The sequence below is a fragment of the Tachypleus tridentatus genome, chromosome 13 (genome assembly GCF_004210375.1).
Source record: "Tachypleus tridentatus isolate NWPU-2018 chromosome 13, ASM421037v1, whole genome shotgun sequence".
Classification (NCBI taxonomy): domain Eukaryota; kingdom Metazoa; phylum Arthropoda; class Merostomata; order Xiphosura; family Limulidae; genus Tachypleus; species Tachypleus tridentatus.
Window position 1 is genome coordinate 2,070,089 of NC_134837.1, and position 72,089 is coordinate 2,142,177.

The window sequence follows — 72,089 nt, forward strand, 5'->3', positions numbered from 1 at the left end:
AAAGATAGGAGTGGAAGCAAACATCTTCTTTGACACCCTAACCATCCACCTGCTACTGCAACCACTGATTAGCATCTTTACCACCAAATACTAAAATCCATAAAACGGAAAACTTCCTACAAAAATAGCAGTTTGCTCTAAATCATGATAAATTTCAGAAATAACCCAAAATAAACAAAAACTATATTAATATCATATTACATAAAGCTTCAAAGAGGAAGCAGAAAGGACTGCTTGAACTTGTAGGTGATTCTGGTATTCTTTTCATTACAGAGTTCAAAGACCTGAAAACACACATACCTTATGTAACTGAAATATTGATAGCTTTACAGTATAAGCTTTTCCTTTTCACTTTGAATTATCTAACAGCCATACTGCAGTATAAACTTTCTTCATCAGTGAGTACAATTTTCTGTACAAGTTAATTAAACTTAAACATCTTTAAATAAAACATAGTTTGGGATTTTTATTGTATAGAAACAAAGCAAGAAATGGTGACATTAAAACATTTGATCATTTAGTAATGATATAAAATGGAAAATTTGAAAATTATCACATAGTAAAGTAGAACACAAGTTTGTATCACTAGTACAAATCATACAGTAAAGTAGAACACAAGATTTGTATCACTGGTACAAATAATACAGTAAAGTAGAACACAAGATTTGTATCACTGGTACAAATAATACAGTAAAGTAGAACACAAGATTTGTATCACTGGTACAAATAATACAGTAAAGTAGAACACAAGACTTGTATCACTGGTACAAATAATACAGTAAAGTGGAACACAAGATTTGTATCACTAGTACAAATCATACAGTAAAGTGGAACACAAGACTTGTATCACTGGTACAAATAATACAGTAAAGTGGAACACAAGATTTGTATCACTAGTACAAATCATACAGTAAAGTGGAACACAAGATTTGTATCACTAGTACAAATCATACAGTAAATTAGAACACAAGATTTGTATCACTAGTACAAATAATACAGTAAAGTGGAACACAAGATTTATATCACTAGTACAAATCATACAGTAAATTAGAACAAAAGATTTGTATCACTGGTACAAATAATACAGTAAAGTGGAACACAAGATTTATATCACTAGTACAAATCATACAGTAAAGTGGAACACAAGATTTGTATCACTAGTACAAATCATACAGTAAAGTAGAACACAAGATTTGTATCACTGGTACAAATAATACAGTAAAGTAGAACACAAGACTTGTATCACTGGTACAAATAATACAGTAAAGTAGAACACAAGATTTGTATCACTGGTACAAATCATACAGTAAAGTAGAACACAAGATTTGTATCACTGGTACAAATAATACAGTAAAGTAGAACACAAGACTTGTATCACTGGTACAAATAATACAGTAAAGTGGAACACAAGATTTGTATCACTAGTACAAATCATACAGTAAAGTGGAACACAAGATTTGTATCACTAGTACAAATCATACAGTAAATTAGAACACAAGATTTGTATCACTAGTACAAATAATACAGTAAAGTGGAACACAAGATTTGTATCACTAGTACAAATCATACAGTAAAGTAGAACACAAGATTTGAATCACTAGTACAAATCATTCAGTAAAGTGGAACACAAGATTTGTATTACTAGTACAAATCATACAGTGAAGTAGAACACAAGATTTGTATCACTAGTACAAATCATACAGTAAAGTAGAACACAAGATTTGAATCACTAGTACAAATCATTCAGTAAAGTGGAACACAAGATTTGTATTACTAGTACAAATCATACAGTAAAGTGGAACACAAGATTTGTATTACTAGTACAAATCATACAGTAAAGTAGAACACAAGATTTGTATCACTAGTACAAATAATACAGTAAAGTAGAACACAAGATTTGTTTCAGTAGTACAAATCATACAGTAAAGTGGAACACAAGATTTGTATCACTAGTACAAATCATACAGTAAAGTAGAACACAAGATTCGTATCACTTGTACAAAGTAAGATTTATATTTGAAAATAAACTTGAAATTAAAATAGAGAATAATAAAATAATGCATTTACACAATTAAATATATAGCTTCAGTGGTCTGATATAAGACATTATCCTTATTATAAGGACATCATGAACACTTCTCTCTGATTGATTAGTGCTTGTTCTTTATTGTTTACATCATCAACTTCATACAGTCAACAATGAGTGACCAGTCAGTCTCCTCTGAGTCTGGGCTAAGTTCTGTAAAGTTAAATCAATCAATTTTTAAACTTTAATAACACAACTCATTCAATTTATTTACTATACATCAAATTCTTAAAATCATCATTCCAGTAAACTTTTACTTAAAAAACACACCTGTTTTTGTTATAATATATTTGTTACTGTGTTATATTCTGAGTATTTACTTTTTATATAACATTAAACCTTGAGAATCATTTAATGATTGGGTAACTTTGTGTGTAAGTTCAGGAGTATGTCACTATAAATGTCTTGAGGTACTAGAAAAAAGAAACTTTGTTCATCTGACTGCTGACTGTAATTTAATTATTATAACAAAGTCATGCAAACAACGTTTTTATGGGCTTGTTCTGCAGTTTGTTTTCAGTTTCAAGAAGATATTTTTGGGCTCTTTAATCAATGAAGAATTCAGCAAGAAGTCTTAAATGTAAACAAAAAACAGTAACATAAACAAAACTCAATTCACATGTTAACAGCAAGAAATAAGTAATTCATTTACTTACTGGTTTCCCGCTAACAATATTCCATTGATCCTTAATTACTTGGGTCACGTAGTCAGATCTAGTATTAAATTAACTTGTTTTGATACTTCTGTATATTCCTGACAGCAAATCTCAGTCTAGATTGTGACCATCATCTATTGCTAGTTGTAACAAGAGTATAAAGATTTAATATTTTAAACTAATAAAACATTTGTTCAGCATACTTATGAAATGTTTATTACTATCTTTCATTTCATTTCAACAAGTTTGAACAATAAACTGGGTTTATCATGATTTCAGTGTAAAATATGTATTGTACAATGCTAAACTTTCTTTGAGGACTTGGGTTTAAATCATCAGTTGAAACGTAACATTTACAGAAACAAACCATGCATATTAATACAGGCTTTGTACAAGTGAACAGACCTGAAGAAAAAGATTTGTTAAGGGAGAATTGCTGTATAAACTGATTAAAGATTAGATTAAGGGAATATTGTAATATAACTTTATAAGAGCCTGGAATAAGAGGGGTTGCAGAATAACTTGATAAAAAATATAGTTAAAGAAAAACTGTTGTATAACCAGGTAAGAAGCTGGATTAAGTCAGGATTTGTACAACTTTATAACAGGCTGGATTAAGACAGAATTAAGTGTAATTTGATGGCAGTCTGGTGCACATCTCATGAAATTGTGCATGCACTTAAACAACCATAGACAAAGAATGAACACTAATGGATTATTTTAAATATAATACGTATTATAATATAAAAATAAAGAAAACATATACAGTAACTGGCTATATATTCAAATATCAGCATAGTTCTTGAAAAATCAGATTTTAAAGTACTAGTTGCAATAAAATAATCCATACGCTATTTGTAATATGTATTAGTTACTAGAGTTATTTCACTTGCAGTAAAATAAAAATGTGAAAATAAATCTGGATATTGGTGAGATTAAAGAGTAGTAAATGTTTGTACAATTCTATGAAACTGACATGAGACAACCTTTATGATCTACGTAGTTATAATGGTGAGTTTTGACAAAAAAACAAAGAATAACTCAGTATTTCTAAATGTGAATCACTGTATTCTACAAAAGTATAATAAACCTATCCAAGTGGCAAATCTTACCACTCAGGTTTTTTATAATCTACGTAGTTATAATGGTGAGTTTTCACAAAAAAAAAGAATAACTCACTGTTTCTAAATGTGAATCACTGTATTCTACAAAAGTATAATAAACCTATCCAAGTGGCAAATCTTACCACTCAGGTTTTTTATGAAGTTTTTCAACTTCATCCTCTTGTTAGCCTTTTTGTTCAGGGTATGCAGATCTGTATTTAACTTTATGAGGCGTAAAATTAAGTAGGGATGCATAGATGATTGGAATACAACATCACTAATTTATTTCTCATAATAGCACATATTGTAGTGAGAAGCATGAAACTGGTGTTTTTATGAGAAAATTACATTTAATTGAGGTTCAACGTTACTGGTCCCTATCGTCAAAAGTGACTACAAATGCTCATCAGATAAGGCTGCTCTGTGGTTTGTGGCACTTATCATAGTTATTTTTTATAATGTCTGATTTTAGAATATCAGAGTGGGGAGTTTTTATAGATTTTTCTTTGTGGTGCCTTTAAATAGTTACTTACACAATATATTTATTATTTTGGTTACAAAGATACAGATATTCACTCCATGCCCTTCATATAACAGTAAGATTAGAAAATATAACGTAATTAATTCTTTATATTGAATTTACCAAAAATATATATCTTCAATATGATATATTTTTTTTTCATTATTGATTTGTTTTGTTACTCAATATAATTACATGCAAAGTACTTTTACTTTGCATGTAATTTTTATCAAACAAATGAAGACAACGTGTACCACTCAAGGCTAATCTTTCTTTATTGAATTATTAACTGTCAGCAGAAATACTTATAATGTTTACTGAGAGTTTGGGAAATTTCATAGAGATGCACAAGTCCTATCGATACAGTCCTCTCGGGGTCTTTATGGTAAGTACTCTTATGTTAATCTTTTATCGACAGTCTTAATATTTATTGGTTGAATTATTTAAATACATAAACAGAGAGGGAAAGTTATTGAACAATTACTACAATAAAACATGGTTATTTTACCGTACAAACAAGGGAAGCTGCTCTCTGCAGTGCCGTGTATGGAAGCGTCATAAACCACTAGAAGGTATTCCCCGTAATTTTAGCTAACGTATGCCAAGGAGAAAGGCCAAAATTACACCCTGAACTGCCCTCGAGATATACTTTAATTTTGACTTGCGGCACTTAACTGTACGACTGGGCTTCGTAAAATTCAACTAAAAACTTTATATGTAGAATTGCACTAACGATACATTTATAAAACAACACAGACATCATGAATTTAGAGCTGATAACAATTTATTATATCTATAAAATTATCATACAAAATAAGTCAGTAATTACATTAAAAATGAAATAAGTACTAATACAGCTGGAAGTATACATCAAAATGGGCCTGGCATGAAACAGATGGGTTAAGACGTTCGTCTCGTAATCTGAAGGTCGAAGGTTTGAATCCCCGTCGCACTAAACATGCTCGCCCTTTCAGCTATGGAAACGATATAATGTGACACTCATTCTCACTATTTGTTGGTAAAAGAGTATCCCAAGAGTTGGCAGTGGGTGGTGATGACTAGCTGCCTTCCCAATAGTCTTACACTGCAAAATTAGGGACGGCTAGCGCAGATAGCCCTCGTGTAGCTTTGCGCGAAATTCAAAAACAAACAAATGTACATCAACATGCATTTTTAATAATTACTCTGTGTAAGAATATTTTTACTTTTTCTTGTTTCTGGACAGAAAGTGTTATTTCCCAATTGGTTATGCCTAAAGTAAAAGGAAAGGACCTTTTGTTTTTCAAACTTTGCTTCTGTCACCTGGGAGCATATAACGAAAACATGACAGGAGACTATATATGGGGGCTGATACATTACAGTCGCAAATCTCGAAAAACTACTCACTTCTGAACATTTTTGTATAATTTTAGCATAAATACATGTAAATATTGATTCATATGTTTTATTCAGACCTTACGTAAATGAAACTGTGCAAATTTGCCCGTTTTTACATACAAAATAGGTTAATTTCTAAATTTCATTATCAAGGTCACAAAACAAAGTTTGAAAGGAATAATGGCCATTTTCTGTATTTTTACAACATAAGCAATTAAGGAATGACACATACTATCCAGGAACAAAATTTGTGTTACATGGTGTTATTTGTTTGTAGAAATGTACATAAAATTATAAAGTTTATAACCTAATCTATTATTTGACAATCTGCTAGAGCGATGGTCATCATACTTGGCTTGTACCTTTATGACCCTGAAAGGAGGGACACAAAGGAGTAGAGTACTGATGGGAGCTCCCTATGCCACCTCGGAAGCCCTTATGTCTTTTCGAGCGTTGAACAGGCGAACAGCTTGACTGATTGTTCCCAAACCTATGATGTACTCTTAAGACTCTGTCAATTAAATAGAGGTAATGTTAACTATGTACAGTGATAACTATAATGTTAAAAATTTGTAAAGAAGTATAATCAAAACTGTGTGAAATTATCTCTTCCTGACGGGTCACTTGATGAGTGGAGAGGTGAAAGTTCTACTGAGCTTCCTTAGCACTGGTGTGGTTACTATTCCTGATGGGTCACTTGATGAATGTAGAGGTGAAAGTTCTATTGAGCATCCTTAACACTGTTGTGGTTACTATTCCTGATGGGTCACTTGATGAATGTAGAGGTGAAAGTTCTATTGAGCATCCTTAACACTGTTGTGGTTACTATTCCTGATGGGTCACTTGATGAATGTAGAGGTGAAAGTTCTACTGAGCATCCTTAACACTGGTGTGGTTACTAATCCTGATGGGTCACTTGGTAAGTGTAGAGGTGAAAGTTCTACTGAGCATCCTTAACACTGTTGTGGTTACTATTCCTGACGGGTCACTTGATGAATGTAGAGGTGAAAGTCTTACTCAGCTTCCTTAACACTGGTGTGGTTACTATTCCTGATGGGTCACTTGATGAATGTAGAGGTGAAAGTCCTACTGAGCTTCCTTAACACTGGTGTGGTTACTATTCCTGACGGGTCACTTGGTAAGTGTAGAGGTGAAAGTTCTACTGAGCTTCCTTAATACTGGTGTGGTTACTTTTGGTAAAAACTGGTGGTATACTCTCTTTTCTGTGTTTATCTATTTTGTTTTTCAATTTACAGATGCTCTTTTGTATTGTATTTTCAAACAAATAAATGAAACACAGTGATAGTGTTTACATTAAAAACGAACGTCAACTGTCGTTAATGGCTTGAAAAGTTACCAATACGTACTCTTCAAGTGGATGTATATACTCGAAAACAAGAACGATAAAAAGGGGGCAGTGGAGTCGAATATGTAAAGAATACGCCACTTACAGCTATCTAGGGGCGTAGCTGGGCTCTGGCCTACAGGATCAGTGTCCCGGATGTATTTTACAGTACTGTAATCTATGCTACGTACACTATAATGTATTAGACTACAATTATGTTTTTTTTTTAAATTATTTTGACTAGTAGCTACCCAGTAAGATTTTGGTAGCTAACTGCAACCCTGAAGACATACCCTGGGTTTTGAAACCTAATACCGATATTATTTAATTTATTGATTTTTAATCCAAAGGAAAATATACTGTTTTATTTACGTTTCACATGTTCTAATGAAACTTTAGTTACTTTAATGTGTTATAACAGTTGAGGTTTCGCGCATTTATATACGTAACCAGTACCGAGAACTTAACACTATACTATTTCAAATTTAAAGTTTTTATATCTTACTTCCTTACATAAAGCAGTTGTGTAATTTTATTTTTTTACTTATCAATAAATATTTTTACGAGAGCTCTGTTTATTATGATGGTGGTGCATACAGTCCTCTATAGCTCTGAGACAAGTTTAATAAAATAAATATGAATAATAATATATACTTGATCACACTTGAAACACTAAAAATTAGACAAGAAAACTTTAATAGTAGATACGAGTCAATTCGGTGATTTAGATTTCAGTAAAGTATTTATTGAGTTGTGATTAGAATTCAGCTGTGTATTCAATGTATGAAATATCAAGTAGTTGTTCATCCAGAAAAGTTAAGTTTGTTATCAATAGATTAAATGTCAGGTTACACGTTACTGTATGATTAAATGTTAGGTTACACGTTATTACTGTATGATTAAATGTTAGGTTACACGTTATTACTGTATGATTAAATGTCAGGTTACACGTTACTGTATGATTAAATGTTAGGTTACACGTTATTAATTAGCTCCACTTGCAGTAGATTTTAGATTCGTTCACCCACGACCCAGCATGGCCAGGCGGTTAAGGTACTCGATTCACCCACGGCCCAGCATGGCCAGGCGGTTAAGGTACTCGATTCACCCACGGCCCAGCATGGCCAGGCGGTTAAGGTACTCGATTCACCCACGGCCCAGCATGGCCAGGCGGTTAAGGTACTCGATTCGTCATCCAAAGTCGCGGGTTCTAATACCCGTCGCACCAAACATACTCGCTCTTTCAACCGTGGGGCGTTATACTGTGAAGTCAATCATACTATTCGATGGCAAAAGAGTAGTCCAAGATAGTTTCGATTTATTTTCTTATGTGCTATTATACTTATGTTCTTTTTATAAATACTTTGCGAGTCCGGTAGATATTAGTCGCTACTTGTTTTAATTCACAAGCTCCGCTTGGTAAAAACTATGTTGAAATTTGAAGTAATAAAAACGTATGAGTGACTGGTGTGGTTTGTTTTGAATTTTGCGCAAAGCGACACGAGGGCTATCTGCGCTAGATATGTTTGTTAACAGTAAACAATTTACCTATTGATTTCTAACTCCTAATCCTAAAGCATATGGATGTGTTTGTTAACAGTAGTCAATATAGTATTGATTTGTAACCCCTGATCCCGAAGCATATTACTGTGTTTGTTAACAACAGACAATTAATCTATTTCTTTATAACCCCTAATCCCAAAGTTTATGGATGTGTTTGTTGACAGTAGACAATTTACTGTTGATTTTCATCTCCGACTCTCAAAGCCAATGGATTTGTTTGTTTACAAATCGTTATTACTTATCAGACTGACCAATGAAGACCAACTGTCAACGTAGCTGTAGTCAACATCAGAATGTGATTGGACAGAGAACATAATATACTTCTTTTTTTATGTACACTGTGAACCATGTTGTCTGTCCATCAGTTCATCTGCCTCCTGTTTATGACGGCCACTTGTGTTGGGTGTGAAAAGCTACAGATGAAGGTAAAGTTCAACATTAATTATTTAACTAACAGTAGAACAGATATGAATAATATTGACAACAAACAGGATAGTCTATACTAACTTGTTATGAATTAATAACACTGTGATTCACATATCAACAAGTGACATAACCAGGGGCGTAGTCAGAAATGGTAATTTATGGTTAGTTTGAGTGCTTGATGCAAGTGCCATGCTTATATATTAAATATATAGGCCTATATATATATAATATATAACTTGAAAGTTATCAGGCCCAGCAAAGTAGGCCTACAGTCCTGTCATCAACATATAAAATATATGTATAGTGTTTATAATCTGTATTCAAATATCATGGACAGTGTATGTTCAGATTCCCTGGATTTCAAGAATTATCTTCACAAATAAACAGTGGGTGGTACGTGGCAGGCTGGCCATGGTACTAACCTAGTACCTTTGGCGCCATCTTTATTGAATCATTAACTATAGATGGCGCCAATGGTACTGTGAATGTGACGTTGACAAACAGAAGTTGCGATAAACAATCATCCACTATGTCAAGCCTGAAAAAGCAAAATACACTGCATGGGTTCTTTAAACCCATTAATGAAGCTAAACCTGATCAATCTGCTGCAACCAATCAGGTTGAATCAGAATTGTCAACTGAATTGTTAGTCATCACCGTGGCTTTCTACCAGTGCTGCCACCACTCCCACCTCAGATCCAATCTGGGACATTGGAAATTACATTTCTGATGATGTCAGCATTGATAAATATGTAAGTCGACTCCTCATAATATCAATTTTGCATTAAAAATCATGCAAACACTCTGATGAATTTTAGACTAGATATTCATTGCTGCTAGTAATTGTAGGCCTACAGCTACAGAATGTAAGGCCTGCTCTGTGAAGTACAGCTCTAAGCCTTTCTCTCGAGGTTATTGTACTCTCATAACAAACTTTTCTATGTGCAAAATAACTTAATTAGAGCTATGTCTTTCTGTCTCTACAGAAAAAGCTACAGGTCATAATCACAAGTTTACATGAACTTGATGCAACTTACAAGCAAGATATTGAACAGAACTGGCAATATTTAATGCCTATTATTGATACTGTATTGCTGTGTGGGAGACAGGATTTAGCATTAAGGAGAAAATATGATTCTGGTCCAATGTTTGTTGGTGAAACTGATGAGGAGCCCATCAATAATAATGGGAATTTTCGGGCAATTTTGCGCTACAGGACAAAGGGTGATGTCAAGCTTTCAGCAAGCCTTCAGAGTACAAAGAAGAATGCTACGTATCTGAGTCCTCAAATTCAAAATGAAATCATCATTTCCTTAGTACTCATGTTCTTGATGCTTTCGTCAACAGGGTTAATGCTGCAAAGTGTTTCTCAATATAAACTGATGAAAAAACAGATATTTCAGGCATTGAACAGTTTTTGGTGTGTGTTAGATATTTACATGCCAATGACAACTCTGTTGCAATGAGAGAAGCTTTTTGCAATTGATACCTGTTTATGATGTGACAGGCAGAAACTTAGCTGATGTTATCATAACCAATCTGACAAAATATGATATTGACATGGCTTACCTGCGAGGACAAAGGTACGACGATGCTGCCTCTATAAGTCGGAAATTCAATGGTGTCCAGAGACACATAACTGATAAATTCCCACTTGCACCCTATGTACACTGCAGTGCCCATTCCCTAAACTTGGCAATTTCTGATGCTTGTAAAGAAGTTCCTGTGCAAAATTGCATGGGAGTAATTTTTAACATTGAAAACTTTCTCAATACACCCAAACTAAAGCACGTTTGCCTCTTTCAGTGGAGAATAAAGCACCTGAATCGAAAGAAAAAAGTTTGAAAGGTCTCTGCCCCACCCGGTGGGTTGAGAGGCATGACTCAGTCATTGTCTTTCTAGAATTAATCTATTCAATTACAGATGCCCTTGAGACCATATCAGAATCTCAAGACAGAGATTCTGCCACGCAAGCCAATCAATTGTTGTGTTCTATAACACAGCCAGAATTCATCATCACTCTACTTACCATTGTTAAATTGTTTTCCTTCAGTTTACTTCTGTGCAACTTACTGAAGAAACAGAACATTGATTTAGGTGCTGCGATGCATCACGCAGAAATAGTGGAAGATTTAATCAGTTCACTCAGAAATAATATTGTGAATGAATTTAACAACATTTTCTGTGAGGCTCAAACTCTGTGTAGTGAGCTTCATATTGACATCATAATGCCAAGTGCAAGACAGGCTAAAAGACAGATGTACCGTGCTAACCCACAAACCACTAGCCCTGAGGAGTACTTTCGTATTGTTGTATTTGTACCATTTGTTGATCACTTTCTTTCACAAATATGTGACCGTCTGTCCAGTCACAAAACTCTCCTTACAAACTTCATGTGTCTACTACCATCAGGATCTATCACAGAACGGTCAGAACCTACAGCACAACAATGTGACCAAATTAAAGAGTTGGTCAATATATACAAGGCTGACATTGACAGCACTTCACTAGCTGTAGTTGGTGAGCTTAGGGTTTGGTACAAATCACTTTCGAACAACAGACCAAAAAATGTCATAAATGCATATGCAATGTGCAATGCAGAAATGTTCCCAGTCATTTCTAGACTGTTGAAAGTATTTGCCACGCTGCCTGTGTCAACAAGCTCAGTGAAGCGTTCTTTTTCAACTCTCAGAAGACTCAAAACGTATTTGAGAAATACCACCACTGAAGATCGATTGAATGGCCTCATTATACATTCACCATGATATTAAAGTTGAACCAAACTGTGTTGTAGAAGTCCTGGAGAGAACGAACAGGTGTTTGAGCCTTTCATAGATATTGGATTGTATTTCTCTAGTTCTGACAAAACTTGCTGTATTAAAAGAATGTTCAATCAGAAATTTGCATTTGACCATTTGTTGTGTGTGAAATTATCTGCCATGCAATCACGAATCTTTATGAAACTTCATAGGTGGCAACTGAACTTGTCTAAAAGTTTGGGTCCATTGCGGGGTTTAACCCCTTGGCTACGCCCCTGACGTAACGATATGTTATTGTTGAGTGGTTCTTAACATGACTGAAATACTCAATCATTACTTCTTGTTGTTGTTTGTATAAGGAATATAGGCTCAGAAAGTTTGATTGATAACAGCAACATATACCAATTATTCAAATTAATACAGAATTCTGTCGAATGAACAATTAATTTTAAGGACATTAAAGTCATTTGTTGAAACACTACACACAAAGAGATAAAGAGAACTTTAAAACGGATTGTTTGAAAAATTCTATTTGGTGTTTTGTCTGAGATGTTCACCAACTTTAGGTTCCAGTTACATACAAATAATTTGAACACATTTAATCCTAGCATTTAGTTACCATCGTATGACAGGTACCATGTTTTTCATCTTTTAAAATAATTTAGATCCGACATGGTATAGCACGTATTGTACAGAGTTACAACATTAAAACCACGGTTTAAATTATTCTCAGTTAACACAACAGATAGCCAAATATGGCTTTACTAAAGAAATAACACACACATAATATAATTTAATTTTATTGGATGAATTCAGAATATTGGAAATGTTTGCTTGGCTGACACAAACTTGGAAAGACAATATAATAAGATTTGCAAAATGTTTTGTTAGGCATCGTTTTGAAAAATATTTAAAACTATACACACGTAGAAAGTTATACCAGATTATTGTAGATAGTCTAAAATATCTAGTTTCATACTATTTTAGATAGAATATCTTTTTGTTCTCACATAACAGCTATTATTGTTCAGTGTAGTCTTCCATTTTTGGTTCCACTAACCTTGAAATTCTCATCTACCGCACGTTTCAACAATGGTTCATCTGCGTTGTAGCATGTAAATAAACAAGCACAACGCTTCACTGAAACATACTCTACTATCAAAGCTGGAAGCTGGCTTCCTATTTACTGTAGAACACAGTCTTCAAAGTTGACAGAAAAGAAGTACCAGAAGTGTGAGGAGAGTAAAGTATCAATGGGAAATATATTTTCAGTGTAAGAATACATCATCTTTGATACGATATCTTACCTAAAAATAACAGGAATCACATTGAGAAGCTCATATTGACTTGGTGGAGGAACCTAGATGAGCAGTCCTCGGAAAGTTCAGCTACACAACGCTTGTATTGTAACGATACGCTACATGTACATTTTTAATTTACAGACCATATACTAGTAAATTTTTTAATGTGTGATTCTATCCAAATATTCACATTTCGCGTAAAACAAGCACCACCTACAGGCTGCTAAATATACTTCTGAGATAATGTGTTGATGATATATGTGTAATTAATTTGTTAAAATGACTCAACACTTACAAGTTATAACAAAAGTTCTATCTTTATATTGGTGAGGGCCTGGCATGGCCTAGCGCGTTAAGGCGTGCGCTTCGCAATCTGAGTGTCGCGGGTTCGCGCCCGAGTCGCGCCAAACATGCTCGCCCTCCCAGCCGTGGGGGCGTTATAATGTGACGGTCAATCCACTATTCGTTGGTAAAAGAGTAGCCCAAGAGTTGGCGGTGGGTGGTGATGACTAGCTGCCTTCCCTCTAGTCTTACACTGCTAAATTAGGGACGGCTAGCACAGATAGCCCTCGAGTAGCTTTGTGCGAAATTCCAAAACAAACATATTGGTGAATTATTAATCCTGTTTGACAATAAAATAGAAAAACATTAGGACCAACACGGTGATTAACTTACCAGTAGTTTACATATTAACAAAAGTTTATATATTAAGGGTGTATTTCACATGCTAGCCTATATATGTAATCACAACTGTGGGCTAGGATGGAGTATTGTTTTAGTTGGTTGGATCTGTATCAAAAAATGTCTGTTTTTGAGGCTTTTGTGGTTCTAATATTGATATTCGTGATGTTCTCCGATGAAACAGTGGTGCATCTTCAGATGTACATCTCTAAAATCAGTGGTTCGATTCCTCTCGTCAGACATAACATCATGTTCAATATTCATGATAATTTCATTCTCCGAAAGAAAACACTTTAAATACGTTACGAATATGTTTGTAACTACGTCGGCCACAACCACTGTCCTGCAGTCTTTTGTATGGGTTGTAGTTTAACTAGAGGGTCACGACTTGACTGTACGTAGCACGTGCATAACAGGAATATGATGGTGTTACTCAGGTGCAGCAGCTACATTATTCTACATGGAGACACCAACAAAGATAATCAAAGGTAAACCCTGTATTTTGTTCAAGCAACAGCATCACAACCAACTGGTATTGTTTCACGATTTAGTTCTAAGTATTTAACTGAAAATATGGTATCTGTAATTTCATTAATTTGTTATTACGTCCGATATGACGGAATAAACAAAGCCGGCCAGGTGCATGAACCTAACACATTTCTTTTTTACTTTTAATTTCACATTAATGTATAATACTAAAATTGGACATAAAATCAACAATGTGAGAACAAGTACTTTATTGTGTTACATTCATAAAACAGTAATTAAATAAGATTTTGAATGTGAGTCTACAACCACAATGACTTGGCCTTTGACCCGTGACAACAGGAAGGTAGTAATGAGGATAACAAATCTGTTAACTGTGACACTTTTTCTTATTAATACCAGAAGTAAACATGAAATAAGTTGTAGTAAACTATGATAAACCTTAATTTAAAATAAATAATTATATTGTCCATCTGCTCAAGATCTTGGAATTCCTTTGTCCCACCACTACCCTTTTGGGCAGCCAGCTATCAGCACGTGCAGTGTTCTCTAAATAAAGCATAATTTTGTAATTAAACTATGAAACACTTAATTATAACAACTGATATGAGTTATCAACAAGAGATAGGTTTATACTTTTTGTAACAACAGACCTGTAAAGGACTTACGAAGGTGCCTGCAAATGAATGAATGAGAAAAACAATTTGATTTGCAAGTTAGGTGGTACTTTAAAATTAATCTAAGTCATATATTTTAGTTCAACAACCAAATCAACAAAAGACATACGTGTACTAAATAATGATTAATCAAAGCTATATCATCTGTGCAGTAAACTAGTTATTTGAAACAGATTATTAAAGTTAGTTATCGTTAATTATTTATAAAAATTCTCTACATAATATTTTACTAAAGCATTTCCTTACACTAATAATTACTTGTTTTTAGAATTTCGCGCCAATGTACAAAAAAAACTTTCATCACACATGGGTTGCTAATTATAGTATTGATGACCTGTTAAAGAGATATTTAAAATACCATTTCGATAAACAACCAGAGTCATCCCTACAAAGGCAGTGCTGTCACCTATCTGATGAGTCATAAACAATAAAAGTAAAGTACAGACCAGCTACAAACAAAGAACAAAATTCATCACATCAGTGATTTTGTTTCGATAAATACTACACAGAACACGCGCTATTCAATTCGTTACATGTTGTTTTCCTTGAATATTACGACCCCCAGTAACATAGCGGCATGCCTGCAGTCTCATGGCGCTAGAAACCGGGTTCTCATACTCCTGATGGGCAGAGCACAGATAGTCCAATGTATAGCTTTGTGCTTAACTACAAACAAACAAATACTTGAATATTCCATAACATTCCTATTTTACGATCACTTTGCATCCTCAACACTGGAGAACCTACAAGACTTGCGGAGAGATATGAGGACCCTGACACAGTTATTGACCTTGCTTTGATAACAGAAGATGCCAGGGATTTGGCTGTTTTGATAAAGAGCTACCGAGTTGGGAGTGACCACTTCCTGTGTGAGGTAAGCTTGTTTTACCAGCTCCACCATGACACTCCTTCCCTGAAGAAGGCCTTGTACAATCAGAGGGACAAAATAGGGGTTTGGGGTAGTATCAAGAAGAGGATCAGGAAAAATAAACCTCCAAGGATCATAATCACATGCAAGAATGCTCTAAAATGGTGGAATTCTGACGTGGATGCAGACTCAAAAGAAAAGAACAGAAAGGAAAGAGAGTTTGAGCAGTGCAGAGCCACCGCTAACTTCGAGATCCTCACAAAGCTAAGGATTGAACGTAATTATGCTACTTCAGGGTTCAAGAGAACTGGAGCCATCAGAGCACAATGGTATAGGTTATGTGATAAGTCCAACCGCAATACCAGGGAGTTTTGGAAGTTCCATAACAAGGTGAAAGCTCGGAGGTCTTCTGGAAAAACCACTTTGTACAGCGACTTTGGACAAGTACTACTCACCGATGAGGACCAAGTTAGAGCTTTTCTTGCTAGATTCATCAGTCAAAGTAGGCACAATAATCAGGATCACCAGACAGTGGTCAGGCATGAAATTGACGGGATGGTTAAGGTGAGTGAGCCTATGCAGTGCATCAACATGGAAAGTGTGATGGATGCCATCAGGACCATCAAAAAAGGAGCACCAGGAAGAGATGGCATCACTGTCAAGAATGTAAAAACCTTCCAAATGAGATGATCCAGAGCTTAGCAAAGGCTTATGAACAGAGCTGAAACTTCAGGAGTCGTCTCAGAAATCTGGACAGATGCTTTCATAAGTGCTGTGCCAAAAGCCTCAAGGGATATCGTATCACTGTGGTACAGAACTACACTGGATAAATCCTCAAAAGAGTTGTTGCTCGCTACATCACCAAACAGGTTGAGAACCTGCTTCCTGATGGTCTTGCAGGATGCAGACCTCAACATGAAACTTGGATCAATTGCCGACAGCTTCACAGTAGAAACGTGGTCTGGTTTTGAACAGAAGGAGAACACTCCATCAGCTGCCCTTGATCTTGAACATTCCTAGAATAGAGTGCGACTTCCTCTCCTCGCTGGCAAGATGTTGTGCTTGGAACTCCAAACTTATGAGTGACAGCCACAACAAAGGCCCAGACAGAAGTCACCGGAATCAGTTGATCACCAGCAACATCAGTAGAAGTGCACTCGACCTCCTGTTGACCGGAAGAGTCAAAGCAGAGAAGATTTGGTATCTGCTGGACACACCCTCTGGGAAGCCCGCTGGTCAACCCAAGTAACCAAAGTAACGGTCACTTTCATATAATAATCATATTAAAGTGGTTATACCGTTTTGTTCATGCTCTTAATTTAGTCAGCCACAGTTTTATAAGATACGCTATTTTTAAAATCATGTTCATATCTTATATTACTGTCCATCAAAGAGCGAGACCAAACAGCACATATAGTTTTATTCTATGATGTTAAACACGTGCTGAGATCCCGTTTCAAGGTTGTATAAAATGAATAATTTGTGTTATGATCAGAACAGAAAAAAAAAACCACATTTACTACTAACTAAGGTAAGAAGTGAATAACAATAATGTTTTAAAAGAACATTAAAAAGTTTGACTATAGTATTTCATACAGTAAAATGTGTAGACCTTTCGGGAAATTACAAATATCACTAATGAGGCTACCACTTATTAAATGGCTCTGAGTTTTTGTTTTTTTATAAGTACAAACTTTTAGCTCAATTTGAGATCTTTTGTTTGTTTGTTTGTTTTTGAATTTCGCACAAAGCTATTCGAGAGCTATCTGTGCTTCGCTCTTCTATGTAAAATATTTTCTCAACCCAAATGGGCCGTTTTTGCATATAAATTTATCAACAAGTGGGTTTCTCGACATCACTGAAAATAGAGTCTGTTCATTACTAGTCTGAGTGCAAAGTGATTTCATATTATGATTAAAAAAGCTATTCTTCATCCCCAAAATCTCAAATATTATTTGTATAATCTCTGAAACCTCCTAAATACATTTCAAGCATTTGTTTTCAGAAGACTATGTACTTTATTTTCTATACTCTGTGTAGGGTTTTGTCACTTAACTAACCTCACAGTTATCATAAAAAATTATGAAATAAATATAAATTATGCTTTTCTCATGCTAGAATGACTACATATAACATGAAACTACAAATATTTAGTCTAAGTAGCTTAAGCCTCATAACACTATATATTTACATATATATTTTTCTTATTATATTGAACTTCCAGTCATGCTTAGCTAACAATACATAACTTGCAACAGTACAGTGCATGTACACTTGTTAATTATCCAGTAATATAAGACTGACCTTTAGTCTTCCCAGGTTTGGTTGTGTTTTAATGGACTAGTATTTTTAATATTGTCACATTTCAATTATTATATATTACATTTGTGTGTATAGATTATCACTATTTAGAAATAAATTATTAAACTTCTTTTTCTTCAAATATAAAATAATAAATCAAAAGGTAAACTAAACAATTATCTCTTATTGTTACAACCTTGGTGGTTACAAGACATAGGTTGCTAAGCCTTTTAAAATTTTGCATGTAGAGGATGTAAACAAAACTTTTAAATTTTATATGTATGGTTGAATAACTATTCTTATACCTTAGAATTCCACTATAATATATTATGCTTAGTAACTAAGATGTATCTAGATTTTAAAAAATATGAAACATTGAGCAGACTAAAAATGCAACCCTACCCCCTTGGAAACTTTGATAGAAAGAATGTGGTAGCCTTTTCACAGATTCAAATGGCTGAGAAAAACCACTCTGGGGACATTCTAAACTATTGATTGATTATTACATGTCATTTTCTGTAGTAAGAGTATATAAGGGACCATTTCAAAAAATGGAAAGAGGTGAACAGAGTCACTGTGTTTGATTCAGGAAATAAGCCATATCTCAGCAAAATTAAAAAGATACACGTTTCTTATTTGACATTCTAGTTTGATAATGTAAGTAATTATAATCCATAATTTTTATGAAATTATAGACTTAGTATTTTGACATCTTAAACATTTAATTTTAAACAGTGCTGTATTCAACATACTTCACGGGCCCAGCATGGCCAGGTGATTAAGGCACTCAACTCATAACCTGAGGGTTGTTGGTTTGAATCCCCATCACACCAAACATGCTCACCCTTTCAGCTGTGGAGTATCACAATGTTATTGTCAATCCCACTATTCATTGGTAAAAGAGTAGCCCAAGAGTTGGCAGTGGGTGGTGATGACTAACTGCTTTCCTTCTGGTCTTACACTACTAAATTAGGGATGGCTGGTGCAGACAGCCCTCATGTAGCTTTGTGCAAAATACAGAAACAAACAAGCATACCACATGACTTACTAAAATCTACATTTAGATGTGTTCTTTTAACATATAGTTTGAAATTAAGAAATTAACTCATATATTATATTAAAGTTTGAATTATAATCTACAAGTTGATTCTAAACTTCTTGGCGTAAATTCATAAAATGTTAACTCAATAAAATGTTGAATGCAAATCGACAAACGAGATGATGTGGCCTTTGACCTGTGATCTGTCACAAAAGGTCTAATGGATTCTTGGAACAATAATTATGTATTTAAATGTTTGTATACCAGTAATAGTTTAATTTATTAAGTAAAATAAAGGTTTTGTGTTCAGAAAATTTTATCATACTAGCAGACAACATCTCCAGACATTTTGCTTTGTCTCATTATAGTGCAAAATCTCCATGTTGGTGAAACTTTTTCTAATGTAATAAAGCTTTTTATCAGTTAATATTGCATGCAGTTATTTACTTCGTGCATGTGAGAAGTATTTACCTTCTAGTATAGCTTCTGTAAGTAAATATACTGCCATAGGTTTTGAGTGAAACATACATTTCCAGCTTTGTAATAAGTTACTTTGAAAACATGCATCCAAGAAGGTTTATATTATACACAAAGATGTTACTGCAATGAGAGCAGTAAATTACACAAGCTGTGATTTAGATGTTTCTGATACAACATATAATGGAGAAATATTTCTTGTTGACCCTCTTTAAAGCATAAATATTAATTAGAAACAAGGTGGAGGCGAATATTATCAACTCAATTTCTTATTTATAGTATAACTGGAGAAATCCACATCTTAAGGTGGCAAATTAGGCTTAGGAAACTGAGTTGGTCAGAAATTTAAATTTGTTTGTAGACCTATGTTACTTATATAGTATAACTTCCTATTCGTTCATAAAGAGTCTAAAAGTTCCAAGAAATATTCAAGAAGTACAGTATGAAATTGGCTTCATTTGTTTGATTGTTCTTTATGTTATAGAAAATTTGAATAATTGAAGTTTCAGTGATCTTTGTAAAAAGATTTCTAAACCTGTGGTATATTTAGACTTCTTTACACAGATTCTTGTTTTAGCAGTTACATGTCTTTGTGTATTGTATTATTCTTTATAATATAAATTTGTGTGATTTTATATGCTTCTATTTGGATTTTTACAGATTCAGAAGAACTCAGAAATTATATTAAATCAAAAATATGGCTTACATGTAGAAAGAATTTTTCACCAATTAGTAAGTTAGAACTGTAGTACTGGTAATAAATGTTAAAGATTTGCTGTATATGTGTTTTAATTTGTGGTAAGTAAATGATTTTTGGGTGTTACTTTTCCATACAGTTGACTCTTTCTGGTTAGTTTGTATGAACAGTTCTGTAAGTTAATTGACCTCAGCAAGAGAGTATTTATATAAATACACTTATGATAGTTGGATGGTTATTTGTAACTTTTTAATTCAGTATTATGTATTTGATTTAGTAACAGTTTATGGCGAAGAAGAGTAAATATCATATACAGTGTAAGGGATAAAATATCATATACAGTGTACAGGGATAAAATATCATACACAGTGTACAGGGATAAAATATCATATACAGTGTACAGGGATAAAATATCATATACAGTGTACAGGGATACTGAAAAGGAAAACTTGGAAATATGTATTTCAGATGCTCTAAAGGCAATGCAAGCACAATATGCAAACAGTGCCATGGATATAGTATTTTTAAGCCTTTACATAAACATTAACATGTCAATATGTAACTCAGATTGCCATCTTTTACCATCCTTTCTTCATTAGAAATACTATTGCAGTGTGTTTGATATTTAGCATACAACAGACTTGTACATTTTACTAACAACTTGCAACATCTTGTGTAGATATACATAATAAATTCAGAAATATAGTGAACATTCCATCTGTAATATGGCATTCGTCCAATAAAACAACCACATGCATTTTATGTTAAGGATATATGTGTGTTTTAACATAATTTTTTATAACTTCAAGACTTATGTATGAAGGCTACTAATAAAACAAATTTTAAAATATGGAATTCCATTTTGAAATAAAAATATGAGATAAAATCATGTTATAATTAATAATAAAACATCTCTTATTAATGCAGCCAGTTTTTGTAGAGATATTACATAAATTGGCTTCACTACGGCATGTTATATATTTTAAAATTGTCAAAGAGTACTAAAAATGTGTACAAAAACTACCATAAAAAGATATTTCCACTGTAAAACTAGAATGTAAAACTTTTTATTCTGTTGCAATATGGAATGAAGTTGATCGTTTTGATTTAAAGATTAACATGTGTTTCCTAATGATTTGGCTTGAGAAATAGTTAGTGTTTGCTAATTTTATGGAAACTAGTGTATCTAGACCACAAGTGTCTTGATCAACAGTCATTGGTATCCTACTTCTGACAACAACAACAAAACAAATGGTGGAAGCTAAGATAAGGCTTAACATTTATTTAGATCATGGAGAAATTAAGAAGAATATGGAAAATTCATCTTCAATTCCTATGATTTGTATTTTATTATGACTTCCTCTCCCTAAATACAAAAATATTTGGCCATAGTATTTCTAATTGTTCAAAACTACATTGTAGAAATCTCTCTGCTCCGTGTGACAGCAGCAGAGTAACTTAAAAGCTGGACCTGAACCAGACTTAGAAAGTTTGATATTTATAACTGAGGAAGATAATGAATTTTGTAAATAAGAAATAATTCACTTTCAGACAGAAAGATATTTATACTCTAAAGATTTGATTTGAAGAATAGAACTTAATGTTTCACCTAAGAGTTCTAAAAACCTCTGACATGAAATGACAAGTTTAATAGTATTATCAATTGGTTGTCATTAGTGTTAAGGTAGTTTATCAAACATTTTTTATTTATGTCAACCTTTTTCTGTATGTTAATATTCTTTTTGTAAAATAGTAAATACTGTTCTGAAATATTGTGTATAGAAATACATCACACTCACACTGAACATGAAAATAGTTTGACTTTGAAGATGTACCTTTTGTAAAATAGTTAATACTGTTCTGAAATATTGTATATAGAAATACATCACACTCAGACTGAACATGAAAATAGTTTGACTTTGAAGATGTACCTTTGTAAAATAGTTAATACTGTTCTGAAATATTGTATATAGAAATACATCACACTCAGACTGAACATGAAAATAGTTTGACTTTGAAGATGTACCTTTGTAAAATAGTTAATACTGTTCTGAAATATTGTATATAGAAATACATCACACTCAGACTGAACAGGAAAATAGTTTGACTTTGAAGATGTACCTTTTGTAAAATAGTTAATACTGTTCTGAAATATTGTATATAGAAATACATCACACTCAGACTGAACAGGAAAATAGTTTGACTTTGAAGATGTACCTTTTGTAAAATAGTTAATACTGTTCTGAAATATGGTGTATAGAAATACATCACACTCAGACTGAACATGAAAATAGTTTGACTTTGAAGATGTACCTTTTGTAAAATAGTTAATACTGTTCTGAAATATTGTATATAGAAATACATCACACTCAGACTGAACATGAAAATAGTTTGACTTTGAAGATGTACCTTTGTAAAATAGTTAATACTGTTCTGAAATATTGTATATAGAAATACATCACACTCAGACTGAACAGGAAAATAGTTTGACTTTGAAGATGTACCTTTGTAAAATAGTTAATACTGTTCTGAAATATGGTGTATAGAAATACATCACACTCAGACTGAACATGAAAATAGTTTGACTTTGAAGATGTACCTTTGTAAAATAGTTAATACTGTTCTGAAATATTGTATATAGAAATACATCACACTCAGACTGAACATGAAAATAGTTTGACTTTGAAGATGTACCTTTGTAAAATAGTTAATACTGTTCTGAAATATTGTATATAGAAATACATCACACTCAGACTGAACATGAAAATAGTTTGACTTTGAAGATGTACCTTTGTAAAATAGTTAATACTGTTCTGAAATATTGTATATAGAAATACATCACACTCAGACTGAACATGAAAATAGTTTGACTTTGAAGATGTACCTTTTGTAAAATAGTTAATACTGTTCTGAAATATTGTATATAGAAATACATCACACTCAGACTGAACATGAAAATAGTTTGACTTTGAAGATGTACCTTTTGTAAAATAGTTAATACTGTTCTGAAATATTGTATATAGAAATACATCACACTCAGACTGAACATGAAAATAGTTTGACTTTGAAGATGTACCTTTGTAAAATAGTTAATACTGTTCTGAAATATTGTATATAGAAATACATCACACTCAGACTGAACAGGAAAATAGTTTGACTTTGAAGATGTACCTTTTGTAAAATAGTTAATACTGTTCTGAAATATTGTATATAGAAATACATCACACTCAGACTGAACAGGAAAATAGTTTGACTTTGAAGATGTACCTTTTGTAAAATAGTTAATACTGTTCTGAAATATTGTATATAGAAATACATCACACTGAGACTGAACATGAAAATAGTTTGACTTTGAAGATGTACATGTTGAACTTTGTAAACTGTTATTCATCAGTTTTTTATATTACATTCTTCAAAGGAAGGTGAGTAATTTAACTTCTGTTAAAATGTGAAATGTAGTAGTTTACAAAGTATAACAAGATCCACAGTGAAAAAGTACTCAAAATAAATGATACTAAAAGACAGCTAATAATACATAGTTATAAAAACTTAATCTTTTAAGTTGTTTTGTAGACTAACTTATCACTGTTGGTAGAAGTGCTTAAAAATCACGTGTAACATGATTTTTGAAACATTTTAATATATGTATGTGTAGATGTTTAAATTATGCAATGTGCTAAACTTGTATTTACCTTTATGTGTTTATTTTTTTCTACTTTTGTTGGTTTTTATTTTTTTATACAAAGATATTATTACAATTGATATGCAAGAAAAATATGTCTTAAGCAATAAAAAAAACTTGTAACACCATAAAAAAGTGTTTCCTTTCAAATTCTGATTCCAGGTAAGTAATCAAATATTGAAGCACATTATTCTTTGTTCATTTTATAAATAAACTTAGCATTATGAGGGCTCTTTATTTATAAATATTCCAGATAATATTAATGTCTAAGCTGAATAATATAATTTATTGATGTACCAGTCTAAATATAACAAGTTTTCATTTTAAATAAAAAAATAAAGTCTGTACAGGTTCTGTATGTGTCATGAAATTTGTGGAAAGTCAAGAAAAAATGTTTTATACAACTTGAAAAATTAGAGAATTTTTATGAATTTCAAATAGCAGACAAGCTTCTTTCAGAAAGTGCAAGTTGTATAATTATAGCATACGATCGTGTGACATTTCCTGAAGTCTGAATGTTATTCTTAACACTCAGTGTTTTGTAGTTATGTAGCAGTGGGTAATTCAGACTGTTGTAGTGTGGAAATTAGTTTCTTATAGATGTTTATTTGTTGTTATTCTTTTAATTGTGATTGTAAAATAGAATGTGAAATGATTTTGTGTTGTTTTCCAAGTTATTCAATCAGCTGATCAAAACAGGCTACTTTTATATAGTTGACATATTGTGTAACAATGCTTATTTTACAAATTATAATTATCCAAACACTTTACAGTTTTGGTCAAAGTTAGTCCCAGCCCTAAGATGGTAATCAGTTGTTTTGATGAAACAGTTTCCTAAATGGCACATATGTACTTGGTGAACTGTGCTGATTGGCACTTAAGGTCTAGTGCAGCATAACAGAAGATGCTAGAAATGAATTTTCAGATGACCTCTTAACCTCTGAACAATGTATTGGTTAGCACATAATATCTAGATGAGAAAACAAAACAAACTTACATGTTATTTTGACAAAGCTAAGATATTTTTTCCATTGATTGTGTTTACAGTGAATCAAATGGTCATGGAAAATTTAATAATAACTTATTGAAATGCCACAGAATTCTTTATTTTTTCTAAATGTCCTAAACTTGAACTTCTTCCCCCAATGACACAGCAGTTTGTCTGCAAACTTACATTGCTAGAAACTAGGTTTTGATACTGGTGGTGGGCAGAGCACACATAACCCATTGTGTATTTTGATATTGATGGTGGGCAGAGCACAGATAACCCATTGTGTATTTTGATACTGGTGGTGGGCAGAGCACAGATAACCCATTGTGTAGCTTTGTGCTTAATTTCCCGCAAACTTGTGCTTTTACTTTTGAAATTTTGAAACATAAAAATGAAAAAGTACAATCAAGTAATTGTCAATAGTTCATCAATACAGAATTGACTTTTTTATATTTTATTTTTATCTTTAAGCTACATGTTAAGACTGCTTTTTATGTTAAAATTTATTTTTTGATGCAACAGGTTTGTTGGATATCCAGGACATTACAATTCATTGTTTGGATATCAACAAGAGGAAGTATGTATAACATTGTCAGTTTTTTTGTTATATAAAAGTTCAGCTGTTAAACTGTTCTTTAAAATGTTTTTTTTGTACACAGTTTATTCATAGTACTGCATAATAATTCCAAAACATACTTAACATCTGTTGACACTGCAGCTATTTCTCAATCTCCAGTGTCATTAGCTGCCTGGTTCAGCGGTTCTTTGAAGACATCTTGTCGGTATATGGAATACTTCTGTTACTCTCCTATCTTGTTGCTTACATGATCTGGCCAGTTCCTCTTCTGATGGTGTCCCACTACTTCCTGTAGATTTGTTTACCACATCTCCTAGGCTTTTACCAGAAATGAGTATTTTCCTCAGTCATATATTCTTTTATTTCCAGGATCCCTTTATTTTCCATGGTATACCATTCTGGGGTGAGTGCTTCTGAGGCAGGTATGCTTTCTCTTTTCAACTTCATACTGGTAACTACTTTAACTATAATTACTACCACCAGTATGCAACAGGTTCTGTCAAAATGAGATGTCCTGTAAGGTCATTTAGACACCTACCAGATGATATTATGGATTGACACTCATGGACATTCATGAATACAACTGAAGAGAATCTTACTATTCTTCATGTTGAATAAATTGTGATTGGTTTGCTTTGAATAAAATGTAGGGAACTTGATTCACCTACTGCACAGTTTCCAGAGCTCTGTTTTTATCACCCCAGGCTGTATGAGTAGAGCTTGAGAATCTGTGGTAGACAAGAGGCTTTTCAACCAAAGTTTTTGAGTGTGTTCAACCACTCTTGGAGAAGAGGGCAAAGTGAGGGGTCCTCCTTCTAGGGTTCCTGGATGTTTTTTTCATATTTCAGTAAGAGTGGCTCCAGCCTTCCTGGGTATATACTCATAACTTTGGTTCATATTTTGCATACAGTTATCTAGTTGGGGAGTGCAAAACCCTTCTCTTTGATCAGTGCCAGTTTCAGTTATCATTCATGGAAGTTGGTTCACTATATTGTAACTCTGAAACCAAAGTAGTTCCATCATAAGTCCTTAGTTGAGTGCAGGTTCCACATAATTCCAGGGTTAAGTAGAATACACCTTACCCACTTGGTTAGGGACTGAGAATGAATGTTCATAATTCCAAACCAGATGAGTTCTGTTCCTTTGTTGAGTATGGCATATGGGATCCCATCATTCCGAGCCTCAGGTGTTACCTTTTGGACTTGTTCAGGTGGAGAAGAGAATCTGTCCACTTAAGTGTTGCTTACTTTCTTGTTGTTATTCTGATGGTGCCAAATGCAACATTTTGTGGTTACAGTAAATATATATATATACACATATCATATTGTGGTCTAATAGCCATAGCCAGCAACGTAGGATATAGGTACTACAACCCCTTAATTCCAACCTGAGTCATAGAATCTCGGCTGTCTGGTCAGGGATGGCCTACCTGATTATTACTCATATTCTGTTCTGCCTTTGATATAGGAACAAAGCTCCAAGTGAAGAGCATATCTGTTTGGGAGGTAGGGTGTAATTTCCACACTCTTGTACTATTTTTTCTCTTGGTACATTCCTGTTCTGTACAAATGCTTTGTGTGTGGATCATGCCTGCACTGCCCCCTACACTTTTATCAATGTGAGATTCTAGCTATAGTGTTGGTGGATGGTATGTATTATTGGAAACCATTTTCATTTTAAGAAAAATGTTTACTTTTAGTTTTAGATAACTTTATAAAATAAGGATTCTAGAGACTTCTAATTTCCCAGTAATCTTGTAATTTTAAGAAACTAAATCTGGAATGCAATTGCTACTTTTCTGTTCTTTAAGTCATAATAAATAACATGTTGCTGTTTTCTTTGTTTGCAGTTTTATTATTTACAAAATCCTACTTTTTTATTTACTTTTGCACAACTAAAATAATTAAGACAACTTGTCATTTTCAGACTTTCATTTATATCTCCTGGTAATATTAAAACATGAATGTTGTAAAGTGTCTTTAAAGTTGATATAGTCATGTGAAAATTGTATGCAAAAATGATGGTCAGTTGGTCAAAATGGTCATTAACTTAATTAACTTCTAAATACGTAAGGATATTAGAATTTGAATAATAAGTTAAAAAGTAACTGAAACATTGAAGGGAATATTTTACTAATAATTGTGTTGTTTGGTCTTAGTTTAAGTTGAAATTTGCAAATAGGATTTGATTTTATACTGTATCTGTAAAACTAAATATGTTCTATAATTAAGGACTTTAGTGATTTTCTTTTCCAATGTTCTTTTTGTAAGTTGTCTCTTAGACATATTCAAAAGAATTTTTGGTTTTTGAAATTTTCTCCCAGGAAGTTGTAAGTATCCAACATTGTCACTATGTTGTAGAAATGACACTAAACATAAAGCATTGTAAAACTATCTCCAATTTGCACATCTCAAACAGTGTTGCTACGACCTGTGTTTAGGCCTGAGTATCATTAGGACACCTGCATTGTTTTATTGCTACTAACAGTAGTAGAGATCTGGGCTTAAATAAGATCCAAGGTCAGTAATCATTATTTATTTATACACACACAAATGTAGATTAGATTAGGAAGTAACATACCTAAAATACTTGTTCTAATAAGCTTCATTTTAATACATGTATATAAGCTCCCACATGACCAGCACTGTTTGAGGTAATCTACTTAACACGGATAACATTGATCAATAACCTACTTTATCAATATGCTCAATCTGAAACCTGGTTAGACAATGTTTTGCTCAATAACTATAAGAAGTTCTGCATTTGCACTGGTATTTGGGAAAGAAACAAGAAAATAAGTTCACCATGGATTCAAATACAAAGGAATGTGAAATAACTTGTGAGCATCCATATACAAAGACATACAGAGGAGTCAAAGGACCTATCCAGTAAGGGTATAAAGAAAAAGGGTCCAAGGAAAGAGTAAGATGACCCATGAGAAGAAGTTTGCATGAACACCCCAAAGGACAGTGATGTTCAAATGTGCCATAGTGATCCCCAACAGGCATGGCAGTTTTCAGTAAATGTACAAAGTTCATGCTGCTGTCCTAATTTTTTTTGCACAATAAACAAATATACAGTTGCAATGAAGAATAAACTTGAGAAAGAACAAAACAAAACTGTTTTTTATGTACATATATAAGTATGAAATCCAACATAAAATAATCCTTTATTGTTTAGGTTTACTCAGAAATAAGATCTTCAGATTATTAGAAGAAACAAAAAATAGGCAAACATTTGAATTTTATGGATGATAAAAAGTTGAGGTTTTAAAATAATGTACTAAAACATAAAAATTAAAGTTCAAATCTGGAACAAATATAAATATCATCATAACGTATATATACCGTTTCATAATGGTGTTTCAAAGATATTAAAGATCATAATGCAAGAAAAACTAAACTTATTAAATGTAACAACCCTTATGCTTATTAACCTATTATCACAATTTTTTTAACATTTTAGAATCATCTCAACAAAACATATGATATATTTACATCTTTTTCAGCAATCAAAACTGAAGTACATTTTGTCAAAGTAAATTGCTTCTTCAATGAGTACTGCCACAAAAATAAAAAAACTTTGCATATTAGCTACTTATTATTCTCAAATTTACTACTCACCCTATTTATAAAATGAAACTGCTCCTGTCCTAAATGTTTACTTTTCACAGGAATATAGTAGAGTACTTACTGTTAAATATTGGCTGATTCGTAATTTGAATAAAGTAATTTTCAATTTTAGAATGATAAAGTAAGTCAACATTGGACATTAATGTGACCACAAGTATTGCTCAGTTAAATAAAGATCATGTGGTTGACTCCAGTAATGTAAGGGCTGTAAAAAGTGAGCCTTTCAACCTGGTAGGTTAAAGTATTAAAAAACCTGGATTTTTCTTGTGCAAAAACCGTGTAACATTTAATAAAGTCTACTGAATTTTGTGAAGATACACTTAATATATTACAAGTTAGTAGTATATAAACTGTAACAAGTAAAAATGGTTATGAGATTGATCTGATGGACTTTGTTGCTGTTTAAATTAAATAACCGTCTCACTACAGGTCTTCCTATGGTCAGGGGATTTCAATATCTTTGTAGACTCGCATTCAAACTTTTAGTGACCTAGTTTTATAAATGTACTTCAGTAAGTTTGGTGTTACATTGCAGATTATATGTCAAATTTTAAAATTACACATTAATTAATTTCTTAATTTTAAGATACGTTTTACAACAAAGTTCTTGAATATCAAATTTTGTGTGTCACCTGGTATGTTGATTGCAGCTTTGGTAGATATTAGGTGTTTGCAATGTTCAAATATAGCAATTATAGTTTCTTATGAATCAAAAACTCAAATTGCCAATACTGAAAAGCTAGAGTGCAAATTAAGAACTTCCTATCTTTTCTCCTTGCAGAGTTATAACTAAATTTAACAAATCAAACATAATAGGAACTGCCGAAATCTTCATTTTTGTAAATACCTACTTATGTACACCTACTAACATGTGAATAATCATTTGAAATATCAGAATACTTCCCTCCACATGGTTTCCTCAGTCTGTAAAAAGTGGGAAGTTTTCAAAATTATTTATTTGTCTTGCATCTTAATAGGAAGGGGAAAATAAAAATGTTATTTTGTGTTTTCAATATATTTTTTTTACTTTTTTTCACTACAGTTGGTGTTATGATAGAGAAAACAAGAAAGTTTAAAGTTCCATGAAAAATAAAAAATTGATATTAGAAGGTATTACAAGTTATATAAAAACCATAAGGTGAATACAAGTAATTTTGTTCTTTGCATGAAAAACCACCCTTTATTCAGAATTTCTCGACACAAAATTAATACATTAACAGATAAATGTTTTGTAAAAACAATTTACTTAAAATATAATTTTTGTTTACAAAAGGCTTGTAATGTTTACATAAAAATTTGCCCAAACTCATGATGATAGACTTAGTATATTTAGAACATTACAGTTTCATGGTTACATGGAGATTACAGAACTGGTCAGAATGACCAAGCCCATATACAGGCTTAATAGAGTATAATTTAAGTGATAATGGAATATGTATATGGATCATAATCAATAGCCTAAATGTTTTAGTTTGAAGTGCATTCTTTAAAAATTCTTTGGATACACTTACCATTTTGGAAACTTCTAGTAAGCCTAATTTTCTTTTCACTTTTGATAAAAACACCACCAGTGACATCATCAGGAAAACTGCTCTTGATTGGATGCTGCAAAAAAAAACTTTTCATAAATCAAAGTGGAAATCAGGGAGAATGTTTATAATACATAATATGTAGTTTGTTTTTCAATGTCCCATAATTAATCTTTTTGTTAAAATACAGTTTACTACTAATTATTTGTATTGGATACTTTTGTATTAAGGTGGTTAATTACCTCAGACACATTTCAGTTACATTCTTAACCATAATGTTGGCAAGTTTTTCTACAATTTTATCTCAAATAATACATCTTTATTGATATAAATAAAAAAGTGTTTAAATTTGCAATAAACATGTGATTTAGCATTTTCTGCATTAGGGTATAACATTTTTCATAAATGTCATAACTCATCCACCTTCAGTAACCAGAAAATGTCTTTGAATTAGGCAAAACTCTTTGGTAAATATAATTTTTGTGGGGAGTGGGTGGGGTGGTTTGATTTACTGACTGAATCTGAAACAACATGACTACATTTAATTTCATATGATTGAGTAGAGAATGCCCATTAAGTACATACTACTGACCATACAATCTACATTACATTTTTCTCTCTCACAATAAAGTATTTAAAATGACTTTAAAACATATTCCTATAATTAAGAACATGAAAAGTTCAGTTAAAATAATGTTGACGACTGACAATATAAAGCCCTGAAGCTAATGTAAACATGCTAATAGAACATATCACGTCCAAAGTAGTAACGTAGAATTCATAATGAAAAGTTAATAACCAAACAAACAACTGTGCTGTCAGAATGAAAGAAAACGTTTTTGTAATGAAGTTGTAAGTTTAGTAACTAGGTAGAAGTTGTTCCTTTTAGAAATAACTCAGCATGTTGTACTCCAAGTAGTAAACCTGTTATGAGAAATTAATACAAAGATATTAAAAATATTAAAAATAAAACACTTAAAGAGAACAGAAACTAAACATTATAACACAATAGAGGGAGTCACTTGTGTCAGGAGAGGTTTTTGACACTCTTATTGGTGGAAGGTTGTCACATGATGATTTGCATGCAAGATTCATTGCAGTAAAACAATTTAAATAAGTGGAAAATTCAAAACTTGTAGCATATATTCATACATATGTTCATAACAACTTACACAATTTGTACACCTGTACCTCTAAATTCTGATGATCACCCTGGGAGAATAACTAACATTGAAATCACTATCAAGCTTATTGGATTAATCTGAACTTTGTACAGTGTCATACTACAAACAATTTCTTACACTTTTATTACTGAAGATAATTCTAGTTGCAACAACTGTGCTAAAATCAAGATGATAAATCCATTCCCACTGTATTTTTAGAACCATCACCAATAACACTGTCTGACATTATGGACAAACCTTGGGACAGAACATGTTGAAAATAGTGCTGTCTTTGAGAATCTATTGATGACATACAGACAATAGCAGGATCAAGTTCTCCGAGAGCAATGAAAGAGGGCCAGTTTGCTTGATACAGCTTCCACTGTGGCATGCGGGATGGGCGACATTGACCACGGCCAGTCTCTCTCTAAATTATAGGAAAATGATCACTGCCTCATGGACTATTGTCAACTCTCCATGAAAAGTGGGAGAATAGTAAAGGGGAGCAAATTCAGAGATCAGTAGCAGTAAAGGACTGACTACATGCATGAAATTAAGTATAAGAACCACTATTGAAAAAAAAGTTGTGGACATCAATATCAGCACTTTCTCAGGATTAAAAAGGAAGATGGCAACTGTTCAATGAGAGCATCAAGGTCTGATTGATCGTAGTTCTCTCAAGGCAACAGGTAGAGAGAACAAACAGTGAAAGTAAGACCAAAGGAAACACAGATGGCTATGGCTTCCAGGGGTGTGTCGAGTGGCAAAGACAGGGTGGGCACATTCTGATCAACCAACAGTGCCTCCCCTCCATGTGCTCATCCATCACATAGTCTGTCATTTCTGTACAAAGAAAACTGCAGAAAGGTGACTGCAACAGCAGGTTTCAGAAATGTTTCCTGTAAGGAAAGATATACAGGATGGTAGGAAGCAATCAGTGTTTTGATGTCATCCAGATTAACTTTGACAGTTCCATTGTATCAAGGTGGCCATTTTTATTTATGTGTAGTTGAATTGGGTGGAGAGCCCTTCTGTTTACAACCATGTCTTTTTTCATTACTGTCTTAATTTGAGGGAGGTCTGTCAACCTCCATGGATCCTACCCTGGGTCGATTGGGCAGGTTTTTGCTCTTGAAAGAGGATTCCAGCGACTGAGAACATGAACAAATGATCCTTTTGCATCATGTGGTGGGAGAAGAAGATGCACCCAAAGATGTGCCCATACCCAGAACCCGAGGAAGTAGATTTGGGATTTGCTGGAATGTATGTTTGGGACAGAGATGAATGCTAAGTTAATTCATCAACTTTTTTAACAATGCAGGTCAAAATCCTTTTCATTTGGTTTGAGAAAGATTGTTTTGGAGGCACAGAGAGATCTGTCTACTTTAGTAGTGGAATGAAATGCAGCAGCATATGTCCGAGATAAAGTGGTGGACAGCAACTTTCAAGTCTCAGGGTAAGTAATGTTTTGAATCATTTTCAAATGCTGCACCTCTTTTTCTTCCAACGATTTTGGGCAAGAATGAAAGTAGGATGGGTGAGAGTCACTGCAATTGATGCAATGAGGGTCCATTTCACACTCGTAGGCATCATGATCCTTGACACCTCAATGAGCACAGTTCAATGAACCATGACATGACATCTTAGAGTGACCAAAATTCTGACACTGGAAACATCTGAGAGGTTTTGGAATGTATGGCTATACCCTGCAATTAAGATAACCTGCCTTGATTGTGGCAGGTGGATGTAGTGATGTAAATGTCAGAATGAGGACACTGGTCAGCATCAGAATTCTATCTTTGCAAGTAGAGATACGCCTCACTGCAGAAACTCCTTGAGTAGAGAAACCAGCGAGAATTTCTGACTTGGGGATGTTCTTCAAATCCCTCTCAACAATAACTCAAGTGGACTGGCCGACTGACCTAAGGGGACCATCCCAAGGCTGCCCGTCTACAGGAATTCACGGCCAAAGAGGTGTGTTAGGGTTTGACCCCTCAACCACCAGGATCCTCTCCTCCCCTTCATGGGTCACAAAGCAGAGCAAACAGGTGGGTAGAATGATTAGATCCTAGAGGAGTTAAACTGAAAGAACAGAACCTTGTCTGGGAGGTCCCCTCACCACGTACAGGAGTCCACATCAAGGGGCCGGTGTAAGACAACAAATGAGTTGATGGAATACTTCATAACTGTCATTCCCAGAGATTACAAATAAAATGAACCACTGCCTGATAAACAGCAAGAAGTATCAAGAGGTTAATATGAAGATCTAACTCCTCTCAAGACCAATGGCCCAAGAACTCCTGTTCAATGTAGTATGCACTCCACCCTGATAATGACACATCTTTGAAGACATGGCCATCCAGACAAAAGTATAGGTACCTTCACTGTTATGTTTTTCCTTTCTAACCACCAAAGAAAGTTGAACTGAAGGAAAGATAAAGGAATATCTGAAAATCCAAAGGGTAGGTGATGAGGTGCCAATGAACTTGTAATGCCCACCGGAAAGAAAGCATTCAGGCATAATCCAGACAGATAAGAGCCTCCAGTGATGCCCAAGTCCCTGGAAGAAACAAAATGTCCAGAGCAAGGAGAAAAAATGTTGATAGTGCCAAATGAACTAAAACCTCCATTGATTGTAGACAAAGAGGAGGAGGTTGGGCTCAACTAATATGTAAATTATAAATCAAACACCTCGAATAAAGGAGAAATTGAGTGGGGTGGATAGCAGACTTCTCCACTTTGATAAACCCACCCACACCAGATAAACTTCTCTGAAGAGGAATTGGGTGTGTGAGGAAGACTCTGTGAAAATGGAAATAGAAAAGGCTGGTCCTACATAAAAGGATGAAGACTGAGCCAAAAAGAATGAATGAATTGAGCAAACAACCTGACTAAACCATAGAATGCTCCACAAACAACAAAGATACAGTTTAAATAAGGCACTCAAGTGATCAATGTTTCTATGAAAGTTTATATAGTCTCAAACCAGGTACTCTACATGTAAACCATAAATGTGTAAAAAGCCACTGATCATGTGAGTACTTAATTTATACACTGAACTTTCAGAAAAATATACCATTCACATACCGGTTGACTTGCCAACCCTCTATCTTTATTTATAATAAGTTTCACTTTCAGTTCTTTCGTAAATTATCTGATATTTCCAGCTGTTATTTTATTCAGTTGATCAAAAATAACAGTTCTTTTCCAATGAATGATAAAACTGATATAATATGGATGTTCACATAATGTAGGAATTACCTTTTTTTTATCAACATTTTACTTACGTTTATTCATTCTAAATTTTAAGTTTCTTTTAGTTTGATCTATGTATACAACAAACTAAGCTAAAACTATGGCTCGTCAAAATTCCATCAGCAACAGCCTTTTATTTACTAGTATTCTACAACTTTCCTCACTACCAAAGTTAGAATAAGTTGACTAAATTTCATTAAACAATGTTTATATCCCATCTTTTGTTTTTTAATTATACATGTTCAGATATTTTGTATTAGCCAAGAAAGATTACATACAGATATCTTGTTCCTGAAGCAAATAAAGGATCAGCGTGTTTGGTAACAGGGATTCAAACCTGCAACCTGTGTATTACAAATTGAGTTCCCATGCCTAAACCACTAGTTAACATGTTAATTCTACTATTATGTGCCAAATACACTGTTAGTTTATTGAAGTATGTAAAATTATTCAAGGGATTAGTAGGATAAAGGCTTTTAATTTCTTTGCTATAATGTGAACACAATAGGACAAGAGGGCATAACATTAAAATTTAAAAAACAATGTCAAGATACCAGCAAGACTTATTTTTATAATTGTGTGATTGGTTTATGAAATGAGTTACTGTTAACACTAGTGGAGGTCAGCACTTAAAGAGAACATAAGAGAGAGATCAATGTGTTCTTTCTGAATAAAATCTCCACTTTCTCAGATAAGGATATTTAAGGACAGCCTTGTAGGAACAAATGGCACCTTGTTGTGCTTATTTTGTTTTTAATAAACTATTTTGATAATTTACTTTATAACCTATTTCACAGCTTTAAGCTACCCTAAATGTTACTTTAAACTGTATAACTATTCAAGGTATTATGAATATTTCTAAATTCCATCTCTTTTCTCTGTATTAAGTAATCTACATCTATTCTTCACACATGTTAAACTGAAGATAAAAAAATCAAAAACAACATTCACTTATTATTAAAAAGACAGGAATATGAAAATGTATTATAAATTAAAATATACATATAGAAAGACAATCTCAGTTCCTATTAAGCCTTATTATAAACTTAGATAATATAAGCACAAGCAAATTACTTTCACCTGCATTACTTAATTATTAATAAAGGTAATTTCCAAGATTCTATAAATAACTCAGAGTGTGGTATGTGACTAACATGGAAATTTTGGTCTATTTATATATATCACTATTCATTTTGGCTAATGTTGGTTGTTTTCTTACCTTAACATTGTAATAAATAAATGCTGGTTAAATTAAACTGCTGAATGGTACAGAAAATTTTTCAACAAACTGAATGTCAAGTCACTTCAAATGTTTAAACCTTTTAAACTTACATGAATCTATGCAGATACTAAAAACTATAGAAATTAATTTACATTCTACTTACAAGAGTGTCCTAACATATGTTCAAAATCATGGAATCTTGTCAGATATTCACACACACAGCATGTTGAAGCTTGTTTATGTTTGTGGCACAACACCAAAGCAAAATTCTGTTTTACCACATGTAAGAAAGGAGTGTATAATTCAACTTGAACATTTAGACAGGCTGGAATCATGATTTATCTGGGTGATAAAAACACAGCATTAGAACATTTAAACACGAGGTACAGCTCAACACAAGTACTTGTTTATAAAAAGTTATTCTGCATTTTCAAATATTTTGTATCTCAAAAATTATATCCCAATAATCCTTTCATTTACTCTGAATATGTAGATGTAGATCAAATTTATAAAATAGTAGGTTATGCTCTAATTAATATATATTAAATGGAAAGTGTTATTTTTCTATCTTGTTTTCTGAAGAAAATATAATACTTTTTATTTACCTGAAAGAAACAATAAAGACACTAAAATATAACTACTATTTTTTTTACCTTTAATCCATACATGAATTTTAATACTTACACAAAAAGACACAACATAGAATTTGTTCACGAGCAAATACTGTTACTCAGTGTTTTTAGTTTGGTGTTAAATCTTTCTTATACAATACTTTAATAATAATTACATACAAACAGAGACTTTGAAGAAGTTTGATTTTTATTTTGTTACTGTTTATTAAAGATAACAACACTATAAACCATACAATAATGTAATTTGAAAAAAAACAAGACAGCTGTCAGGTTTGCACTCAGCTGAGCCAGTTTTCTATCACAGTGAGCTATAGAAAGCTCTATACAAGACATACTTATTCACCAAACTAATATCATATCTCTGTTACTGTACACAAAGATTGAGAAGTTTGTTTACAAAGAAGCTTGGTAAACAAGTTTCCAAACATGAATTCAAATGTTATCAGATTAAGACTATGACTTGAAATGTCAACTCTATATATTTCATCAAATTTTCACACATTTTACCAGTAGGATAACATTATTTGTGAATATGGATGTCTGTCCACTGCATACAAATATATTTTCAATGTCTGATCAAAAAGTCTCAAATACTGCAAACCCTTAAAAATTATGAAAACTAAAAGATTTTCTATTTAAATGCCCTATTTACATTCCATTTTCATGGCAGTGTGATCCACAATTGTTTTTATTATTTTTTGGTAATACTTTTACCCATTTTGTCTGTAATTCATCCTTATTATAAAAATACAGATTTTCTACTTACTACTTCCTTTGAATGGACTGTACCAATAACCTTTCATTGATGAGTCAATCATGAGTGTTAAACTCTATGTGTTAAACAATGAAAGTACTTTTACTAATTGATGTAGTCTAACAAAAATGTTTATTACCATAGAAATTCATGAATATTTTAAGATGGACAAAAAACATGGTCTTCACTGATCAGAGACCAGGAACTTTCATGGCAACAGATTCACAAGAAACAAGCAGTTGACTGAAGACAAGACTAATTAGCTGTGTAACAGTACAAGAAAATCACTTGGTAGTCACAGGCTGATGATACTCATAGTACAAGTACTGGTTTTGAGGCTAACATCTAAGCATAATTCCATGGTGCATGGTGTTTATAAAATAAAATCTGGACATTTGTATACTTTTGAAAGTACCATACCAAAGAAAAGAAATATTACACAAGAAAATATCCACAGTGGTAATATGTTTGTTGATACAGACAATCTATCAGAAGTAGCAAGGGAGTTTTGTCAGTATTTGTGAGAGATCAGTTGGTTGAGTTAATGTTTTATAGCACAAAACAGCGATGCTATCTGTGCCAAACATCCAGTAAAATGTTAAAGTAAATTTAGTAAAATTCATATAAGGAAATTAAGGTAAAACAAAACAAAGTTAAAATAACAGATAAATATCATAAAACCAATGTTTACATCTAGTCTACAACATTAAGAGAAAAACTACTGTAACACAAGTTGTAAAGGACTTTCTGTAGCTTAACTGTAATTATCATAACTCGCCAGGAAGACTAACAGGTAAGTACAAAAACCACCGTCAGTCACCTGAAGTTGGCCTTTCCAGTCGTGGTTTTGAGTTATTTAATGTTACAGCCAGTTTCTAATTTCAAATCAAACTAGATGAACTGTGATTTTTAAAAGGAAGCCACATTAAAAATGTGTAATTTACATATTAAATAAACTTAAATGGCATTGAAAAGATTAATGGCCTTTAAAAAAAACTAAAAACATTATTAAGGTAGACAGTGTCAATATCACTAAAAACAATGTCTAACATTATGGACAAACCATGGGACAGAACATGTTTAAAATGGTGCTGTTGTTGAGAGTCATAAATACAAACATGGAACATCAAACACAGAAAACTAAAATCATTTTGACACACCTACTGTAAAGTATCACAAAATATTACAATTTGTTTTTATCATTGGAAGTAACTTGTGTATACCTTTCAACTTTAAATGTTTGTTTCTTTGTAGCATCTATTTGTGTACTTTAATCTAATCATAGAACATTGTGTGGTTCTTTCCATTTTTTATTTCACATAATACGACTGTATAATGCATAAATACATATATATATATATATAACCACACACATATGTAAATCTACAGACGACATGTATGACTTGTCACATCTCAAACTTTTTGCTCTGAGAAATACACCAACAAACTGTTATACACGTAATTCATACTCTAGGTACAATTTGTTAAACAAGTTTAAAGGAGAATTTTTTTTTTAACTCAACTTTGAACATTGTCTTTTCCAACTGCTATCCCTCACTTATCTGTTTTATATTTGTCTTCATTTTCCTTCTCTTTCGCGTACGTCATATATTTATAACAATTGATTGACAACTATTACTTCATTTCTAACCAGTACAAACTGAGAAGGGCAACAATAAAATGGAACCATAATATTATTGAATATTTGTGTATAGTAACTAAGGGAACAACATATTAAGATTGGAACCGAACTGTACGAAGAAAATGAACAATTTTGCATTCAAACGTACCTTGCATTTCATGGGTATTTCGACCAGTACAGTTTGCAGGTATAAAGTTTTGTCTAAATAATTTAAATGTATATTCACATATAGACATTATATAACTCTGAATTAAATTCTTGAATGAGAAACAAAAGTTAGACAATTAGCAAGTGACATTAAAGTTACTCTACAACCTGTGAGAGGGTTAGCAAATATTACGCTGTTTTAGATAGCGCCGTGCTGGAAATTTTAGAAAAAGTAAACGTTTTCTAAGAAAAAAAAAAGATTCTTTTTACGGCAAGTGCAGCATGAGAAAAGTGTTGGGACCGTGTTGATAGAAACGGTCATTTTCTGTCTGTTAAATGTGCTACTGTTTATTGACAAAATACGATTTTTCTTTTCAAACTCCGTTTCTTAAAACTATAAATTACATCAATAAAGATACAATCAAACCTTCAGGTTTTGTCCTGGTGAAAGCTGGGATCTTGTCACAAGGAGAGTACTTAACATTCTACATATGATAAACAAAGGAATGTTATGAGTATCGTATTTATTTTCATAATTGTCTGAATCTAGAATACCAAAAGTGGGACTTTAAAAATAGATTTTTGTTTGTAGTGGCATTTGATGGATATGCCATACTGTATTTATTGTTTAAGTAGATAGATACAGATATAAACGCCTATCAATGACGTAATTCTATATATTGGATTTACCAATAATATACATTAACAATATGTCATGCTACTGTTGTTAACACATAGCCTGTACTATGTTGTTCTATTATTAATTAACTTTACTTTTAGTTCCTGATTTCAGCAAAGTTTTATAATAATAATTATATAATCCAGAACAACAACTTAATATACTATGATGGTTCACCCGGTGTCGTATCATCATTACGAACAACAACTTAATATACTGTAATGGTTCACATGGTGTCGTATCATCATTACTAACGACAACATAATATACTGTGATGGTTCACCCGGTGTCGTATTATCATTACTAACAACAACTTAATATACTGTGATTGTGCACCTTGTATCGTATCATCATTACTAACAAAAACTTAATACAATGTGATGGTTCACCTGGTGTTGTATCATCATTACTAACAAAAACTTGATATACTATGTTGGTTCACCCGGTGTCGTATCATCATAAATAACAACAACTTAACATACTGTGATGGTTCACCCGGTGTCGTATCATCATTAGTAACAAAAACTTAATATACTGTGATGGTTCACTTTGTGTGGTATCATCATTACTAACAACAACTTAATATACAGTGATGGTTCACCTGGTGTCGTACCATCATTACTAAGAACAACTTAATATACTGTAATGGTTCACCCGGTTTCGTATCATCATTACTAACAACAACTTAATATATTGTGATGGTTCACCCGGTGTCGTACCATCTTTAGAAACAACAATTTAATATACTGTGATGATTCACCCGGTGTAATATCATCATTACTAACAACAACTTAATACACTGTGATGGTTCACCCGGTTTCGTATCATCATTACTAACAGCAACTTAATATATTGTGATGGTTCACCCGGTGTCGTACCATCTTTAGAAACAACAATTTAATATACTATGTTGGTTTACCCGGTGTCGAACCATCATTTCTAACAACAACTTAATACAATGTGATGGTTCACCTGGTGTTGTATCATCATTACTAACAAAAACTTAAAACACTGTAATGGTTCACCCGGTGTCGTATCATCATTACTATCAACAACTTAATATACTGTGATGGTTCACACGTTGTGGTATCATCATTACTAAGAACTATTTAATATACTGTGATGGTTCACTTGATGTCGTATCATCATTACTAACAACAACTTAGTATACTGTGATGGTTCTCCCGGTTTCGTATCATCATTACTAACAAGAACTTAATATACTGTAATGGTTCACCCGTTGTGGTATAATCATTACTAAGAACTATTTAATATACTGTGATGGATCACCCGGTGTAGTATCATCAATGCTAACAATAATTTAAAATAGTGTGGTGGTCGTATCATCATTACACTGTGATAGTTCACCTGGTGTCGTACCATCATTACTAATAACAACTTAATATGCTATGATGGTTCACCCGTTGTGGTATCATCATAACTAGCAACAACTTAATATACTGTTATGGTCCACCCGGTGTCGTATCATGATTACTAAAAACAACTTAATATACTCTGATGGTTCACCCGGTGTCGTATCATCATTACTAACAAGAACTTAATATACTGTGATGGTTCACCCGGTGTCTTATCATCATTACTGACATCAACTTAGTATACTGTGATGGTTCACCTGGTGTCGTATCATTATTACTAACAACAACTTAATATACTGTTATGGTTCTCCCGGTGTCGTATCATCATTAATAACAACAACTTAATATACTGTGATGGTTCACACTTTGTCGTATGATCATTACTAACAACAACTTAATATACTGTGATGGTTCAACCGGTGTCGTATCATCATGACTAACAACAACTTAATATACTGTAGGGTTCAACCAGTGTCGTATCATCAGTACTAAAAACAACTTAATATACTGTGATAGTTCACCCGGTGTCGTATCATCATTAATAACAACAACTTAATACACTGTGATGGTTCTCCCAGTGTCGTATCATCATTACTAACAACAAATTAATATAGTGATGGTTCACCCGGTGTCGTATCATCATTAATAACAACAACTTAATACACTGTGATGGTTCTCCCAGTGTCGTATCATCATTACTATCAACAACTTAATATACTGTGATTGTTCACCCGGTGTTGTACCATCATTTCTAACAACAACTTAATATACTGTTATAGTTTACCTGGTGTCGTATCATCATTACTAAGAACAATATAATGTACTGTGATGATTCACCTGGTGTCGTATCATCATTACTAAGAACAATGTAATACACTGTGATGGTTCACCCAGTGTTGTATCATTATTAGTAACAACAACTTAATATACTGTTATGGTTCACCCGGTGTCGTATCATCATTACTGACATCAACTTAATATACTGTGGTTGTTTATCTGGTGTCGTATCATTATTACTGACAACAACTTATTATAGTGTGATGGTTCACCCGGTGTCGTATCATCATTACTAACAACAACTTAATATACTGTGATGGTTTACCTCGTGTCGTATCATCATTACTAAGAACAATATAATGTACTGTGATGATTCACCTGGTGTCGTATTACTAAGTACCATTTAATATTATGTGATGGTTCTCACGGTGTCGTATCATCATTACTAAGAACTATTTAATATACTGTGATGGTTCACCTGGTGTCGTGTCATCATTACTAACAACAACTTAATATACTGTGATGGTTCACCCGGTGTCATATCATAATTACTAACAACAAGTTAATATCTGTAATGGTTCACGTGGTGTCGTATCATCATTACTATCAACTTAATATAGTGTGATGGTTCACCTGTTGTCGTATCATCATTACTAAAAACAACTTAATATAGTGTGGTGGTTCACCTGGTTTCGTATCATCATTAATAACAACAACTTAATACACTGTGATAGTTCACGTGGTGTCGTATCATCATTACGAACAACAACTTAATACACTGTGATGGTTCACCTGGTGTTGTATCATCATTACTGACAACAACTTAATATACTGTGATTGTTCACCTTGGATCGTATCATCATTACTAACAAAAACTTAATACAATGTGATGGTTCACCCGGTGTTGTATCATTATTACTAACAACAACTTAATATACTTTTGTGGTTCACCCGGTGTCGTATCATCATTACTGACATCAACTTATTATGCTGTGATGGTTCACCCGGTATTGTACCATCATTTCTAACAACTTAATATACTGTTATTGTTTACCTGGTGTCGTATCATCATTACTAAGAACAATATAATGTACTGTGATGATTCACCTGGTGTCGTATTACTAAGTACCATTTAATATTATGTGATGCTTCTCATGGTGTCGTATCATCATTACTAACAACAACTTAATTTACTGTGATGGTTCACCCGGTGTCGTATCATCATTACTAAAATGTTTACGATATTTCTTAGTTCTCTCAGCTGTGTCTGGAACATTTTCTCACGTTGGGTGGCACAGAATTAAGGGGCATTGATAATGTTGTAGAGTTTACAAGAATAGGGAAAATTTTGTTAAGTAGTTATTTTAGTTAAAATAACAATTTTAGTTAGGACTAATTTATACTGAATATTTATGTTATAATTATATAGGTTAACAATCTGTTTACTGGTATGAAACTAGAATTGAATGCTGTTATTCAGTGAACTTAGCCTCAAGGTTTGGTCATATTCACGTCGATGAGTTTGTCTTTGTTCCACTTGGTTATTACATCTGTTTATTACACAGTGTTAATAATGATATAAGTTTATTAATCAGTAATGTTGAGAACTTCACTTGTAGAGAAAAATATATATGTAAAAACGCCTCGTTTGGGTTAACTATTCTACCTTCTTTGGTCATCGTCAGGTTCACAAAGAAAGAAAGATCGGAAGCTGACCAGATGTTTGAAAAGGGTTGTGTAACAGAGTGTCGGAATGTAGAGGGCGGTGTTAGATGTTTGAATATATAATTGTATATTATTTATTGTATTATTTTTAATATAGGTATAAAGGTGTTCCTTTGTTATGATTTTATTAGTTTGGTTTCGTTCATTAAAATGGAGAAACTTTGGAATGATGTGTTGAAGTTTGTATTCTGAAAGAAAGCACATTTGAAGAATTTCTGTTTTAACTTTAATTTTTCAGAGTAACAGCATACAGGCAACAGTACATTTACATATGGTCATATCAAGACATTAGCAATCAGTGTATAGAAGGAGAATGATATTTGACTATTGATAGTATAACTATATTGAAGATGAAATACTTTGATATAACACAAGGAGACGAAGATAAAATTTTCAATATTTTACGTATTACATCTTCAGTATTCAAAGCAAAATAAAAAATACATAATTTCTAACTAACTAAATAAAATATGTTGATGAAATAATGATAATTTAAACAAAACTAAAATACATAGAAACTAAATTACTGACAATAAAATATGCTGTACATATTTCAAAGTGTGGTATTTTAATGAACACTACATGATATTCGGGTTTGGTTAATGTTGTTTGATGTGATGGTTTCTTTAAGTACTAATTCCAGATCAGTGTTAGACTTGCAAAGAATATTTATATTTTAAAGTTCGTGTCCTGTTTCTTTACTGTGTTGGTTTATAAACAAAAACCATGACTGACTCAACTTTTCTGAGTATTTTTATGAACAGTCCAATATTTTATTAACTCGTACTACTAGATGGCGCTCAGTTTTTTAAATACGATAGGCTTTACTGCCTACACTCGTGAATTATCGATAAGCCATGAATAAAGATAAATTCGGATGTTGTTAGTCAGGAAAAATCCCATGCTTAATACGGTGTTAAACCTAATCTGGAACTATAACATAATTTGTAAGTTATAAAAAAGCAATTATCTACCACCATATTGCTCTGTGCTTTTTGTTTTTTTAATCTACCTTTCTAACTGCTTTTTTTTTTTTTTTTTTAAACCCCGATTTGGGATCACCTTTGAGATGTTGGGTGCAAAACCCACGTATCAAATTTTAAACTTTAAATAAAACATAATACTAAAGGTATACTATCAGTTTTACTCAAAAATATTTTAGACTCTTTAGTTTTGTTACATTCATTCAGTGCATGTCACAAAGAAGAATTAACACCATTCCATACTTTCATGTTTGTTAACATGTAAACTGACGAGTTTCTCCAGTAGACCAGACTTTCATGTTTGTTAACATGTAAACTGACGAGTTTCTCCAGTAGACCAGACTTTCATGTTTGTTAACATGTAAACTGACGAGTTTCTCCAGTAGACCAGACTTTCATGTTTGTTAACATGTAAACTGACGAGTTTCTCCAGTAGACCAGACTTTCATGTTTGTTAACATGTAAACTGACGAGTTTCTCCAGTAGACCAGACTTTCATGTTTGTTAACATGTAAACTGACGAGTTTCTCCAGTAGACCAGACTTTCATGTTTGTTTACATGTAAACTGACGAGTTTCTCCAGTAGACCAGACTTTCATGTTTGTTAACATGTAAACTGACGAGTTTCTCCAGTAGACCAGACTTTCATGTTTGTTAACATGTAAACTTAGAGAAGGATCTCCAGTAGACCAGACTTTCATGTTTGTTTACATGTAAACTCTGACGAGTTTCTCCAGTAGACCAGACTTTCATGTTTGTTAACATGTAAACTGACGAGTTTCTCCAGTAGACCAGACTTTCATGTTTGTTAACATGTAAACTGACGAGTTTCTCCAGTAGACCAGACTTTTATGTTTGTTAACATTTAAACTGACGAGTTTCTCTAGTAGACCAGACTTTCATGTTTGTTTACATGAAAGTTTGACGAGTTTCTCCAGTAGACCAGACTTTCATGTTTGTTAACATGTAAACTGACGAGTTTCTCGAGTAAACCAGACATTGATATTTGTTAACATGTAAACTGAGGAGTTTCTCCAGTAGACCAGACTTTCATGTTTGTTTACATGTAAACTGACGAGTTTCTCCAGTAGACCAGACTTTCATGTTTGTTAACATGTAAACTGACGAGTTTCTTCAGTAGACCAGACTTTCATGTTTGTTTACATGTAAACTCTGACGAGTTTCTCCAGTAGACCAGACTTTCATGTTTGTTAACATGTAAACTGACGAGTTTCTCCAGTAGACAAGACTTTCATGTTTGTTAACATGTAAACTGACGAGTTTCTCCAGTAGACCAGACTTTCATGTTTGTTAACATGTAAACTGACGAGTTTCTCCAGTAGACCAGACTTTCATGTTTGTTAACATGTAAACTGACGAGTTTCTCCAGTAGACCAGACTTTCATGTTTGTTAACATGTAAACTGACGAGTTTCTCCAGTAGACCAGACTTTCATGTTTGTTTACATGTAAACTGACGAGTTTCTCCAGTAGACCAGACTTTCATGTTTGTTAACATGTAAACTGACGAGTTTCTCCAGTAGACCAGACTTTCATGTTTGTTAACATGTAAACTGAGGAGTTTCTCCAGTAGACCAGACTTTCATGTTTGTTAACATGTAAACTGACGAGTTTCTCCAGTAGACCAGACTTTCATGTTTGTTAACATGTAAACTGACGAGTTTCTTCAGTAGACCAGACTTTCATGTTTGTTTACATGTAAACTGACGAGTTTCTCCAGTAGACCAGACTTTCATGTTTGTTAACATGTAAACTGACGAGTTTCTCCAGTAGACCAGACTTTCATGTTTGTTAACATGTAAACTGACGAGTTTCTCCAGTAGACCAGACTTTCATGTTTGTTAACATGTAAACTGACGAGTTTCTCCAGTAGACCAGACTTTCATGTTTGTTAACATGTAAACTGACGAGTTTCTCCAGTAGACCAGACTTTCATGTTTGTTTACATGTAAACTGACGAGTTTCTCCAGTAGACCAGACTTTCATGTTTGTTAACATGTAAACTGACGAGTTTCTCCAGTAGACCAGACTTTCATGTTTGTTAACATGTAAACTGACGAGTTTCTCCAGTAGACCAGACTTTCATGTTTGTTAACATGTAAACTGACGAGTTTCTCCAGTAGACCAGACTTTCATGTTTGTTAACATGTAAACTGACGAGTTTCTCCAGTAGACCAGACTTTCATGTTTGTTAACATGTAAACTGACGAGTTTCTCCAGTAGACCAGACTTTCATGTTTGTTAACATGTAAACTGACGAGTTTCTCCAGTAGACCAGACTTTCATGTTTGTTAACATGTAAACTGACGAGTTTCTCCAGTAGACCAGACTTTCATGTTTGTTAACATGTAAACTGACGAGTTTCTCCAGTAGACCAGACTTTCATGTTTGTTAACATGTAAACTGACGAGTTTCTCCAGTAGACCAGACTTTCATGTTTGTTAACATGTAAACTGACGAGTTTCTCCAGTAGACCAGACTTTCATGTTTGTTAACATGTAAACTGACGAGTTTCTCCAGTAGACCAGACTTTCATGTTTGTTAACATGTAAACTGACGAGTTTCTCCAGTAGACCAGACTTTCATGTTTGTTAACATGTAAACTGACGAGTTTCTCCAGTAGACCAGACTTTCATGTTTGTTAACATGTAAACTCTGACGAGTTTTTCCAGTAGACCAGACTTTCATGTTTGTTAACATGTAAACTGACGAGTTTCTCCAGTAGACCAGACTTTCATGTTTGTTTGCATGTAAATATAGGAGTTTCTCCAGTAGACCAGACTTTCATGTTTGTTAACATGTAAACTGACGAGTTTCTCCAGTAGACCAGACTTTCATGTTTGTTAACATGTAAACTGACGAGTTTCTCCAGTAGACCAGACTTTCATGTTTGTTTACATGTAAACTGACGAGTTTCTCCAGTAGACCAGACTTTCATGTTTGTTAACATGTAAACTGACGAGTTTCTCCAGTAGACCAGACTTTCATGTTTGTTTACATGTAAACTCTAACGAGTTTCTCCAGTAGACCAGACTTTCATGTTTGTTAACATGTAAACTGACGAGTTTCTCCAGTAGACCAGACTTTCATGTTTGTTTACATGTAAACTGACGAGTTTCTCCAGTAGACCAGACTTTCATGTTTGTTAACATGTAAACTGACGAGTTTCTCCAGTAGACCAGACTTTCATGTTTGTTAACATGTAAACTGACGAGTTTCTCCAGTAGACCAGACTTTCATGTTTGTTAACATGTAAACTGACGAGTTTCTCCAGTAGACCAGACTTTCATGTTTGTTAACATGTAAACTGACGAGTTTCTCCAGTAGACCAGACTTTCATGTTTGTTAACATGTAAACTGACGAGTTTCTCCAGTAGACCAGACTTTCATGTTTGTTAACATGTAAACTGACGAGTTTCTCCAGTAGACCAGACTTTCATGTTTGTTAACATGTAAACTGACGAGTTTCTCCAGTAGACCAGACTTTCATGTTTGTTAACATGTAAACTGACGAGTATCTCAGTAGACCAGACTTTCATGTTTGTTTACATGTAAACTCTGACGAGATTCTCCAGTAGCCCAGACTTTGAAGTTTGTTAAGATGCAAACTGACGAGTTTCCCCAGTAGATCAGACTTTCATGTATGTTTGCATGAAAACTGACGAGTTTCTCCAATAGACCAGATTTTCATAATTGTTTACATGTAAACTCTGACGAGTTTCTCCAGTAGACCAGACTTTCATGTTTGTTAACATGTAAACTGACGAGTTTCTCCAGTAGACCAGACTTTCATGTTTGTTAACATGTAAACTGACGAGTTTCTCCAGTAGACCAGACTTTCATGTTTGTTAACATGTAAACTGACGAGTATCTTCAGTAGACCAGGCTTTCATGTTTGTTTACATGTAAACTCTGACGAGATTCTCCAGTATACCAGACTATTATGTTATGTTTGTTAACATGTAAACTGACGTGTTTCTGCAGTAGACCAGACTTTCATGTTTGTTTAGGTGTAAACTGAAGTGTTTCTCCAGTAGACCAGACTTTCATGTTTGTTAACATGTAAATTGTCGAGTTCCTCCATTAAACCAAACTTTCATGTTTGTTTACATGTAAAGTGGCGAGTTTCTCTAGTAGACCAGACTTTCATGTTTCTTAACATGTAAACTGACGAGTTTCTCCAGTAGACAAGACGTTTATGTTTGTTAACACGTAAACTGACGAATTTTTCCAGTAGACCAGTCTTTCATGTTTGTTAACATGTAAACTGACGAGTTTCTCCAGTAGACCAGACTTTCATGTTTGTTTAGGTGTAAACTGAAGTGTTTCTCCAGTAGACCAGACTTTGATGTTTGTTTACATGTAAACTGACGAGTTTCTCCAGTAGACCAGACTTTCATGTTTGTTAACATGTAAACTGACGAGTTTTCTCCAGTAGACCAGACTTTCATGTTTGTTAACATGTAAACTGACGACGAGTTTCTCCAGTAGACCAGACTTTCATGTTTGTTAACATGTAAACTGACGAGTTTCTCCAGTAGACCAGACTTTCATGTTTGTTTGCATGTAAACTGACGAGTTTCTCCAGTAGACCAGACTTTCATGTTTGTTTACATGTAAACTCTGACGAGTTTCTCCAGTAGACCAGACTTTCATGTTTGTTAACATGTAAACTCTGACGAGTTTCTCCAGTAGACCAGACTTTCATGTTTGTTAACATGTAAACTGACGAGTTTCTCCAGTAGACCAGACTTTCATGTTTGTTAACATGTAAACTGACGAGTTTCTCCAGTAGACCAGACTTTCATGTTTGTTTACATGTAAACTGACGAGTTTCTCCAGTAGACCAGACTTTCATGTTTGTTAACATGTAAACTGACGAGTTTCTCCAGTAGACCAGACTTTCATGTTTGTTAACATGTAAACTGACGAGTTTCTCCAGTAGACCAGACTTTCATGTTTGTTAACATGTAAACTGACGAGTTTCTCCAGTAGACCAGACTTTCATGTTTGTTAACATGTAAACTGACGAGTTTCTCCAGTAGACCAGACTTTCATGTTTGTTAACATGTAAACTGACGAGTTTCTCCAGTAGACCAGACTTTCATGTTTGTTAACATGTAAACTGACGAGTTTCTCCAGTAGACCAGACTTTCATGTTTGTTAACATGTAAACTGACGAGTTTCTCCAGTAGACCAGACTTTCATGTTTGTTTACATGTAAACTCTGACGAGTTTCTCCAGTAGACCAGACTTTCATGTTTGTTAACATGTAAACTGACGAGTTTCTCCAGTAGACCAGACTTTCATGTTTGTTAACATGTAAACTGACGAGTATCTTCAGTAGACCAGGCTTTCATGTTTGTTTACATGTAAACTCTAACGAGATTCTCCAGTAGACCAGACTTTCATGTTTGTTAACATGTAAACTGACGAGTTTCTCCAGTAGACCAGACTTTCATGTTTGTTAACATGTAAACTGACGAGTTTCTCCAGTAGACAAGACTTTCATGTTTGTTAACATGTAAACTGACGAGTTTCTCCAGTAGACCAGACTTTCATGTTTGTTAACATGTAAACTGACGAGTTTCTCCATTAGACCAGGATTTTATGTTTGTTTAGGTATAAACTAACGAGTTTCTCCAGTAGAACAGACTTTCGTGTTTGTTAACATGCAAACTGAAGAGTTTCTCCAGTAGACCAGACTTTCATGTTTGTTAACATGCAAAGTGACGAGTTTCTCCAGTAGACCAGACTTTCATGTTTGTTAACATGTAAACTGACGAGTTTCTCCAGTAGACCAGACTTTCATGTTTGTTAACATGTAAACTGACGAGTTTCTCCAGTAGACCAGACTTTCATGTTTGTTAACATGTAAACTGACGAGTTTCTCCAGTAGACCAGACTTTCATGTTTGTTAACATGTAAATTGTCGAGTTCCTCCATTAAACCAAACTTTCATGTTTGTTTACATGTAAAGTGGCGAGTTTCTCTAGTAGACCAGACTTTCATGTTTCTTAACATGTAAACTGACGAGTTTCTCCAGTAGACAAGACGTTTATGTTTGTTAACACGTAAACTGACGAATTTTTCCAGTAGACCAGTCTTTCATGTTTGTTAACATGTAAACTGACGAGTCTCTCCAGTAGACCAGGTTTTTATGTTTGTTTAGGTATAAACTAACGAGTTTCTCCAGTAGACCATAATTTCATGTTTGTTTACATGTGAACTCTGACGAGTTTCTCCAGTAGACCAGACTTTTATGTTTGTTAACATGTAAACTGTGACATGGTTCTCCAGTAGAGCAGACTTTCATGTTTGTTAACATGTAAACTATGACGAGTTTCTCCAGTAGACCAGACTTTCATGTTTGTTAACATGTAAACTGAGGAGTTTCTTCAATACACCAGACTTTCATGTTTGTTTATATGTAAACTCTGACGAGTTTCTCCAGTAGACCAGACTTTCATGTTTGTTAACATGTAAACTGACGAGTTTCTTCAGTAGACCAGACTTTCATGTTTGTTTACATGTAAACTCTGACGAGATTCTCCAGTAGACCAGACTTTTATGTTTGTTAACAAGCAAAACTGACGAGTGTCTCCAGTACACCAGACTTTCATGTAACATGTAAACTGACGAGTTTCTCCAGTAGACAAGACGTTCATGTTTTTTAACATGTAAACTGACGAGTTTCTCCAGTAGACCAGTCTTTCATGTTTGTTAACATGTAAACTGACGAGTCTCTCCATTAGACCAGGATTTTATGTTTGTTTAGGTATAAACTAACGAGTTTCTCCAGTAGAACAGACTTTCGTGTTTGTTAACATGCAAACTGAAGAGTTTCTCCAGTAGACCAGACTTTCATGTTTGTTAACATGTAAACTGACGAGTTTCTCCAGTAGACCAGACTTTCATGTTTGTTAACATGTAAACTGACGAGTTTCTCCAGTAGACCAGACTTTCATGTTTGTTAACATGTAAACTGACGAGTTTCTCCAGTAGACCAGACTTTCATGTTTGTTAACATGTAAACTGACGAGTTTCTCCAGTAGACCAGACTTTCATGTTTGTTAACATGTAAACTGACGAGTTTCTCCAGTAGACCAGACTTTCATGTTTGTTTACATGTAAACTGACGAGTTTCTCCAGTAGACCAGACTTTCATGTTTGTTAACATGTAAACTGACGAGTTTCTCCAGTAGACCAGACTTTCATGTTTGTTAACATGTAAACTGACGAGTTTCTCCAGTAGACCAGACTTTCATGTTTGTTAACATGTAAACTGACGAAGACTTTCATGTTTGTTTATTCTCCAGTAGACCAGACTTTCATGTTTGTTTTCATGGTAAAAACTGACGAGTTTCTCCAGTAGACCAGACTTTCATGTTTGTTTACATGTAAACTGACGAGTTTCTCCAGTAGACCAGACTTTCATGTTTGTTAACATGTAAACTGACGAGTTTCTCCAGTAGACCAGACCAGTTTGTTAACATGTAAACTGACGAGTTTTCCAGTAGACCAGACTTTCATGTTTGTTAACATGTAAACTGACGAGTTTCTCCAGTAGACCAGACTTTCATGTTTGTTAACATGTAAACTGACGAGTTTCTCCAGTAGACCAGACTTTCATGTTTGTTAACATGTAAACTGACGAGTTTCTCCAGTAGACCAGACTTTCATGTTTGTTAACATGTAAACTGACGAGTTTCTCCAGTAGACCAGACTTTCATGTTTGTTAACATGTAAACTGACGAGTTTCTCCAGTAGACCAGACTTTCATGTTTGTTTACATGTAAACTGACGAGTTTCTCCAGTAGACCAGACTTTCATGTTTGTTAACATGTAAACTGACGAGTTTCTCCAGTAGACCAGACTTTCATGTTTGTTAACATGTAAACTGACGAGTTTCTCCAGTAGACCAGACTTTCATGTTTGTTAACATGTAAACTGACGAGTTTCTCCAGTAGACCAGACTTTCATGTTTGTTAACATGTAAACTGACGAGTTTCTCCAGTAGACCAGACTTTCATGTTTGTTAACATGTAAACTGACGAGTTTCTCCAGTAGACCAGACTTTCATGTTTGTTAACATGTAAACTGACGAGTTTCTCCAGTAGACCAGACTTTCATGTTTGTTAACATGTAAACTGACGAGTTTCTCCAGTAGACCAGACTTTCATGTTTGTTAACATGTAAACTGACGAGTTTCTCCAGTAGACCAGACTTTCATGTTTGTTAACATGTAAACTGACGAGTTTCTCCAGTAGACCAGACTTTCATGTTTGTTAACATGTAAACTGACGAGTTTCTCCAGTAGACCAGACTTTCATGTTTGTTAACATGTAAACTGACGAGTTTCTCCAGTAGACCAGACTTTCATGTTTGTTAACATGTAAACTGACGAGTTTCTCCAGTAGACCAGACTTTCATGTTTGTTAACATGTAAACTGACGAGTTTCTCCAGTAGACCAGACTTTCATGTTTGTTAACATGTAAACTGACGAGTTTCTCCAGTAGACCAGACTTTCATGTTTGTTAACATGTAAACTGACGAGTTTCTCCAGTAGACCAGACTTTCATGTTTGTTAACATGTAAACTGACGAGTTTCTCCAGTAGACCAGACTTTCATGTTTGTTAACATGTAAACTGACGAGTTTCTCCAGTAGACCAGACTTTCATGTTTGTTAACATGTAAACTGACGAGTTTCTCCAGTAGACCAGACTTTCATGTTTGTTAACATGTAAACTGACGAGTTTCTCCAGTAGACCAGACTTTCATGTTTGTTAACATGTAAACTGACGAGTTTCTCCAGTAGACCAGACTTTCATGTTTGTTAACATGTAAACTGACGAGTTTCTCCAGTAGACCAGACTTTCATGTTTGTTTACATGTAAACTGACGAGTTTCTCCAGTAGACCAGACTTTCATGTTTGTTAACATGTAAACTGACGAGTTTCTCCAGTAGACCAGACTTTCATGTTTGTTAACATGTAAACTGACGAGTTTCTCCAGTAGACCAGACTTTCATGTTTGTTAACATGTAAACTGACGAGTTTCTCCAGTAGACCAGACTTTCATGTTTGTTAACATGTAAACTGACGAGTTTCTCCAGTAGACCAGACTTTCATGTTTGTTAACATGTAAACTGACGAGTTTCTCCAGTAGACCAGACTTTCATGTTTGTTAACATGTAAACTGACGAGTTTCTCCAGTAGACCAGACTTTCATGTTTGTTAACATGTAAACTGACGAGTTTCTCCAGTAGACCAGACTTTCATGTTTGTTTACATGTAAACTGACGAGTTTCTCCAGTAGACCAGACTTTCATGTTTGTTAACATGTAAACTGACGAGTTTCTCCAGTAGACCAGACTTTCATGTTTGTTAACATGTAAACTGACGAGTTTCTCCAGTAGACCAGACTTTCATGTTTGTTAACATGTAAACTGACGAGTTTCTCCAGTAGACCAGACTTTCATGTTTGTTAACATGTAAACTGACGAGTTTCTCCAGTAGACCAGACTTTCATGTTTGTTAACATGTAAACTGACGAGTTTCTCCAGTAGACCAGACTTTCATGTTTGTTAACATGTAAACTGACGAGTTTCTCCAGTAGACCAGACTTTCATGTTTGTTAACATGTAAACTGACGAGTTTCTCCAGTAGACCAGACTTTCATGTTTGTTAACATGTAAACTGACGAGTTTCTCCAGTAGACCAGACTTTCATGTTTGTTAACATGTAAACTGACGAGTTTCTCCAGTAGACCAGACTTTCATGTTTGTTAACATGTAAACTGACGAGTTTCTCCAGTAGACCAGACTTTCATGTTTGTTAACATGTAAACTGACGAGTTTCTCCAGTAGACCAGACTTTCATGTTTGTTAACATGTAAACTGACGAGTTTCTCCAGTAGACCAGACTTTCATGTTTGTTAACATGTAAACTGACGAGTTTCTCCAGTAGACCAGACTTTCATGTTTGTTAACATGTAAACTGACGAGTTTCTCCAGTAGACCAGACTTTCATGTTTGTTAACATGTAAACTGACGAGTTTCTCCAGTAGACCAGACTTTCATGTTTGTTAACATGTAAACTGACGAGTTTCTCCAGTAGACCAGACTTTCATGTTTGTTAACATGTAAACTGACGAGTTTCTCCAGTAGACCAGACTTTCATGTTTGTTAACATGTAAACTGACGAGTTTCTCCAGTAGACCAGACTTTCATGTTTGTTAACATGTAAACTGACGAGTTTCTCCAGTAGACCAGACTTTCATGTTTGTTAACATGTAAACTGACGAGTTTCTCCAGTAGACCAGACTTTCATGTTTGTTAACATGTAAACTGACGAGTTTCTCCAGTAGACCAGACTTTCATGTTTGTTAACATGTAAACTGACGAGTTTCTCCAGTAGACCAGACTTTCATGTTTGTTTACATGTAAACTGACGAGTTTCTCCAGTAGACCAGACTTTCATGTTTGTTAACATGTAAACTGACGAGTTTCTCCAGTAGACCAGACTTTCATGTTTGTTAACATGTAAACTGACGAGTTTCTCCAGTAGACCAGACTTTCATGTTTGTTTACATGTAAACTGACGAGTTTCTCCAGTAGACCAGACTTTCATGTTTGTTAACATGTAAACTGACGAGTTTCTCCAGTAGACCAGACTTTCATGTTTGTTAACATGTAAACTGACGAGTTTCTCCAGTAGACCAGACTTTCATGTTTGTTAACATGTAAACTGACGAGTTTCTCCAGTAGACCAGACTTTCATGTTTGTTTACATGTAAACTGACGAGTTTCTCCAGTAGACCAGACTTTCATGTTTGTTAACATGTAAACTGACGAGTTTCTCCAGTAGACCAGACTTTCATGTTTGTTAACATGTAAACTGACGAGTTTCTCCAGTAGACCAGACTTTCATGTTTGTTAACATGTAAACTGACGAGTTTCTCCAGTAGACCAGACTTTCATGTTTGTTAACATGTAAACTGACGAGTTTCTCCAGTAGACCAGACTTTCATGTTTGTTAACATGTAAACTGACGAGTTTCTCCAGTAGACCAGACTTTCATGTTTGTTAACATGTAAACTGACGAGTTTCTCCAGTAGACCAGACTTTCATGTTTGTTAACATGTAAACTGACGAGTTTCTCCAGTAGACCAGACTTTCATGTTTGTTAACATGTAAACTGACGAGTTTCTCCAGTAGACCAGACTTTCATGTTTGTTAACATGTAAACTGACGAGTTTCTCCAGTAGACCAGACTTTCATGTTTGTTAACATGTAAACTGACGAGTTTCTCCAGTAGACCAGACTTTCATGTTTGTTAACATGTAAACTGACGAGTTTCTCCAGTAGACCAGACTTTCATGTTTGTTAACATGTAAACTGACGAGTTTCTCCAGTAGACCAGACTTTCATGTTTGTTTAACATGTAAACTGACGAGTTTCTCCAGTAGACCAGACTTTCATGTTTGTTAACATGTAAACTGACGAGTTTCTCCAGTAGACCAGACTTTCATGTTTGTTAACATGTAAACTGACGAGTTTCTCCAGTAGACCAGACTTTCATGTTTGTTAACATGTAAACTGACGAGTTTCTCCAGTAGACCAGACTTTCATGTTTGTTAACATGTAAACTGACGAGTTTCTCCAGTAGACCAGACTTTCATGTTTGTTTACATGTAAACTGACGAGTTTCTCCAGTAGACCAGACTTTCATGTTTGTTAACATGTAAACTGACGAGTTTCTCCAGTAGACCAGACTTTCATGTTTGTTAACATGTAAACTGACGAGTTTCTCCAGTAGACCAGACTTTCATGTTTGTTAACATGTAAACTGACGAGTTTCTCCAGTAGACCAGACTTTCATGTTTGTTTACATGTAAACTGACGAGTTTCTCCAGTAGACCAGACTTTCATGTTTGTTAACATGTAAACTGACGAGTTTCTCCAGTAGACCAGACTTTCATGTTTGTTAACATGTAAACTGACGAGTTTCTCCAGTAGACCAGACTTTCATGTTTGTTAACATGTAAACTGACGAGTTTCTCCAGTAGACCAGACTTTCATGTTTGTTAACATGTAAACTGACGAGTTTCTCCAGTAGACCAGACTTTCATGTTTGTTAACATGTAAACTGACGAGTTTCTCCAGTAGACCAGACTTTCATGTTTGTTAACATGTAAACTGACGAGTTTGTTAACTCTGAGTAGTAGACCAGACTTTCATGTTTGTTAACATGTAAACTGACGAGTTTCTCCAGTAGACCAGACTTTCATGTTTGTTTACATGTAAACTGACGAGTTTCTCCAGTAGACCAGACTTTCATGTTTGTTAACATGTAAACTGACGAGTTTCTCCAGTAGACCAGTATGACCAGTTTCTCCAGTAGACCAGACTTTCATGTTTGTTAACATGTAAACTGACGAGTTTCTCCAGTAGACCAGACTTTCATGTTTGTTAACATGTAAACTGACGAGTTTCTCCAGTAGACCAGACTTTCATGTTTGTTAACATGTAAACTGACGAGTTTCTCCAGTAGACCAGACTTTCATGTTTGTTTACATGTAAACTGACGAGTTTCTCCAGTAGACCAGACTTTCATGTTTGTTAACATGTAAACTGACGAGTTTCTCCAGTAGACCAGACTTTCATGTTTGTTAACATGTAAACTGACGAGTTTCTCCAGTAGACCAGACTTTCATGTTTGTTAACATGTAAACTGACGAGTTTCTCCAGTAGACCAGACTTTCATGTTTGTTAACATGTAAACTGACGAGTTTCTCCAGTAGACCAGACTTTCATGTTTGTTAACATGTAAACTGACGAGTTTCTCCAGTAGACCAGACTTTCATGTTTGTTAACATGTAAACTGACGAGTTTCTCCAGTAGACCAGACTTTCATGTTTGTTAACATGTAAACTGACGAGTTTCTCCAGTAGACCAGACTTTCATGTTTGTTAACATGTAAACTGACGAGTTTCTCCAGTAGACCAGACTTTCATGTTTGTTAACATGTAAACTGACGAGTTTCTCCAGTAGACCAGACTTTCATGTTTGTTTACATGTAAACTGACGAGTTTCTCCAGTAGACCAGACTTTCATGTTTGTTAACATGTAAACTGACGAGTTTCTCCAGTAGACCAGACTTTCATGTTTGTTAACATGTAAACTGACGAGTTTCTCCAGTAGACCAGACTTTCATGTTTGTTAACATGTAAACTGACGAGTTTCTCCAGTAGACCAGACTTTCATGTTTGTTAACATGTAAACTGACGAGTTTCTCCAGTAGACCAGACTTTCATGTTTGTTAACATGTAAACTGACGAGTTTCTCCAGTAGACCAGACTTTCATGTTTGTTAACATGTAAACTGACGAGTTTCTCCAGTAGACCAGACTTTCATGTTTGTTAACATGTAAACTGACGAGTTTCTCCAGTAGACCAGACTTTCATGTTTGTTAACATGTAAACTGACGAGTTTCTCCAGTAGACCAGACTTTCATGTTTGTTAACATGTAAACTGACGAGTTTCTCCAGTAGACCAGACTTTCATGTTTGTTAACATGTAAACTGACGAGTTTCTCCAGTAGACCAGACTTTCATGTTTGTTAACATGTAAACTGACGAGTTTCTCCAGTAGACCAGACTTTCATGTTTGTTTACATGTAAACTGACGAGTTTCTCCAGTAGACCAGACTTTCATGTTTGTTAACATGTAAACTGACGAGTTTCTCCAGTAGACCAGACTTTCATGTTTGTTAACATGTAAACTGACGAGTTTCTCCAGTAGACCAGACTTTCATGTTTGTTAACATGTAAACTGACGAGTTTCTCCAGTAGACCAGACTTTCATGTTTGTTAACATGTAAACTGACGAGTTTCTCCAGTAGACCAGACTTTCATGTTTGTTAACATGTAAACTGACGAGTTTCTCCAGTAGACCAGACTTTCATGTTTGTTAACATGTAAACTGACGAGTTTCTCCAGTAGACCAGACTTTCATGTTTGTTAACATGTAAACTGACGAGTTTCTCCAGTAGACCAGACTTTCATGTTTGTTAACATGTAAACTGACGAGTTTCTCCAGTAGACCAGACTTTCATGTTTGTTAACATGTAAACTGACGAGTTTCTCCAGTAGACCAGACTTTCATGTTTGTTAACATGTAAACTGACGAGTTTCTCCAGTAGACCAGACTTTCATGTTTGTTAACATGTAAACTGACGAGTTTCTCCAGTAGACCAGACTTTCATGTTTGTTTACATGTAAACTGACGAGTTTCTCCAGTAGACCAGACTTTCATGTTTGTTAACATGTAAACTGACGAGTTTCTCCAGTAGACCAGACTTTCATGTTTGTTAACATGTAAACTGACGAGTTTCTCCAGTAGACCAGACTTTCATGTTTGTTAACATGTAAACTGACGAGTTTCTCCAGTAGACCAGACTTTCATGTTTGTTTACATGTAAACTGACGAGTTTCTCCAGTAGACCAGACTTTCATGTTTGTTAACATGTAAACTGACGAGTTTCTCCAGTAGACCAGACTTTCATGTTTGTTAACATGTAAACTGACGAGTTTCTCCAGTAGACCAGACTTTCATGTTTGTTAACATGTAAACTGACGAGTTTCTCCAGTAGACCAGACTTTCATGTTTGTTAACATGTAAACTGACGAGTTTCTCCAGTAGACCAGACTTTCATGTTTGTTAACATGTAAACTGACGAGTTTCTCCAGTAGACCAGACTTTCATGTTTGTTAACATGTAAACTGACGAGTTTCTCCAGTAGACCAGACTTTCATGTTTGTTAACATGTAAACTGACGAGTTTCTCCAGTAGACCAGACTTTCATGTTTGTTAACATGTAAACTGACGAGTTTCTCCAGTAGACCAGACTTTCATGTTTGTTAACATGTAAACTGACGAGTTTCTCCAGTAGACCAGACTTTCATGTTTGTTAACATGTAAACTGACGAGTTTCTCCAGTAGACCAGACTTTCATGTTTGTTAACATGTAAACTGACGAGTTTCTCCAGTAGACCAGACTTTCATGTTTGTTAACATGTAAACTGACGAGTTTCTCCAGTAGACCAGACTTTCATGTTTGTTAACATGTAAACTGACGAGTTTCTCCAGTAGACCAGACTTTCATGTTTGTTAACATGTAAACTGACGAGTTTCTCCAGTAGACCAGACTTTCATGTTTGTTAACATGTAAACTGACGAGTTTCTCCAGTAGACCAGACTTTCATGTTTGTTAACATGTAAACTGACGAGTTTCTCCAGTAGACCAGACTTTCATGTTTGTTAACATGTAAACTGACGAGTTTCTCCAGTAGACCAGACTTTCATGTTTGTTAACATGTAAACTGACGAGTTTCTCCAGTAGACCAGACTTTCATGTTTGTTAACATGTAAACTGACGAGTTTCTCCAGTAGACCAGACTTTCATGTTTGTTAACATGTAAACTGACGAGTTTCTCCAGTAGACCAGACTTTCATGTTTGTTAACATGTAAACTGACGAGTTTCTCCAGTAGACCAGACTTTCATGTTTGTTAACATGTAAACTGACGAGTTTCTCCAGTAGACCAGACTTTCATGTTTGTTAACATGTAAACTGACGAGTTTCTCCAGTAGACCAGACTTTCATGTTTGTTAACATGTAAACTGACGAGTTTCTCCAGTAGACCAGACTTTCATGTTTGTTAACATGTAAACTGACGAGTTTCTCCAGTAGACCAGACTTTCATGTTTGTTAACATGTAAACTGACGAGTTTCTCCAGTAGACCAGACTTTCATGTTTGTTAACATGTAAACTGACGAGTTTCTCCAGTAGACCAGACTTTCATGTTTGTTAACATGTAAACTGACGAGTTTCTCCAGTAGACCAGACTTTCATGTTTGTTAACATGTAAACTGACGAGTTTCTCCAGTAGACCAGACTTTCATGTTTGTTAACATGTAAACTGACGAGTTTCTCCAGTAGACCAGACTTTCATGTTTGTTTACATGTAAACTGACGAGTTTCTCCAGTAGACCAGACTTTCATGTTTGTTAACATGTAAACTGACGAGTTTCTCCAGTAGACCAGACTTTCATGTTTGTTAACATGTAAACTGACGAGTTTCTCCAGTAGACCAGACTTTCATGTTTGTTAACATGTAAACTGACGAGTTTCTCCAGTAGACCAGACTTTCATGTTTGTTTACATGTAAACTGACGAGTTTCTCCAGTAGTTTCTCCACCAGACTTTCATGTTTGTTAACATGTAAACTGACGAGTTTCTCCAGTAGACCAGACTTTCATGTTTGTTAACATGTAAACTGACGAGTTTCTCCAGTAGACCAGACTTTCATGTTTGTTAACATGTAAACTGACGAGTTTCTCCAGTAGACCAGACTTTCATGTTTGTTAACATGTAAACTGACGAGTTTCTCCAGTAGACCAGACTTTCATGTTTGTTAACATGTAAACTGACGAGTTTCTCCAGTAGACCAGACTTTCATGTTTGTTTACATGTAAACTGACGAGTTTCTCCAGTAGACCAGACTTTCATGTTTGTTAACATGTAAACTGACGAGTTTCTCCAGTAGACCAGACTTTCATGTTTGTTAACATGTAAACTGACGAGTTTCTCCAGTAGACCAGACTTTCATGTTTGTTAACATGTAAACTGACGAGTTTCTCCAGTAGACCAGACTTTCATGTTTGTTAACATGTAAACTGACGAGTTTCTCCAGTAGACCAGACTTTCATGTTTGTTTACATGTAAACTGACGAGTTTCTCCAGTAGACCAGACTTTCATGTTTGTTAACATGTAAACTGACGAGTTTCTCCAGTAGACCAGACTTTCATGTTTGTTTACATGTAAACTGACGAGTTTCTCCAGTAGACCAGACTTTCATGTTTGTTAACATGTAAACTGACGAGTTTCTCCAGTAGACCAGACTTTCATGTTTGTTAACATGTAAACTGACGAGTTTCTCCAGTAGACCAGACTTTCATGTTTGTTAACATGTAAACTGACGAGTTTCTCCAGTAGACCAGACTTTCATGTTTGTTAACATGTAAACTGACGAGTTTCTCCAGTAGACCAGACTTTCATGTTTGTTTACATGTAAACTGACGAGTTTCTCCAGTAGACCAGACTTTCATGTTTGTTAACATGTAAACTGACGAGTTTCTCCAGTAGACCAGACTTTCATGTTTGTTAACATGTAAACTGACGAGTTTCTCCAGTAGACCAGACTTTCATGTTTGTTAACATGTAAACTGACGAGTTTCTCCAGTAGACCAGACTTTCATGTTTGTTAACATGTAAACTGACGAGTTTCTCCAGTAGACCAGACTTTCATGTTTGTTAACATGTAAACTGACGAGTTTCTCCAGTAGACCAGACTTTCATGTTTGTTAACATGTAAACTGACGAGTTTCTCCAGTAGACCAGACTTTCATGTTTGTTTACATGTAAACTGACGAGTTTCTCCAGTAGACCAGACTTTCATGTTTGTTAACATGTAAACTGACGAGTTTCTCCAGTAGACCAGACTTTCATGTTTGTTAACATGTAAACTGACGAGTGTAGACCAGACTTGTTTGTTAACATGTAAACTGACGAGTTTCTCCAGTAGACCAGACTTTCATGTTTGTTAACATGTAAACTGACGAGTTTCTCCAGTAGACCAGACTTTCATGTTTGTTAACATGTAAACTGACGAGTTTCTCCAGTAGACCAGACTTTCATGTTTGTTAACATGTAAACTGACGAGTTTCTCCAGTAGACCAGACTTTCATGTTTGTTAACATGTAAACTGACGAGTTTCTCCAGTAGACCAGACTTTCATGTTTGTTAACATGTAAACTGACGAGTTTCTCCAGTAGACCAGACTTTCATGTTTGTTAACATGTAAACTGACGAGTTTCTCCAGTAGACCAGACTTTCATGTTTGTTAACATGTAAACTGACGAGTTTCTCCAGTAGACCAGACTTTCATGTTTGTTAACATGTAAACTGACGAGTTTCTCCAGTAGACCAGACTTTCATGTTTGTTAACATGTAAACTGACGAGTTTCTCCAGTAGACCAGACTTTCATGTTTGTTAACATGTAAACTGACGAGTTTCTCCAGTAGACCAGACTTTCATGTTTGTTAACATGTAAACTGACGAGTTTCTCCAGTAGACCAGACTTTCATGTTTGTTAACATGTAAACTGACGAGTTTCTCCAGTAGACCAGACTTTCATGTTTGTTAACATGTAAACTGACGAGTTTCTCCAGTAGACCAGACTTTCATGTTTGTTTACATGTAAACTGACGAGTTTCTCCAGTAGACCAGACTTTCATGTTTGTTAACATGTAAACTGACGAGTTTCTCCAGTAGACCAGACTTTCATGTTTGTTAACATGTAAACTGACGAGTTTCTCCAGTAGACCAGACTTTCATGTTTGTTAACATGTAAACTGACGAGTTTCTCCAGTAGACCAGACTTTCATGTTTGTTAACATGTAAACTGACGAGTTTCTCCAGTAGACCAGACTTTCATGTTTGTTAACATGTAAACTGACGAGTTTCTCCAGTAGACCAGACTTTCATGTTTGTTAACATGTAAACTGACGAGTTTCTCCAGTAGACCAGACTTTCATGTTTGTTAACATGTAAACTGACGAGTTTCTCCAGTAGACCAGACTTTCATGTTTGTTAACATGTAAACTGACGAGTTTCTCCAGTAGACCAGACTTTCATGTTTGTTAACATGTAAACTGACGAGTTTCTCCAGTAGACCAGACTTTCATGTTTGTTAACATGTAAACTGACGAGTTTCTCCAGTAGACCAGACTTTCATGTTTGTTAACATGTAAACTGACGAGTTTCTCCAGTAGACCAGACTTTCATGTTTGTTAACATGTAAACTGACGAGTTTCTCCAGTAGACCAGACTTTCATGTTTGTTAACATGTAAACTGACGAGTTTCTCCAGTAGACCAGACTTTCATGTTTGTTAACATGTAAACTGACGAGTTTCTCCAGTAGACCAGACTTTCATGTTTGTTAACATGTAAACTGACGAGTTTCTCCAGTAGACCAGACTTTCATGTTTGTTAACATGTAAACTGACGAGTTTCTCCAGTAGACCAGACTTTCATGTTTGTTAACATGTAAACTGACGAGTTTCTCCAGTAGACCAGACTTTCATGTTTGTTAACATGTAAACTGACGAGTTTCTCCAGTAGACCAGACTTTCATGTTTGTTAACATGTAAACTGACGAGTTTCTCCAGTAGACCAGACTTTCATGTTTGTTTACATGTAAACTGACGAGTTTCTCCAGTAGACCAGACTTTCATGTTTGTTAACATGTAAACTGACGAGTTTCTCCAGTAGACCAGACTTTCATGTTTGTTAACATGTAAACTGACGAGTTTCTCCAGTAGACCAGACTTTCATGTTTGTTAACATGTAAACTGACGAGTTTCTCCAGTAGACCAGACTTTCATGTTTGTTAACATGTAAACTGACGAGTTTCTCCAGTAGACCAGACTTTCATGTTTGTTAACATGTAAACTGACGAGTTTCTCCAGTAGACCAGACTTTCATGTTTGTTAACATGTAAACTGACGAGTTTCTCCAGTAGACCAGACTTTCATGTTTGTTAACATGTAAACTGACGAGTTTCTCCAGTAGACCAGACTTTCATGTTTGTTAACATGTAAACTGACGAGTTTCTCCAGTAGACCAGACTTTCATGTTTGTTAACATGTAAACTGACGAGTTTCTCCAGTAGACCAGACTTTCATGTTTGTTAACATGTAAACTGACGAGTTTCTCCAGTAGACCAGACTTTCATGTTTGTTAACATGTAAACTGACGAGTTTCTCCAGTAGACCAGACTTTCATGTTTGTTAACATGTAAACTGACGAGTTTCTCCAGTAGACCAGACTTTCATGTTTGTTAACATGTAAACTGACGAGTTTCTCCAGTAGACCAGACTTTCATGTTTGTTAACATGTAAACTGACGAGTTTCTCCAGTAGACCAGACTTTCATGTTTGTTAACATGTAAACTGACGAGTTTCTCCAGTAGACCAGACTTTCATGTTTGTTAACATGTAAACTGACGAGTTTCTCCAGTAGACCAGACTTTCATGTTTGTTAACATGTAAACTGACGAGTTTCTCCAGTAGACCAGACTTTCATGTTTGTTTACATGTAAACTGACGAGTTTCTCCAGTAGACCAGACTTTCATGTTTGTTAACATGTAAACTGACGAGTTTCTCCAGTAGACCAGACTTTCATGTTTGTTAACATGTAAACTGACGAGTTTCTCCAGTAGACCAGACTTTCATGTTTGTTAACATGTAAACTGACGAGTTTCTCCAGTAGACCAGACTTTCATGTTTGTTTACATGTAAACTGACGAGTTTCTCCAGTAGACCAGACTTTCATGTTTGTTAACATGTAAACTGACGAGTTTCTCCAGTAGACCAGACTTTCATGTTTGTTAACATGTAAACTGACGAGTTTCTCCAGTAGACCAGACTTTCATGTTTGTTAACATGTAAACTGACGAGTTTCTCCAGTAGACCAGACTTTCATGTTTGTTTCTCCAGTAGACATGTAAACTGACGAGTTTCTCCAGTAGACCAGACTTTCATGTTTGTTAACATGTAAACTGACGAGTTTCTCCAGTAGACCAGACTTTCATGTTTGTTAACATGTAAACTGACGAGTTTCTCCAGTAGACCAGACTTTCATGTTTGTTAACATGTAAACTGACGAGTTTCTCCAGTAGACCAGACTTTCATGTTTGTTAACATGTAAACTGACGAGTTTCTCCAGTAGACCAGACTTTCATGTTTGTTAACATGTAAACTGACGAGTTTCTCCAGTAGACCAGACTTTCATGTTTGTTAACATGTAAACTGACGAGTTTCTCCAGTAGACCAGACTTTCATGTTTGTTAACATGTAAACTGACGAGTTTCTCCAGTAGACCAGACTTTCATGTTTGTTAACATGTAAACTGACGAGTTTCTCCAGTAGACCAGACTTTCATGTTTGTTAACATGTAAACTGACGAGTTTCTCCAGTAGACCAGACTTTCATGTTTGTTAACATGTAAACTGACGAGTTTCTCCAGTAGACCAGACTTTCATGTTTGTTAACATGTAAACTGACGAGTTTCTCCAGTAGACCAGACTTTCATGTTTGTTAACATGTAAACTGACGAGTTTCTCCAGTAGACCAGACTTTCATGTTTGTTAACATGTAAACTGACGAGTTTCTCCAGTAGACCAGACTTTCATGTTTGTTAACATGTAAACTGACGAGTTTCTCCAGTAGACCAGACTTTCATGTTTGTTAACATGTAAACTGACGAGTTTCTCCAGTAGACCAGACTTTCATGTTTGTTAACATGTAAACTGACGAGTTTCTCCAGTAGACCAGACTTTCATGTTTGTTAACATGTAAACTGACGAGTTTCTCCAGTAGACCAGACTTTCATGTTTGTTAACATGTAAACTGACGAGTTTCTCCAGTAGACCAGACTTTCATGTTTGTTAACATGTAAACTGACGAGTTTCTCCAGTAGACCAGACTTTCATGTTTGTTTACATGTAAACTGACGAGTTTCTCCAGTAGACCAGACTTTCATGTTTGTTAACATGTAAACTGACGAGTTTCTCCAGTAGACCAGACTTTCATGTTTGTTAACATGTAAACTGACGAGTTTCTCCAGTAGACCAGACTTTCATGTTTGTTAACATGTAAACTGACGAGTTTCTCCAGTAGACCAGACTTTCATGTTTGTTAACATGTAAACTGACGAGTTTCTCCAGTAGACCAGACTTTCATGTTTGTTAACATGTAAACTGACGAGTTTCTCCAGTAGACCAGACTTTCATGTTTGTTTACATGTAAACTGACGAGTTTCTCCAGTAGACCAGACTTTCATGTTTGTTAACATGTAAACTGACGAGTTTCTCCAGTAGACCAGACTTTCATGTTTGTTAACATGTAAACTGACGAGTTTCTCCAGTAGACCAGACTTTCATGTTTGTTAACATGTAAACTGACGAGTTTCTCCAGTAGACCAGACTTTCATGTTTGTTAACATGTAAACTGACGAGTTTCTCCAGTAGACCAGACTTTCATGTTTGTTAACATGTAAACTGACGAGTTTCTCCAGTAGACCAGACTTTCATGTTTGTTAACATGTAAACTGACGAGTTTCTCCAGTAGACCAGACTTTCATGTTTGTTAACATGTAAACTGACGAGTTTCTCCAGTAGACCAGACTTTCATGTTTGTTAACATGTAAACTGACGAGTTTCTCCAGTAGACCAGACTTTCATGTTTGTTAACATGTAAACTGACGAGTTTCTCCAGTAGACCAGACTTTCATGTTTGTTAACATGTAAACTGACGAGTTTCTCCAGTAGACCAGACTTTCATGTTTGTTTACATGTAAACTGACGAGTTTCTCCAGTAGACCAGACTTTCATGTTTGTTAACATGTAAACTGACGAGTTTCTCCAGTAGACCAGACTTTCATGTTTGTTAACATGTAAACTGACGAGTTTCTCCAGTAGACCAGACTTTCATGTTTGTTAACATGTAAACTGACGAGTTTCTCCAGTAGACCAGACTTTCATGTTTGTTAACATGTAAACTGACGAGTTTCTCCAGTAGACCAGACTTTCATGTTTGTTAACATGTAAACTGACGAGTTTCTCCAGTAGACCAGACTTTCATGTTTGTTAACATGTAAACTGACGAGTTTCTCCAGTAGACCAGACTTTCATGTTTGTTAACATGTAAACTGACGAGTTTCTCCAGTAGACCAGACTTTCATGTTTGTTAACATGTAAACTGACGAGTTTCTCCAGTAGACCAGACTTTCATGTTTGTTAACATGTAAACTGACGAGTTTCTCCAGTAGACCAGACTTTCATGTTTGTTAACATGTAAACTGACGAGTTTCTCCAGTAGACCAGACTTTCATGTTTGTTAACATGTAAACTGACGAGTTTCTCCAGTAGACCAGACTTTCATGTTTGTTAACATGTAAACTGACGAGTTTCTCCAGTAGACCAGACTTTCATGTTTGTTTACATGTAAACTGACGAGTTTCTCCAGTAGACCAGACTTTCATGTTTGTTAACATGTAAACTGACGAGTTTCTCCAGTAGACCAGACTTTCATGTTTGTTAACATGTAAACTGACGAGTTTCTCCAGTAGACCAGACTTTCATGTTTGTTAACATGTAAACTGACGAGTTTCTCCAGTAGACCAGACTTTCATGTTTGTTTACATGTAAACTGACGAGTTTCTCCAGTAGACCAGACTTTCATGTTTGTTAACATGTAAACTGACGAGTTTCTCCAGTAGACCAGACTTTCATGTTTGTTAACATGTAAACTGACGAGTTTCTCCAGTAGACCAGACTTTCATGTTTGTTAACATGTAAACTGACGAGTTTCTCCAGTAGACCAGACTTTCATGTTTGTTAACATGTAAACTGACGAGTTTCTCCAGTAGACCAGACTTTCATGTTTGTTAACATGTAAACTGACGAGTTTCTCCAGTAGACCAGACTTTCATGTTTGTTAACATGTAAACTGACGAGTTTCTCCAGTAGACCAGACTTTCATGTTTGTTAACATGTAAACTGACGAGTTTCTCCAGTAGACCAGACTTTCATGTTTGTTTACATGTAAACTGACGAGTTTCTCCAGTAGACCAGACTTTCATGTTTGTTAACATGTAAACTGACGAGTTTCTCCAGTAGACCAGACTTTCATGTTTGTTAACATGTAAACTGACGAGTTTCTCCAGTAGACCAGACTTTCATGTTTGTTAACATGTAAACTGACGAGTTTCTCCAGTAGACCAGACTTTCATGTTTGTTAACATGTAAACTGACGAGTTTCTCCAGTAGACCAGACTTTCATGTTTGTTTACATGTAAACTGACGAGTTTCTCCAGTAGACCAGACTTTCATGTTTGTTAACATGTAAACTGACGAGTTTCTCCAGTAGACCAGACTTTCATGTTTGTTAACATGTAAACTGACGAGTTTCTCCAGTAGACCAGACTTTCATGTTTGTTAACATGTAAACTGACGAGTTTCTCCAGTAGACCAGACTTTCATGTTTGTTAACATGTAAACTGACGAGTTTCTCCAGTAGACCAGACTTTCATGTTTGTTAACATGTAAACTGACGAGTTTCTCCAGTAGACCAGACTTTCATGTTTGTTAACATGTAAACTGACGAGTTTCTCCAGTAGACCAGACTTTCATGTTTGTTAACATGTAAACTGACGAGTTTCTCCAGTAGACCAGACTTTCATGTTTGTTAACATGTAAACTGACGAGTTTCTCCAGTAGACCAGACTTTCATGTTTGTTAACATGTAAACTGACGAGTTTCTCCAGTAGACCAGACTTTCATGTTTGTTAACATGTAAACTGACGAGTTTCTCCAGTAGACCAGACTTTCATGTTTGTTAACATGTAAACTGACGAGTTTCTCCAGTAGACCAGACTTTCATGTTTGTTTACATGTAAACTGACGAGTTTCTCCAGTAGACCAGACTTTCATGTTTGTTAACATGTAAACTGACGAGTTTCTCCAGTAGACCAGACTTTCATGTTTGTTAACATGTAAACTGACGAGTTTCTCCAGTAGACCAGACTTTCATGTTTGTTAACATGTAAACTGACGAGTTTCTCCAGTAGACCAGACTTTCATGTTTGTTAACATGTAAACTGACGAGTTTCTCCAGTAGACCAGACTTTCATGTTTGTTAACATGTAAACTGACGAGTTTCTCCAGTAGACCAGACTTTCATGTTTGTTAACATGTAAACTGACGAGTTTCTCCAGTAGACCAGACTTTCATGTTTGTTAACATGTAAACTGACGAGTTTCTCCAGTAGACCAGACTTTCATGTTTGTTAACATGTAAACTGACGAGTTTCTCCAGTAGACCAGACTTTCATGTTTGTTAACATGTAAACTGACGAGTTTCTCCAGTAGACCAGACTTTCATGTTTGTTAACATGTAAACTGACGAGTTTCTCCAGTAGACCAGACTTTCATGTTTGTTAACATGTAAACTGACGAGTTTCTCCAGTAGACCAGACTTTCATGTTTGTTAACATGTAAACTGACGAGTTTCTCCAGTAGACCAGACTTTCATGTTTGTTAACATGTAAACTGACGAGTTTCTCCAGTAGACCAGACTTTCATGTTTGTTAACATGTAAACTGACGAGTTTCTCCAGTAGACCAGACTTTCATGTTTGTTAACATGTAAACTGACGAGTTTCTCCAGTAGACCAGACTTTCATGTTTGTTAACATGTAAACTGACGAGTTTCTCCAGTAGACCAGACTTTCATGTTTGTTAACATGTAAACTGACGAGTTTCTCCAGTAGACCAGACTTTCATGTTTGTTAACATGTAAACTGACGAGTTTCTCCAGTAGACCAGACTTTCATGTTTGTTTACATGTAAACTGACGAGTTTCTCCAGTAGACCAGACTTTCATGTTTGTTAACATGTAAACTGACGAGTTTCTCCAGTAGACCAGACTTTCATGTTTGTTAACATGTAAACTGACGAGTTTCTCCAGTAGACCAGACTTTCATGTTTGTTAACATGTAAACTGACGAGTTTCTCCAGTAGACCAGACTTTCATGTTTGTTAACATGTAAACTGACGAGTTTCTCCAGTAGACCAGACTTTCATGTTTGTTAACATGTAAACTGACGAGTTTCTCCAGTAGACCAGACTTTCATGTTTGTTAACATGTAAACTGACGAGTTTCTCCAGTAGACCAGACTTTCATGTTTGTTAACATGTAAACTGACGAGTTTCTCCAGTAGACCAGACTTTCATGTTTGTTAACATGTAAACTGACGAGTTTCTCCAGTAGACCAGACTTTCATGTTTGTTAACATGTAAACTGACGAGTTTCTCCAGTAGACCAGACTTTCATGTTTGTTAACATGTAAACTGACGAGTTTCTCCAGTAGACCAGACTTTCATGTTTGTTAACATGTAAACTGACGAGTTTCTCCAGTAGACCAGACTTTCATGTTTGTTAACATGTAAACTGACGAGTTTCTCCAGTAGACCAGACTTTCATGTTTGTTAACATGTAAACTGACGAGTTTCTCCAGTAGACCAGACTTTCATGTTTGTTAACATGTAAACTGACGAGTTTCTCCAGTAGACCAGACTTTCATGTTTGTTTACATGTAAACTGACGAGTTTCTCCAGTAGACCAGACTTTCATGTTTGTTAACATGTAAACTGACGAGTTTCTCCAGTAGACCAGACTTTCATGTTTGTTAACATGTAAACTGACGAGTTTCTCCAGTAGACCAGACTTTCATGTTTGTTAACATGTAAACTGACGAGTTTCTCCAGTAGACCAGACTTTCATGTTTGTTAACATGTAAACTGACGAGTTTCTCCAGTAGACCAGACTTTCATGTTTGTTAACATGTAAACTGACGAGTTTCTCCAGTAGACCAGACTTTCATGTTTGTTTACATGTAAACTGACGAGTTTCTCCAGTAGACCAGACTTTCATGTTTGTTAACATGTAAACTGACGAGTTTCTCCAGTAGACCAGACTTTCATGTTTGTTAACATGTAAACTGACGAGTTTCTCCAGTAGACCAGACTTTCATGTTTGTTAACATGTAAACTGACGAGTTTCTCCAGTAGACCAGACTTTCATGTTTGTTAACATGTAAACTGACGAGTTTCTCCAGTAGACCAGACTTTCATGTTTGTTAACATGTAAACTGACGAGTTTCTCCAGTAGACCAGACTTTCATGTTTGTTAACATGTAAACTGACGAGTTTCTCCAGTAGACCAGACTTTCATGTTTGTTAACATGTAAA

The 72,089-nt window shown here is 34.7% G+C and overlaps 1 long non-coding RNA gene across 3 annotated transcripts; it reads right to left on the reverse strand.

Annotated features, from left to right (window-relative positions):
• Positions 1-1,496: 1,496 nt before the first annotated feature.
• LOC143238715 (uncharacterized) lies at positions 1,497-39,866 on the reverse strand. 3 transcript variants are annotated; one of them, XR_013020728.1, is made up of 5 exons: positions 39,590-39,866; positions 36,577-36,755; positions 30,756-30,849; positions 2,743-2,882; positions 1,497-2,239 (listed from the first exon to the last, which is right to left on the reverse strand). It is a non-coding gene; the product is annotated as an uncharacterized LOC143238715 (long non-coding RNA). The 3 variants fall into 3 exon arrangements; XR_013020727.1 differs by lacking the exons at positions 1,497-2,239; positions 2,743-2,882 and adding an exon at positions 14,546-14,852 and having other exon boundaries at positions 39,590-39,843; XR_013020726.1 differs by lacking the exons at positions 1,497-2,239; positions 2,743-2,882 and adding an exon at positions 28,128-30,168 and having other exon boundaries at positions 39,590-39,841.
• Positions 39,867-72,089: the final 32,223 nt, after the last annotated feature.